Source organism: Chlorocebus sabaeus, chromosome 17 (genome assembly GCF_047675955.1).
Source record: "Chlorocebus sabaeus isolate Y175 chromosome 17, mChlSab1.0.hap1, whole genome shotgun sequence".
In the NCBI taxonomy this organism is placed as follows: Eukaryota; Metazoa; Chordata; class Mammalia; order Primates; family Cercopithecidae; genus Chlorocebus; species Chlorocebus sabaeus.
The window spans coordinates 29,247,627-29,317,951 of NC_132920.1; the positions used below are offsets into that span (position 1 = coordinate 29,247,627).

At 45.6% G+C, this 70,325-nt stretch overlaps 3 protein-coding genes across 3 annotated transcripts in view; 2 read left to right on the top strand and 1 right to left on the bottom strand.

Moving 5' to 3' along the window:
• Nucleotides 1-10,528: 10,528 nt before the first annotated feature.
• Nucleotides 10,529-24,933, top strand: MOG (myelin oligodendrocyte glycoprotein). The gene is made up of 8 exons (XM_007973300.3): nucleotides 10,529-10,803; nucleotides 12,954-13,301; nucleotides 19,320-19,433; nucleotides 20,783-20,803; nucleotides 21,044-21,064; nucleotides 22,885-23,001; nucleotides 23,305-23,325; nucleotides 23,774-24,933. Exons 1-8 carry the CDS (start codon nucleotides 10,716-10,718, stop codon nucleotides 23,785-23,787), a joined length of 744 nt encoding a protein of 247 aa, XP_007971491.2. The 5' UTR covers nucleotides 10,529-10,715; the 3' UTR covers nucleotides 23,788-24,933.
• A 147-nt stretch (nucleotides 24,934-25,080) lies between these two features.
• Nucleotides 25,081-29,695, bottom strand: ZFP57 (ZFP57 zinc finger protein). Its single transcript, XM_007973297.3, has 4 exons — nucleotides 29,307-29,695; nucleotides 28,364-28,490; nucleotides 27,816-27,917; nucleotides 25,081-26,343 (listed from the first exon to the last, which is right to left on the bottom strand). Exons 1-4 carry the CDS (start codon nucleotides 29,427-29,429, stop codon nucleotides 25,187-25,189), a joined length of 1,509 nt encoding a protein of 502 aa, XP_007971488.3. The 5' UTR covers nucleotides 29,430-29,695; the 3' UTR covers nucleotides 25,081-25,186.
• A 38,959-nt stretch (nucleotides 29,696-68,654) lies between these two features.
• LOC103221863 (mamu class I histocompatibility antigen, alpha chain F) overlaps nucleotides 68,655-70,325 on the top strand; it is a 3,404-nt gene continuing 1,733 nt past the window's right edge. Inside the window, exons 1-3 of the mRNA XM_007973295.3 lie at nucleotides 68,655-68,853; nucleotides 68,984-69,259; nucleotides 69,506-69,781. Of these exons, the coding sequence (XP_007971486.3) occupies nucleotides 68,790-68,853; nucleotides 68,984-69,259; nucleotides 69,506-69,781 (616 nt within the window). The 5' untranslated portion in view covers nucleotides 68,655-68,789. The remainder of the gene's footprint in view (nucleotides 68,854-68,983; nucleotides 69,260-69,505; nucleotides 69,782-70,325) is intronic.

Here is a 70,325-nt window from a genome sequence, read left to right on the forward strand (position 1 = left end):
CCAATGCTTTTAAAACTGGAATACAGGAACAGAATAAGATAGTCATGCTCCATCTTTATTATTTAAAAATCAGAAGAGATACACATATTTGTTGTGAGCACTAATTAAAATATCCTTAAAGTTTCCTTACCTTGAAGTGGAATTATTTGCATATGTATACACATGATACTGACTTTAGAAGAAAAGTTACAAGTTAAAACATGTTTGACTAAGAAAAGAAAAAGGAACAAATTATACATAAATTTAGCTTAGTTGCTGAAAATCACCTCTCCAAACATAGAGTTCAGGTTGGGGCAAATAAAAAATTGTATAAAACAAAAAGGCTAAGAAATGGTACAAAAAACTCAGCAAACCACTACTTCATGTTTCCCAATAAAGCATCTCTCTTATATTTGTCAAAGTTAAGCCTGCATATCTCTGCCCCCAACTGCAGCAGAAACACCCGAAAAAGAATGCCAGCCTGGTCTTGCCCTGACAACGGTTACCTGACTGACCTTGATTGAGCCTGTCACAACCCGTCTGGCCTCAATTTCATCATCTGTAAAATAGGAATAAAACTATTTGATCTCCTTAACTCACATACTATTGTGAGAAATAAATACAATCATAGACAGATGTTTTCGGAATGTGAAAATGCTATAGGAACACACTTTTTCTCCAGTGACTGGCATCAAAGTGTTGGTATGCTATACCACCAAGTCATTAGATGTGAGTTAATTTCTGGATTACTGTGTCAGTAAGAATAAACTCTACACAACTTCAGCAAGTGATGTTGGTACGTCATCCACAAAGTTCTATCACCCTACTCCATAGCATACCCCTGTTGAACTTCCCACATCTCTGTCTTCCCTTAGCTTCCTGTGTCCAACCTCAGCGCAATAGCTCAGTTTGACCACTAGATGGTACTAGTTACAAGGCAAATTTAGGTTCAGAAACAGCATTTCTAAAAAGCAAGTATTTTTTCAGGTTTGTTTGTAGCTTAAACAACAAAAAATCATTATTATAAAGGCCATATGCTCACTGAAAATATATCAGGTGGTGTATGCAATAAAAAGTAAATTATCGGCCGGGCGCGGTGGCTCACGCTTGTAATGCCAGCACATTGGGAGGCCAAGGTGGGCAGATCACGAGTTCAGAAGTTGGAGACAAGCCTGGCCAACACAGTGAAACCCCGTCTCTACTAAAAATACAAAAATTAGCTGGACGTGGTGGCGGGCGTCTGTAATCCCAGCTACTCGGGAGGTTGAGGCAGGAGAATTGCTGGAACCCGGGAAGCGGAGGTTTCAGTGAGCCGAGATCCTGCCGCGGCACTCCAGCCTAGGCGACAGAGCTAGACTCCGTCTCAAAACATAAAAAAATAAAAAAAATAACAATGATCCGTTTTGGGTAAACCTTAAGGCAGTTTCCTTGCCCTGATTTGAATGCAATAATGTATGGTCCTGGCTAACTCTGGTCAGGCAGAAAGCTGTGCTAGGCTAGTTGAAATCCCTTTCATGTCTCAAGGCCACCCCAGAAGGCTAACCATAACTAGCTCAAAACCACCACACCCACGTCTACCCCCCGATCCCCCACCCCCGCAGACACACACGTATCCACATTCAAGCCCACTCACAAATTTTAAGGACCCAGTCTCTTTATGGTTTACTAGCTCCTTACCAAGTCCTCCTCCTTCTCTGAGGGAATAGCATTAACAGACTAATCACTGAGCTGGTTCAGCTTTTGTGGTGTTAGTAAGTCAGTAACTGAACCGACAGTTTCAAGAAGCATACTAAAAATCTTCCGGCCGGGCGCGGTGGCTCACGACTGTAATCCCAGCACTTTGGGAGGCCGAGGTGGGTGGATCACGAGGTCAAGAGATCGAGACATAATCCTGGCTAACATGGTGAAACAACGCCTCTACTAAAAATACAAAAAATTAGCCGGGCGAGGTGGCAGGCGCCTGTAGTCCCAGCTACTCGGGAGGCTGAAGCAGGAGAATGGCGTAAACCCGGGAGGCGGAGCTTGCAGTAAACCGAGATCGCCCGCCATTGCACTCCAGCCTGGGAGACAGAGCGAAACTCCGTCTCAAAACAAAAAACAAATAAACAAAAATCTTCCAGGCCGGTCGCCGTGGCTCGCGCCTGTAATCCAAGCACTTTGGGAGGCTGAGGCGGGCAGATCACGAGGCCAGGAGTTCGAGAACAGCCTGACCAACATGGAGAAACGCCGTCTCTACTAAAAACACAAAAATTAGCCGGGTGTGGTGGTGGGCGCCTGTAATCCCAGCTACTCAGGAGGCTGAGGCAGGAGAATCTCTTGAACCTGGAAGGTAGAGGTTGCAGTGAGCCAAGATCAGGCCACTGCACTCCAAGAGTGAAACCATGTCTCAAAAAAAAAAAAAAAAAAAGTCAAAAATACTAATCAAAATCCTAATCTCTTAGTTAACAGGTTGTTGTGACCTAGAGCAAGTAAAAATGTAATTATCAGCCTAGAGGGGTTAGAGTGGCAAGAAGATGCCTGAGGGAGAGCCCACAGCCTAAAAGAGAATAGACTACAAAGGCTGAAGACCTACAGGTGGGGATTCTTTGTCATTCATTCTTTCAGCAAACTTATTCTATTACCTATCCCTCACTATTCAATGCCCAGGAGGGCACAGGGAAAATAAGACAAAGTCCTGCCCTCACTGGCTAACATTCTGCGCACAAGTGCTGCACAAGAGGTGTTATGTTTTTTGGGGGAGCCAGACACAGGCCTAAGCACTTTATGTACCTTGTCTCATTTAATCCTTACATCAGCACCATGAGGTGAGTGACAGAATTATCATTTTACAGTTAAATAGAGATTTCTTTAAGGTCTTTGCCCAGGGTCACAGGTCTTTCCACAGGACCGTAGACCGGAGTCAGATGTGTTCCTCAATCAGTTAGGAAAGGCTGGCGCTGGGATTTGCATCTGAGTATTCCAAGTTTCTATATTCCCATATTCTGGAATGAGGATATTATGAGTCCTGAAACAACTCTAGAAATTCTAGGCTACATAATTATCCCTCCATAAAGTGTTCTCTGCCAGAACAAAAAAAAAAATACTGTGGTGGCCAGACGCCACGATGACTTGGGAAGTAAGTTGCCCAGTTTCAAAATGGCCACCACCGCGCTTTCCTGGCGTCGGAGCGACTACGTAGTGACAGAAGGACCAGGTGGGTGCTCACAGGGCCTGAGCCAGTTGCCAAACTGGCCACCTGGGCCTTTCTTCTCCTGAGCAACAGCCAAGCAACATTATAGGCTTCAGGCCTACCTAGCCCAGGCTGGGTTAAAGCAGATAAACGAAGCAGGCAGCGGAGAAAAAGCACATAACCAAGGACAGTGTGTCTGATGCGAAAGGCAAGAAATGCTCTGCGCGTAGGAACCGGGTGTCACTGGGCCGCTCGCATACACCTCTTCGACCTATTTGTAATCGGCGCCTTATTCTCCGCCCCCAAAGGCTCCTGGCAACCAATTCTCGGTGGTGAAACCGTGACGTCAGCTGTTGCGGGTCAGATTGGGAGAGCTTCCTGGCCCTTACCCCGCAATATCCCGTAGCTAGGTGGCGAAAAGCGAAGGAGCCAAAGAAATGGCAAGAAGGCGAGGAAAAGCAGGAGAAGATGGGGAGGGAAAATTTATATTCTTGTATCATCCTACAGCTAGGCAAAAATATTAGGATAATGTGGCCTAACCTCCAGTTCTTGGTTGGCTGGAAAATCCAGGAATGGGAAGCTCACTCCCGCAGCTCCCACTCATTCCCACCACGGTTGGACAGCTCTGAAGGAGGGAAAATTCTTTCTTTTGAGCTGAAATCTGCCTTCAGAGTCTCGCATCCAACTGTTCTACCCCACGGGGACCTACAGAACAGCCCAAAGCCTCTTCCACAGGACAACCCATAGCATTTTGGTTAAAATCAGCGCAAATCCATTCCCATTTGGTGACGGAGTGAGGGGGTGAGAGGGAGGGGCAAGTCTCAGCGCCTGACTCACTTGACTTATAAGAAGCTGAATGTTTTCCCTTTTGAAAGATAAAAATATTGGTGAATCTCAGATTAATAATAGGGAATACACAAAAATGGAAAAAATGTTGATAGATAAAATTTAAACCTTTGGCCCAATATCATTAGTCTTTTGCTGTCTACATTTTTCCATATCGTTTCCAATTTTTCTACACTGTATGTGTTACTTAAAGAAATAAACCAGTATGGCCGAGCACGGTGGCTCACGCCTGCAATCCCAGCATTTTGTGAGGACGACGCAGGTGGATCACGACGTCAGGAGATCGAGACCATCCTGACCAATATGGTGAAACCCTATCTCTACTAAAATACAAAAAATTAGCTAGGCATGGTGGCCGGTGGCTGTAGTCCCAGCTACTAAGGAGAGTGAGGCAGGAGAATCCCTTGAACCCGGGAGGCGGAGGTTGCAGTGAGCCAAGATGGTGCCATTGCACTCCAGCCTGGGCAACATGAGCGAAACTCAGTCTCATAAAAAGAAAAGAAAACAAAAAGAAAAAAAAGAGAAAGAAATAAACCGGTATGAAAGAGCAGCCCCTGGCTTCATTCACCACAGCACCAGTGCTCACACATGCTACAAGCTGCCTCACATTGATTCGGATCAGTGTTCTCATTTCTCCGACCTACCTAGGAAGCATCTGGCTAAATGGATGTAAATTAGACATTTTATAGTCTATCAGTCATTGAGCCTCAGTGGAATATCTAGACCAATTTAAACACACAAATATGGGAAATAACTGCCACAAAAGTAGAAAAGAAAAAATGAATTCCTCTTTATATTTATGCCACTAGAGGGAGTTCCAGGAAAAAATCACTGCATGTAAGGGCTAATGACTGCATTTACTGAGTGGTTACTGTGTACCATTCACAGTTAACAGGGACTCATTCATGGAATTCTCATGATAACCCTGGTGAGGTGGATGATATTATTCCCTCACTCACTAAGGAGAAAGCCAGGGTACAGTGAAGTGTACAACTTTGTGTAGGGCAATTTATCAATATTTATTGAAATTGCCAAAAAGCATGCTCTCTGAACAAACTATTCTGTGTATAAAGCAGAGTAAACTTCATGGGTGAGTGACCAGGGCAGTCACACAAGGGCCCCATACTTAGAAGGGAATACTGTATTTGGGTTCTAAAGCTCTGTGGTTCCTGTCTTGAAATTCTTAATAATTTTATCTTTCAATTTGTGTCTTATAATGAGGTCCGATGAGAAAGCAGAACATGGGCTAGAGACTCTTGGAACCTTGGCCCAAACGAGGTCCTGCTCCCCATGCCTCCCAAGCTCCCCAGCACTGGTTTTCAGCTGCCGGCTCCACCACCTTCTGTGTAGGCTCGCTCCCAGCAGGGGCCTGGGCACAGCGGAAATGATGGGGGAGGTCAGGCATACACACCTCCCTTGCGAAATGGACAGGCACTTGTGAAGATCTGCACTTCCCCCTAGGTACTCCTGTGCTTGAAGGAGTGTGACATTAAATTTAAAAAAAAAAAAAAAGGCCGGGCGCGGTGGCTCAAGCCTGTAATCCCAGCACTTTGGGAGGCCGAGACGGGCGGATCACGAGGTCAGGAGATCGAGACCATCCTGGCTAACACGGTGAAACCCCGTCTCTACTAAAAAATACAAAAAACTAGCCGGGCGTGGTGGCGGCGCCTGTAGTCCCAGCTACTCGGGAGGCTGAGGCAGGAGAATGGCGTAAACCCGGGAGGCGGAGCTTGCAGTGAGCTGAGATCCGGCCACTGCGCTCCAGCCTGGGCGACAGAGCCAGACTCCGCCCCAAAAAAAAAAAAAAAAAAAAAAAAGGCCACGCGCGTTGGCTCACGCCTGTAATCCCAGCACTTTGGGAGTCCGAGGTCAGCGGATCATGAGGTCAGGAGATCGAGACCATCCTGGCTAACACAGTGAAACCCCGTCTCTACTAAAAATACAAAAAAAAAAAATTAGCCGGGCATGGTGGCGGGCGCCTGTAGTTCCAGCTACTCCAGAGGCTGAGGCAGGAGAATGGCTTGAACCCAGAGGCGGAGCTTGCAGTGCGCCGAGATTGCGCCACTGCACTCCAACCTGGGCAACAGAAGACTCCGTCTCAAAAAAAAAAAAAGAAAAGAAAAGAAAAACAAAAGAAAGAAAGAAAGAAAGAAAAGAAAGAAACCCCACATAATAGGTTGACAGTGGAACCACAGAAAAAAGAGAAAAAAAAAAGAAAAGGCTTTTCTTTTTCTGCTTTTTATTTTCTATTTTATTATATTTTAATAGATTTATTTAATTAGAGATGGGGTCTCACTATGTTGTCCAGGCTGTACTCGAGCTCCTGGGTTCAAGTGATCCTCCAACCTGGTCCTCCCAAAGTGATGGGATTACAGGCATGAGACACTGCACCTGGCCTTTTCCTGCTATTAAACAAGGAGCTCCATAGTTTCATTTTGCCCCTCAAAATATATAGCTGGCCTTAGTAGACTGATATTCACTGACAAATTATATGTAAGAACAAAAAGGTTGAAAATGATGGCCTGACACGTATCAGTTTGTGCCTTTAGGTAACATATAACTGGAATATAACTGCAATACAACTGGAATATAAGTCATGAAGGCAAGAATCTTGTCTGTCTTGCTTAAACTCTTATAATCAGGGCCTAATATAAAGTATGACACCTAGCACTTGCTTTTAAATATGTATTGATTTAAGTTAATTGAGTACATTTTTGCTTCAACCTAGTAAAAATAGATATTTAAAAAACTGAAACAGCCTAAATGTCTTGGGAAGCTACTTAAATAACTATATTATATTCATCCAATAAAATATTGTAAGCTGTATAAAAATAACAAGGATGTTCTTTAGGTACTGATAAGGAAAGAGCTTCAAGATAAATTGTTACCATTTATGTAAAACAGGTGGGAGGAGGGAGACGGAGGGATGTGTGAGCGCTACTTTCAGCCCTCACAAGTCAGTGACTTTCATGGAGCGCCCTCTAGTGGCATATATGCAAATATGGAAGAATTTAGAGAAAATACAGATTGGCTTTGGATGGCTGAGATTTTCAAAGTATGTTACTTTATAAGAATCAATTTTTACTTTTTTAATGTTTTTGAGATAGGGTCTCACTCTGTCGCACAGGCTGGAGTGCAGCAGCATGATCAGTGCTCACTGCAGCCTCTCTCTCATGGGCTCAACCGGTGCATGTCACCATGCCTGGCTTAGAATCAATTTTCAAAAGTACAAAAAAGCTATATTATATATTTATTAACGTGGAATTATGAATTAAGTGGACAACAATAATCAAAACAGTGTGTCTATTATCACTTCTGATAACAGATAAATAATGTAAAGGTATATATTTTACAGATTATCTGGAAAACCTTATACAGTACTGTTGCTGGGTATTTAATGTAGGAAAGTTATCATTTATTGAGTGCTTACTATTTCACATATGGACAGGATATAGCATGTTAAAAAAATTACCACACACATTTATTGTATTCAGTGTGTCACTCTGAATATATTACTGTGTACATGGTCTGTCATTGGACATGGTGAGAAATGCAGATTAAGCTAAAAGTACTGAGGACAGCAACACTGGAAGAAAATTGAGCTGGGTGTGGTGGCTCAGGCTGTAATCCCAACACTTTAGAAGGCTGAGGCAGGAGGATCACTTGAGTCCAGGAGTTTGAGACCAGCCTGTGCAACATAGCAAGACCCTATCTCTTGAAAGAAAGAAAGAAAAAAGAAAGAAAGAAAGAAAGAAAGAAAGAAAGAAAGAAAGAAAGAAAGAAAGAAAGAAGAGAAAGAAAGAGAGAGAAAGGAAGGAAAGAAGTTTCCATTTAGCCAGGCATGGTGGCATATACCTATAGTTTCAGCTACTCGGGAGGTTGAGGCATAAGGATCGCTTAAACTTGAGAGGTCAAGGCTGCAGTGGGCCCTGATCACGCCACTGTTCTCCAGCCTGTGTGACAGAGAGACCGTGTCTAAAAAAAAAAAAAAAAAAAAAAAAAAAAAAAAAAAAAAAAAAAAAAAAAAAAAGAGGCAACTCAAGAATGCTTGCAGGATCTCATAACATATGCTATACAAAATCAATTAAAATAACATTTAAATGCTGAAAGAAATGAGCAGCTCCCAGGGTGACACAGGGTAGTTTCACTTCTTGGACACATTTACACCAAGCTCTATTCCTGGCAATACCTGGTGTTCCTATACCCCAGATTTCTTTATTTTATTTTATTTTATTTTATTTTATTTTATTTTATTTTAAGATGGAGTTTCGCTTTTGTTGCCCAGGCTGGAATGCAATGGCGCAATCTCGGCTCACCGCAATCTCCGCCTCCAGGTTCAAAGGATTCTCCTGCCTCAGCCTCCCAAGTAGCTGGGATTACAGGTGCACGCCAGCATGCCTGGCTAATTTTTGTATTTTTAGTAGAGACAGGGTTGCTCCATGTTGGTCAGGCTGGTCTCGAACTCCTGACCTCAGGTAATCTGCCTGCCTCGACCTCCCAAAGTGCTGGGATTACAGGCATGAGCCACTGCGCCCGGCCCCTACACCCCAGATTTCTGCAAGTGGCAACAGCACTGGCTTCATTTTGCTGGTGGCCCCTCTCTACTTCCCTTGTATATATCACCTTTGCCCAAAGACCACATCAGCCAAGGGACTGCTCTCACAGCTCCAGGAATCCTCCCCTTTCAGGAGATTTGAGGCAGTTGAGGGCATGAAAGTAAATAAGCTGAGTTCTTCAGAGATCTTGCATTGTGGTGGTTAAAAGAGCCAGTTCTAGGACTAGAAAGCCTGGCTTGAAATCCCAGCTCTTCCAGTCCCTAGTGGTGTGACTTTAGCAAGTTCCTTTACCTCTTTTGTACCTCCCTTTTCTCCCCTGTAAGATATGGGTGATAATAGTTCAATATTTGTTTTGTTGTTGTGAGGATTAAAGGTGTTAATGCAAGTAAACCACTTAGAACCACAGCACATAGAAGATCTCAGTAAGGTGGTTAGTTTTTTTGTTGTTGTTGTTTTCAGAGATGCTGTGATTTCTCCAAAGTGGCTGTGATGGCTCGGCAGGCTCCTGACCCTCCCTGCTCCCACATGCCTCCACCCTCATCCTGATCTCCCATCCAGCTTTTGACAGCTTGCTTAGTGCTGGACACTTGCATACATCCTACTGCCCCCAAATCCTGCCCAGAAACATCTTGTGCATAACTCTCCTACCTGAATATGCATCAGGGAGAAAGAGCGTCCCAGGACATTTTAGGTTTTTGAAGGAGAAAATCCCCACTTAGTCAAAAGCCAGGGATCCACAGCGGCCACTTTTTCCATGGGATCCACCCCTGCAATCTTGACTTTCAACCACACAGCACCAGAGTAGCCAAGCATTGCTTGTGCCCAAATGCCAGCTGCCTTGCAGGGTGAAAGAATAAGCAGTTCCCAGATTCGACTGACCATAATCTGTCCTTCTAGCTCCTTACACCCATCTCGGACAAAAGCAGAAATGTATGTCTCAGTTGTGTTTCTACCCCTTGCTGCCCAATATAAATTTTTGTGTTGCCTAATATAATTTTTTGTGACGATGTAAATGTTCTGCATTTGTGTTGTCTGATAAGATAACCACTAACTGTTGTGCTATTGAGCATTTGAAACATGGCTAGTGTAATCAAGAAACCAAATTTTTAATGTATTTAATTGTAATTAATTTTAAGTGGCCACTTGCAGGCAGTGATTGCTGCATTGGAAGGCACGGCTCTAAATTGAGCCTTTTTTCCTTATTTGAGGAGGCATACTTGCCTTAAGATTGGGAAGTCTATTTTTGGAACCTGGTACCAATGCTGGTCTCACCCTTGCAATTCTCAGCTGAGCCCAGAGGTGAGAGAAAGGCTTCCATTCCAGATCTCACTCTCCCCTGTGACACTGAGGAAACTGGCAAGTGATGTGAAGGCTGGAGAGCATGTCCTGTATGCTGGCTCTGTCCCTGCTGCCTGTATTGACTGACACAGTTAGTTGCTGCCCTTGCTGGTCTCCCTTCCTCCAACCTTGCCTCTCTGAGCACTCCTGACGTTCATCTCATGACTTCCCTAAAAACATTCTTTGGGGACAAGAAACTAACAAATCCCAAGTGACCCATCGCATATACAAACATACAGAACAGAGTTTGGATTCGTGGTAGAAGAAAGGGAGGTTAGACATCAAGAAGAATGGTCTGGTGATGACAGTTGTGAGATAATAGAAATAGGAAAAAAAAATCTAAGTTTTCTTTCTTTTTTGAAGAACCAATCATACTTTCTCTCTTTCGACTAATTGGTAGGGCTGGGGTGGAGTTGAGGAACCTTACGTATTCCATAAACGAGCCTCTCCCTGAGGTCCTGTAAGTGATCCTTCCCCACCGATTAGCCCCTGCAAGACCCTTCAAGGGTTGGATCTCCAGGAGGGCGTGGGGGAGGAAAGCCCAGTACCAGGCAGCCTCCGCTCCATTGCTCTGGGGGGGTGGGGAAGGCAAACCCTGGTCATCCCCTCAGTCTGTAGACCTTTTGTGTGAATGCCTGGCAAGGGTGACGTGGGGCTGTTTCTGCGGGCACAGCTGCAGCACTTACTGGAGTGGAGGCAGGGCCCAGGCAGCACTGCCCTCCCAGATCTTCCCTCGGGCTTTTCAGCAGTAAGGGGACATGCACCCCGAGGCCCTCCACTTGGCCTGACCCTGCTGTGGGGGCTTTCTGTCCCCAGGAACGGTGGACATGGCAAGCTTATCAAGACCCTCTCTGCCCAGCTGCCTCTGCTCCTTCCTCCTCCTCCTGCTCCTGCAAGTGTCTTCCAGCTACGCAGGTAAGACATGTCTTTTTCCTGCCCTGGGGAGACCCTGAAAACAGAAAGGCTAGTTTCCTGGGTCTTAGCTCCTTCAATCATCCTCAAGTTGCTATATTATCTTTCTGAAACATAGACCTGCTGACATGCTTCCCTTCCTCAGAAACCTTCCGTGGGTGGTTCTTACAGCCTTCAAGATGGAGTCCAGACTTTTTTTTTTTTTTTTTTTTTTGAGACAGAGTCTCCCTCTGTTGCTCAGGCTGGAGTGCAGTGGCATGATCTCGACTCACTGCAACCTCAGCCTCCCTGGTTCAAGCGATTCTCCGGCCTTGGCCTCCCGAGTAGCTGAGACTACAGGCACCTGCCACCAAGCCCAGTTAATTTTTTTTTTTCTTTTTTTGTATTTTAGTAGAGACAGGGTTTCACAAATTGGCCAGGATGGTCTCAGTCTCCTGACCTGCTGATCCGGCCACCTCAGCTTCCCAAAGTACTGGGATTACAGGTGTGAGCCACTGCACCCAGCCTAATTTTTTTTATTTTTAGTAGAGACGTGGTTTCACCATGTTGGCCAGGCTGTTCTTGAACTCCTGACCTCAAGTAATCTGCCCTCCTCAACCTCCCAAAGTGCTAGGATTATAGGCATGAGCCACTGCACCCGGCCCAGACTCCTTAATGTGACTAACTCAAGGCTTTCCTTGAACTAGTTCTTACTTGTCTTTTCACCTCTCAAATTGAGATAAAATAATAGCAACTTCTTGGAGTACCCATCAGGATTACATGAGATTACATGCTTAGCAGTGTCTGTCCATAGTAAATCTCAATAAATGTTTGTGGAATTATCATATCTTGTCATGTTTGAGACTTTGCTCTGCATAATCAGGCACCGGTAAGTTTTTTAAAGGAACCCGGCTGTCACATGCAGAGCGGAAATCAACAGAAAGATTCCCATCCTCAGGGAGCCACCTGACTGACAGAGGTACAGTGCATCCACTCTCCAGGTCTAGGGGAGAAAGCAGCTTTATTTCCTAGTAGCTCAGAGTCTGACGCGAGAAACACATCCACATAGAAAAAAACATGGAACTTGTTCGGGTCAGGGTCGAGGAGCCACAGTGAGGTGGAAGATACAGAAGAAGGAAGAGTGAAATAGAGCCATCCCCAGGGTGGAAGATCTCAGAGGAGAATTTGGGAAACAGGGTATGAACAAGGACTGAGTAGCGAGAAGTGGTGGAGAGACAGTTAAAGTGGATGGAGTGACAAAAGCGAAACCTCTAAGGGTAGAATAGGCAGCAATTTGGCCAAGTCCTAACAGGGAGGCCCATGGGAAGATTCAACCTCAAGATGCTGCACCACATTCCAAGAGGGAAACTTAAAGCCTGGACTGAAGAGTCAGAGATGGCTACAGTTGGCAAAAAGATGGGCAGATGCTGAGATGAGATGATTGCTAGAATGTTCTGTCCAGGATATTCACAATATCTCTATAACCAGAGACTTTTTGGTTGTTGTTGTTCTCAAGAAGAAAACTTGGGGCCGGGTGTGGTGGCTTACGCCTATCATCCCAGCGCTTTGGAGCCAAGGAAGGCAGATCACCTGAGGTCAGGAGTACGAGACCAGCCTGGCCAACAGTGTGAAACCTCATCTTCACTAAAAATACAAAAATTAGCTGGGCGTGGTGGCAGGTACCTGTAATCCCAGCTACTCAGGAGGTTGAGGCAGGAGAATCGCTTGAATGAAATAGTGGAGGTACAGTCAAAAGGTGACATCTCCTTCTTTCTATAATTATATTTAGACATTTGCTTTACTTGCTTATTCACTAGGACCATGCGCATGTGTGTGTGTGTGTGTGTGTGTGTGTGTGTGTGTGTGTGTGTGTGTGTTTGCAGGGAGGCAGAGGTTGCAGGGAGGTGGAGGTTGCAGTGAGCCAAGATCGCACCACTGCACTCCAGCCTGGGCGACAGTGAGTAAGACTCAGTCCCAACAGTATCAGAAAAAAAAACAAAGAAAGAAAAAAGAAGAACAAGAAAAAAAAAATGCATTCCTTCCTGGATCTAGAATTTCATTTAAAAGTCGAGTGTCCTCTTCCTTCCCTGTTTTGAAGCAGCCCTTCCCATGACAGGCTTACTTGCCAAGGTTCCCTCTGACCTTCAGTCTCTTCCTTTTGGTGTCTTCTACAGGACAGTTCAGAGTGATAGGACCAAGACAACCTATCCGGGCTCTGGTCGGTGATGAAGTGGAATTGCCATGTCGCATATCTCCTGGGAAGAACGCTACAGGCATGGAAGTGGGGTGGTACCGGCCCCCCTTCTCTAGGGTGGTTCATCTCTACAGAAATGGCAGGGACCAAGATGGAGAGCAAGCACCTGAATATCGGGGCCGGACAGAGCTGCTGAAAGACGCTATTGGTGAGGGAAAGGTGACTCTCAGGATCCGGAATGTAAGGTTCTCAGATGAAGGAGGTTTCACCTGCTTCTTCCGAGATCATTCTTACCAAGAGGAGGCAGCAATAGAATTGAAAGTGGAAGGTGAGTAGTGCCATATAATATTAGGTATTAACTGTTGGGTGGCCAGGAACAATCATTCTCTCAATTAAGATGAGATCCCTCAACCCAAACATCTCACGCCTGGGAATGAATTCCATACAAACGTACATATCAATAAGCAGAAACTCATATGCTTAGGGATGTCTGCTGCATCATTATTCAGAGTAGCGAGGAAATTGGGATCAAAGTCAATGCCTTTGAGTAGGTCAGTGACTGAATAAACAATGGTAGCCATATTGTGAATATGATGCAGGCATTAAAAAGATTATTTTAGCACTATGCCAGATGATTTGGAGGCCTGCTATAAGGTCTTGTTGAGTGATAAGAGCAAGCTGCAGAATGTAGGATACAAAAACAAAACCCTAGGGCATAGTGGTTTGCCTCGCAGCTACTCAGGAGGCTGAGGTGGGAGACTGGCTTGAGCCCAGGGGTTTGCAGATACAGTGAGCTATGATTGCACCCCTGCACTCCAGCCTGGGTGACAGAGCAAAGACCCTTCGCCCCCACTCCCCACCCCTGTGTCTAAAAAAAACAAAAACAAAAAACAAAACCCTGTATTTGTGAGCACACACACACACACATACACACATGCCTGTGCATGGTCCTAGTGAATAAGCAAGTAGAGCAAATGTCTAAATATAATTATAGAAAGAAGATATCACCTTTTGGCTGTACCTCCACTATTTCATTCTGCAGAACTTTTTTGTTTGTTTGTTTGGTTGGTTTTTTTTTTTTGGCAGGGGACAAAGTCTTGCTCTGTTGCCCAGGCTGGAGTGCAATGGTGCCCTCCTCCTGGGTTCAAGTGATTCTCCTGCCTCAGCCTCCTGAGTAGCTGGGATTACAGGTGCCCACCACCACGCCCAGCTAATTTTTGTATTTTTAGTAGAGACAGGGTTTCACCAGGTTGGCAAGGCTGATCTTGAACTCCTAACCTCAGGTGATCCACTCGCCTCAGCCTCCCAAAGTGCTGGAATTACAGGCGTGAGCCACAGTGCCCGGCCTCAGAATTTCATTTTCAACATGTTTTGCGTGATGGGTGATTTTGGAGATTATTTTTTGCTCTATCTCAGGATGATTAAGATGTGGACAAGGTGAAGAGGATGGAGGTGGAGCTTTGAAAGTTAATTGCTATTTAATTGAAGAACTAAACTGCTTTGAGGGCCTCGGTGTCAGATCCTTTCCCTTTTCCTCCTCCCCAACTGCAGTGCAAACATCAGACAATTGATCACTATTGTATCTTGGGGGTGTGAGTGACCATTGCACTGCTGGGACCAGAAGACGGCATTGTATGTGGAACAACAAAGCACTATTTCTAGAAACTGCCTGCAGGGATATGGAAATAGCTTTGTGTGTCTCATAATGTTCTTCATACAGCTGTTTTCATTGGGGAAATTCTACTTGTCAAAAAGTTTGATAGAGAGAACCTCTCCAGTTTGCAGATTTTTCTCCTTGCTGCTCAACAACTTCCTAGCTCAGCAACTGCCTCTCCCAACAAACTCCCTCAGTTTCACCACACCAAAAAAGGAAGACAAGCCGGGTACAGTGGCTCAAGCCTGTAATCCTAGCACTTTGGGAGGCCGAGGTGGGTGGATCACCTGAGGCTGGGAGTTCAAGACCAGCCTGACCAACATGGAGAAACCCTGTCTCTACTAAAAATACAAAATTAGCTTGGCGCATTCCTGTAATCCCAGCTACTTGGGAGGCTGAGGCAAGAGAATCGCTTGAACCCGGGAGGCGGAGGTTGCAGTGAGCCAAGATCGCGCCATTGCACTCCAGCCTGTGCAAGAAAAGCAGAACTCCCTCTAAAAAAAAAAAAAAAAAAAAAAAAAAAAAAAAAAAAAAAAAAAAAAAAAAACAAGGAAGACAAAAAGAAAAGCATCTAAAGATCTAAAGACTTTGCCTCAGGGGAGAAAGTTGTCTTTTGGGTTGCTATCCACATTCCAACCTCCTGTTCCCACCTCTTAGTCTGCATGCCTAAGAATCTAAAAAGAAACTGTTTTACAAGTAAACAAGGGACACTTTGCCTAGGCTTGGGAGCCAGGAAGTTGAGACAAATTTAGGAATGAGATGAAGTAATGGTATTATTGCAAGTCTCAGATTTAACTACCTCTGCTCTTTCTCTGAAGAGTTTCTAATCTCTCTTTTTTACTTATTTTTTCTTGTCATTTTTGTGATTTTATTACTAGTTGTCTCTAATCCTTTCTTTAAACTCTTCAACAAATGCCAGGCACGCGGCGGCTCACACCTGTAATCCCAGCACTTTGGGAGGCCGAGGCAGGCTGATCACCTGAGATCGGAGTTCGAGACCAGCCTGATCAACATAGAGAAATCCCGTCTCTACTAAAAACTACAAAATTAGCCAGGTGTGGTGGTGCATGCCAGTAATCCCAGCTACTCGAGAGGCTGAGGCAGGAGAATCGCTTGAACCCGGGAGGCAGAGTTGCAGTGAGCCAAGATTGTGCCATTGCACTCCAGCCTGGGCAACAAGAGCAAAACTCCGTCTAAAAAAAAAAAAAAAGAAAAAACATACAAAGCAGAGAGAACATTATAATGAGCCTCCAAGTGCCTACCACCTTGCTGCAGCACTTGTCAATCCAGGGACCACCCACTTCACCAGCTCCCCACTCATTACCAACCTCCCCTACTCAATTACTGAGGTAAATCCTAGGCAGCATGATCATTTCTCTTTTTTCTTCTTATTTTGAGACAGGATCTGTCTCTGTCACCCAGGCTGGAGTGTAGTGGCATGATCTCTGCTCACTGCAGCCTCTGCCTCCCAGGCAGAAGCCATCCTCCCACCTCAGCCTTCACAGTAGCTGGGACCACAGGCAAACACCACCACACGCTGCTAATGTTTTGTAATTTTTGTAGAGACTGGGTTTTGCCATGTTGCTCAGGCTGGTCTCAAACTCCTAGGCACAAGCAGTCCTCCCACCTTGGCCTCCCAAAGTGCTAGAATTACAGGCGTGAGCCACTGCACCCAGCAAAGAATACTTTTTAAAAAATAAATAGGCCGGGCACGAGGGCTCATGCCTGCAATCCCAGTACTTTGGGAGGCTGAGGAGGGCGAATCACGAGGTCAAGAGATGGAGACCATCCTAGCTAATGTGGTGAAACCCTGTTTCTACTAAAAATACAAAAACAAAATTAGCTGGGCGTGGTGGCGAGCACCTGTAGTCCCAATCACTCAGAAGGCTGAGGTAGGAGAATGGAGTGAACCCGGGAGGCAGAACTTGCAGTGAGCTGAGATCGCATCACCACACTCCAGCCTGGGCAACAGAGTGAGACTCCATCTCAAAAAAAAAAAACCCACAAAATAATAAAAATAAATATATAAATAACTACAATACTATTATCACATCTTAAAAACTCAACAAAAATTTCTTAATATCATCAAATACCCAGTTTGTGTTCAAATTTTCCTGATTGTTTCATAGATACACTCTTACAGTTGGTTTCTTTTAGTGAGATTCAAACAAGACCCACCTGTTGACCTTTGCCCTTAGGGTTTCTTACGGTCTGAATTTTGTTGACGACATTCCCATGTTGCTATATAATACGGTCCTCCATGCCCTGTGTTTTTCTGTAAACTGATAGATGTGGAAGTGCAATGACATTCATGTTTGATTTACTTTGGCAAGTATAGTTCATCAGTGATACTCTATACTTCTTGTTGATTTACATCCAAAGGCTAATAATGTCTGCTTTTCTCTCTTTTCTAATTATTTGCAAAAGTAAAAATATGGGGGTTTGGGAGAAAGTATGTATGTACTCACTTAAGTATGTACTCACTAAATCACATTGCTATAGGTAACTTCCATTAAGGACTTGAAAGTAAAGTTTGCTGCACTTTCCTCTAGGGAACACAATAATAGACAGGAGCCTTAGTCTACAGCTTAAAGGATTGTAATTATACCTGAGCAACCTTCCTGGACCAGTTTAACATTATTGGCTGTGATGTATCCCTACCTTTGATGTCAATATCCTTACTTAGCTCCCTTAAAGCAGAGATCAAGATGAAAAGGGCTTCAGCTGCAGCATGGCACATGGAGATTAGAGCAGGGCTTTTGGATGCTGAGGAGCAGACCTAGAATGGGAAATAGATGGGAGCCACAAAAGTGAAGGTCCCCCTCCCTCATTGCTCAACCTACTCCATGTCTGCACATCTGGTCAGTTACCAAATCCTGTGTAAGCTACCTTCCTTTTCTTTCTTTTTTTTTTGAGACGGAATTTTGCTCTTGTTGCCCAGGCTGGAGTGCAATGGTGTGATCTTGGCTCACTGCAAACTCCAACTCCCAGTTCGTGCAATTCTCCTCCCTCAGTCTCCCAAGTAGCTGGGATTACAGGCGTGCACAACCATGCCTGGCTAATTTTTGTATTATCAGTAGCGACAGGGTTTTACCATGTTGGCCAGGCCAGTCTCGAACTCCTGACCTCAGGTGATCCACCCACCTTGGCCTCCCAAAATGTTGGGATTACAGGTGTGAGCCACCACGCCCGCTGTAAACTACCTTCTTAAAAGCTCTAGAAGAGGGCTCTTAACCTTTTGTTGTGTGTTATGCACCTTTGGCAAGCTGATGAAGTTGATAGACCCCATCTCAGAATTCTTTTTTTTATTTTTTCGAGTCAGGGTCTCACTCTGTCACCCGGAATGGGTTGTAGTGGCATGATCATGGCTCATGGCAGCCTCTACCTCCCAGGCTCAAGTGATCCTTCTGGCTCAGCCTCTTGAATAGCTGAGACCACAGGCTTGTGCCACCATGCCCGGCTAATTTTTAATTTTTTTTCGTAGAGGCAGGGTCTCACACTATGTTGCCCAGTCTGGTCTCGAGAACTCCTGGGCTCAAGCAATCTTGCCTTGGCCTCCCAAAGTGGTGGGATTACAGGGGAGAGCCACCACACCTAGCCAGAAGAGTGTTTTAAATATACCAAATAAAACATTTATACCAAAATACAGTCATCAAAATATTAAATTAACAAGAGTTAGGGTTGCCCTAGTAATTAGTGTAATTTCAAAATAGTAATGTATTTGTAGTAATGTAAAATCAAAAATAGATAAGTGATAGTTTGAGATTTCGGTGACTTTTCTAATGTGATATGAAAATATTTGTGATTTTTTTTTTTTTTTTTTGAGACGGTGTTTCGCTCTTGTTGCCCAGGCTGGAGTGCAATGGCATGATCTCAGCTCACCGCAACCTCCGCCTCCCAGGTTCAAGCGATTCTCCTGCCTCAGCCTCTCGAGTAGCTGGGATTACAGGCATGTGCCACTATGCCCAGCTAATTTTGTATTTTTAGTAGAGACAGGGTTTCTCCATGTTGATCAGGCTGGTCTCGAACTCCCGACCTTAGGTGATCCACCTGCCTCGGCCTCCCAAAGTGCTGGGATTACAGGTGTGAGCCACTGCGCCCAGCCAATGTTTGTGATTTTTACTGATGACAAAGTCAAAGGTTCTGTTCAAATTATTGTGGTGTATTGCCTACAGGCATAATTAAACACTAAATTTCTCTTCAAAGGTTACTGAAAATATGTATTTTTCATTCCATATTTAAGCTTTGAATCCTCTGACTTCCTATACCATTACCACTGTCCTAGTTCAGGCTCATGTTGTTTTTCACTTTGTTATCACAGTCTCTTAACATTTCTCCCTATCTTCTCCAGTCCTGTAGGTGCTAAATCTGATGTGGTCACTTCTCCGTTTGGAATCCTTCAGTGCACCCCCACGGCCTTGAGGATCAGATCTAAGTCTCTTAGCTGCTCCTTAAAACTCCCCAGCCTGACCCAATACACAATCTTGACTTTAAACTACTTGTCATTCTAAATCAATAGCATTTCCTGGAAAAAAATATTTTTCCATCAAGGCTAAGCTCAGGGACCAATTCTGTGTCACCTTCTTTGAATCCTGATGATATTCATGTCTTTATTTGACCTGATTTATTAGGCCCCAGGCACCGTGCTGAGTGTTGAGAATTCAGCTCTGGGCAATGTGTTCTGCCTTTCAGATCCCTTCTACTGGGTCAGCCCTGCAGTGCTGGTTCTCCTCGCGGTGCTGCCTGTGCTCCTTCTGCAGATCACTGTCGGCCTCGTCTTCCTCTGCCTGCAGTATAGACTGAGAGGTACAAGGCGGAGGGTGGGTGGATCAGGATCCTTCCTTTAAATGAGCTGGCTTCTTGGAGTTACACCACTAAACATGTATTTGTGAGTGACTTCTGGGTTCAGAACTTCTTCTCACTACTGAGTGATAAAGAAAAAAAATAACTCCATGATGAAAGAGTTTTACATCTCACGGAATGCTTTCATATGAATAAGCAGACCCAGCTTTCCCTATGAGCTAACTATGGCATAGAGTAACCCCATTTTAAGAGGATACAACTGAGGCCAGGAGTAGTTCAGTGACTTACTCAGACCAATATAACTTGTAAGTGGTAGAGCTGAGGCCTTTGGCTCATACCTAGCAGCTCCATGCAGCTTGGGAGAGTGTGAGCTTCAAAGTCAGACAGGTCTAGGCTCTTAGGAGTTTTGAATAGATACTGAAGTGAAAGTCTGTGCCACACAGTAGGCATTCAAACATTGTTTCCTTCTCCATTCAACACTGAGGACTCAGGTTCAGCTGCTGATGACGCTCCTCTTTTGTGCCTAGAGCTTTCATTCTGAGCCTTCTCCCCCTACCAAGTGTCTCCCCAATGCCGGAGCAGGAAGAGTCTTCACTCCTCCCCATGCCCCACCTCTCAATTGTTACTAAGAGGAGAGGAGAAAGTAGCAAGGAGGGTATGGGGAATGTTTTTGGGGGATGGGTGTTGGTGGGATCAACAACAAAGTCCTTTCTGTCACCTTGAATTCAGCCCAGATGCCTGCTTGTCTACTTCTCCCACGTGAAAAAGGCCTTCAGCCCACAGGGCTGAGCAGAAAGAATCTGAATGTTAGAGTCAGACAGCCTGGGTTTGAATTCCATCTCAGGTACTGAACTATATAGCAAAATTCTTAGATTCTCCAAGCCTCAATTGCCTTGTCTGTCAAATAGAGAAGACATCCTCCCTCTTACATTGTAGGGAGGATAAAAGTCATGCAAAGTGCCTACTACAAATCCAGTCACAGAGTAGCTAGCTGCTCACTAAATGCTCAGCTCCTCCTTCCTCATTCAGATGGGAAGTGGCAACGCAGTGGGCTGGAGCAGCACTATGAACTGAGAATCCAAGAAAAGGGGCGAAGAGCAGCTGGGAGGTAGTAGATCCTTGTGCTGGTTTGGGGCATTGCTCACATTCTTTATTCGCTATTGTATCTAGACTATAGCTAGAGAAAGAGCCGCAACCCTTGGCTTTCAATCCAGTGCTCTTCCTACTCTCCTAAGGTTGTTTCCGGGCTGCAGAGAAATAGCCTGCACTAGGGGCCCAGGCGCTGGGTGTAGGAGGGTCCCCACTGGGAGTCAGAGCATGCCGAACTAAAATGTTGCCTTTTTCTATTTTAGGAAAACTTCGAGCAGAGATAGGTGAGTTACAGTCATCCTTTCTCTCAATTCTTGCCTTTCGGTGTTTTGGCATAATGGAAATGGTCGTGTTCTCGGACCACCTGTCCCTCTCAATACCCTGTTTTTCCCTTAGTTTCCCTTTCTCTACGGTGGGTGTGTTGTGCCTAGAGCAAGTTTTAAGTAATTAAATAACAAAGACTCAGAATAAAGGATCCTTTTTGAATGCCCTACTAAATCCATTTCCATTTGTTTCCCTTTCAGAGAATCTCCACCGGACTTTTGGTAAGTTCTGGCATATCCAGGCCCTCCCAGGTCAACTTGGCATTTCACTGTAGTTCCAGTCACCTGGGGGAACAAGGACCCCTGGCTCCTGGCTGGGTCCCTTCCTCTCTTTTCTTTCTTTAAATAAGAAGTCATTTGCATTTAGGATTGGTAAAATCATAATAAAAATACTCATGTACTATTTTTATGTGCCAGACACTATTCTAACTGCTTTACAAAAACGTTATCTTATTCTGCTTAACTCCTTATGCACATGATTTCTCTTTTCAGGAATATAGATCGTTTACACATAAACTTGATGTCTGGTTGGGGAGGTGAAATGAACAGAAAAACAAGACACAACTGTATCACCTGTATTTATATTTCAGGATGTTTCCATGAGTACAGAACATGACTAATCAGAGAAGACCTCATGGACAAATAGAAAAGCCACCAAGCCCCACTAGGAATTGACCCCCCAAGGACATGGTTTCTAGCCTTTTTGTTCACTGCAGATCGCCCAATGCCTAAAGACAATGCCAACAGAAGAGCACCCAAATATCTGTTAGATAAATGTTGCAGAAACTAGAAGATGTCATTAGGGCACAGATGGTAACTTCTCTGAGCAAACTTCCTTCACAGCCCCTCCTCCCGAGCCTGTAGGTGACTCTACTTTTGTCACCTGGCACACAGAGTTCTAACCTACAATTTATAAAATTAGACCAGTTTGTGGAACATGCACACACACACACACACACACACGTCTTGACACACCCAAAGAGGAGAAATAGTATCTTTGTTTTGGAGGACTTGACTATTAAAAGTCTTAACTCCTTTTTGTACCATGAATCTCTCTGGCACTCCAGTAAAGTCTAAAGGACCCCTTTGCATAATAATGTTTTTAAATATACACATAAAATAGAACACATAGGATTGCAAAAACAATCATTGTATTGAAATATAGCTATCAACCGATAATCACATTTGTGATATAGCAACATAAATGTTTCTTTCTTTCTTTCTTTTTCTTTTTTTTTTTTTTTTTTTTTTGAAGCAAAGTTTTGCTCTTGTTGCCCAGGCTGCAGTGCAATGGTGCGATCTAGGCTCACTGAAACCTCTGCCTCCCGGGTTCAAGCGATTCTCAGCCTCCCGAGTAGCTGGGATTACAGGCATGCGCCACCATGCCAGGCTAATTTTTATACTCTTAGTAGAGACAGGGTTTCACCATGTTGGCCTGGCTGCTCTTGAACTCTTGGCCTCGTGATCTCCCCGCCTCAGACTCCCAAAGTGCTGGGATTACAAGTGTGAGCCACCACGCCTGGCAGTTGTTACATTATTTTTGTTTTGTTTTGAGAGGGTGTCTCGCTCTGTTGCCCAGGTTGGAGTGCAGCAGCACGAACTTGGCTCACTGCAAGTTCCGCCTCCCGGTTCACACCATTCTCCTGCCTCAGCCTCCAGAGTACCTGAGACTACAGGTGCCCGCTACCATGCCTGGCTACTTCTATTTTTTAGTGGAGACAGGATTTCACCATGTTAGCCAGGATGGTCTTGATCTCCTGACCTCGTAATCTGCTTGCCTCGGCCTCCCAAAGTGCTGGGATTACAGGTGTGAGCCACTGTGCCTGGCCAGTTGTTACATTTTTAATGAAAGAAAATGTTAAATCCAGTTAATAAAAATAAGGAGGCAGTACTTTTCTCATCCAAATTCATGGACTCTCTGAATTCTGTCCCCAGAGTCCTTTGGTGTTCTAGGATCCCAGGTTAAGGAACCAAAAAAGAAAGGTGGGTGGGGCATGAGGGGGAACACATGTTAACCCTGTTTGTTCTGGTGAACAATTCAGATCCCCACTTTCTGAGGGTGCCCTGCTGGAAGATAACCCTGTTTGTAATTGTGCCGGTTCTTGGACCCCTGGTTGCCTTGATCATCTGCTACAACTGGCTACATCGAAGACTAGCAGGTGCAGTGGCTGGGCAGCAGGCAAGACCACCAAATAGTGGGGAACCAAGTCAGCTTTGAATGGGAAGCCAAAAGAGAATAGAACCAGGGCTCAAGATTAGGGGAGCTAGGATTTCCTTATTCCTGTGTCCCCATGCCCAACCCCAGGCTCTTCTGAGAAACTGTGAAGAGAACCACTTACTGGATCTGTGGGGTCCCCCAGTGGAAAGGGCAGTGTGGGTCACTCCAAATATCCACAGGGAGGATGTGGGGAAGGTGCTATTCATCTTCCACTGATCATGTATTTGTTTCTTTTTGTTTTCAGGGCAATTCCTTGAAGAGCTAAGTAAGTTATCTTCTCTCTCTCATAAGCAGAGAATAAAAAGTGAGGAAAGGGAGACAGAAGCAACAAGAGGAAGAGGGGGGTTATTGAGAGATCACAGTCCCAGAGGAAAGGAGGAGCTGGAGAGCCTGGGTGGAGGGGAGACTCCTCCTGGGAGGGACAGGGGCAAGAGGCCAGCTGTTAGACACATTTACAGGTGGCAGAGAAACTGGAGGCATTCCCATCTGCTACCTGGCCCATTCCTCCTTCACTGCCCCTAAGCAGGAACCCCACCCTAGCTGGTCTCATTGCCCATTCCACAGCAACTGCCCAGTGCCTCAGCTCTCAGACCAACCACTGAGGCAGGCATGGAGACAAGATGACTCCAAGGGCTTTTCTTCTCCCTAGTTCAATGGTTTTATGATACAAACTACTGACATAGATTTTTCAAGTTATTTTTTCCTTCTTCTAGGAAATCCTTTCTGAGTGATGTCACATCTTGGCAGGGGTGGAGGAGAGCCTGGTTGCCCAGGGATTGGTCCTTGGGGACATCTCATCCATCAAGTTGCATACTCACTGGCATCTTTGCTATGGGGACATTCCAATTTGCACTTTCAGGAACACTCTGAATTCCAAGTAGAATTGATTTCCCTTCTTCTGTCATCTACCTTTTCTCTTCCTTCGTTTTCCCATTTTTATTATCCTTCTTTCCATTTCTCTCTCCAGTCTTCCACTTGGAAACCCTTCCTGGCTAAGGACAGGCAGGTGCCCCTCTCTCCATCAGAGGACACCTGTGCTGGAGAGCAACACAGATAGGATGGTCTCTGCCATGAACTGGAGGCCAGGAACCTCCTCACTGAAAATTACAGTATGATAACTTTGCAAATGGTGGTTGTTTCTTCCAAGACTCCAGCCCTGATTGCGCAGAACTGAGAGGCATGTGAAGGGAAGGAAGAGGAAGAGTGTGAAACATTGAAGAGAGAGCTGAGTGAACTGAAGAGTGAGGATATGGGTAGCCCCAACCCAAACCTGGAGATGGGGAGAAACCTACAGAATACTAGCCAGAGCTCCACCTTGTCTTGGCAGCCTACTAGGGAACTGGGGAAGCAAGAAATGAAAGCTGGGCAACATGCCTGCTTTAGAATGTCTTCCTTCTACTTACACATCTTCCACAGGTCTCAGAATTTCCTTCCTCTTATCCTTTTTCTCCTGTCTTCATATCTACCAGAGTATCCACTGTTTATTCAACAACTACTACTTGATGGTCAGATACAAACAAACAAGCTAGGTGCTAATTAATAATGATATGAGTTTTGGTTGAGCACGGTGGCTCACATCTGTAATCCCAGCACTTTGGGAGGCTGAGGCAGGTGGATCACGAGGTCAGGAGTTCGAGACCAGCCTGGCCAACATGGTGAAACCCTGTCTTTACTAAAAATATAAACAATTAGCTGGGCATAGTGGTGGGCGCCTGTAATCCCAGCTACTCAGGAGGCTGAGGCAGGAGAATCGCTTGAACCCAGGAGGTGGAGGTTACAGTGAGCTGAGATCATGTCACTGCATTCTAGCTGGGGTGACAGAGTAAGACTCTGTCTCGAAAAAATAAATAAATAAATAAATAAATAAATAAAACGAGTTTTCATATGCACACTTCTAACCCCTTTTCTTTTATATATTTCCTTCCTTATCCACTCACCTGTCTCCCTCTACTCCAGCCTCCTTACCCCAGAGGTCAGTCCTCAGGAAACCAAACACAAAGAAAGACCTCAGTCAGAAAGGCCATTTATTTATGTTTCAAGATGCTCACTGCCTCCTTTGTTTTGTCTCCTTTGCAGGCCTTCTCTCTTAGGCCTCTTCTCCTGAGGGTATGGATCCTGGGGGGAGATTATTCACCTCCATGCTTCCATTCCTCCCCAGCCATAGTGGGGGCATCATGAGAGAAGCCAAGCCACTGGCCCAGGATCACCCGGCATTTATGGTGGCTGCTCTGGCACAGCTCCTTGCCTTTATAGCCCCTCCAGTGATCCAGAAGGCCCTCTTTCTCCCCAAAGGAGAGGTCACATATAGGGCAATGGTAGCTCTTCTGCTTCCAGTGGGTCTGCTGGTGTCTGACCAGCCTGGAAAATGAACTGAAAGACTTGCTGCAATGGAAGCAGTAGTTGGGCGACTCTGTGAGGTGGGCCTTCTGGTGTCTGGAGAGATAGGATTTCTTGCTAAAAGTCAAAGGACAATGCGAGCAAGAGAAGACATTGAGTCTCGAGGGCTTCACTGGATGAGAGTTGGATCTGGCATCCTGACAGGGGGTTCCAATGATGGGTGCCTCGGTCCTGGTCACAGGTGCTTGGTTCTTAAGTACGGATGGCTGGTTCTGGGCCATAGGACCCTCAGTTCTAAATATGGTTTCCTGAGACCTGGCCACTGGTGCATGGTTCACATCCACAAGCCCCTGGATGGACCTCTGGCTTCTGGCGATAGGTGTCTGTAATTCAGCAGGGGTGCCTGGAATCCTCAAAGTACACTCTTGGTTTCCATCCACTGGCTCCTGGTTTTGGTGTATCTTCTGGTGGCGTTTGAGCTCAGACTGGTCCCGGAAGCTCTTCCCACACACAGAGCATGAATGGGGCCGGTAACCCAGATGGACACGGCGGTGACGACTTAGTCCAGAAGCATCACAGTAGGTCTTGTCACAGAGCGTGCAACAGAAGGGCCTCTCCCCAAGATGCATGCGTCTGTGATAGCTGAGGGACTTGGGGCTCCGAAACAACTTCCCACACTGGCTGCAGCTGTTAGTCAGCTTGGGATTGTGAACAAACTGGTGGCTATAGAGGTAGGAGCGCCTGCTGAAACACTTGCCACAGATGCGGCAAAAAAAGGGTGGCCCAGCCTGGGATGCTTGAAGCACCTGGGTCCTGTCCATAGACCCAGCTGGGGCAGAGAGGGGGCACTGGCCGGCCCCTCTGCATGCAAGGAAGACCTTGTCATCACTAGTCCCCTCATCTCTCAGACTGGAATGTTGTTCTCGAAGCTCTTTCTTCTTACCTTCTGTAGTGAATGAGGAAGAATAACACAAAATTTCACTATAAGAACTCCCAACAGAGGCCGGGCATGGTGGCCCACAACTGTAATCCCAGCACTTTGGGAGGCTGAGGCCAGCGGATCACCTGAGGTCAGGAGTTCGAAACCAGCCTGACCAACATGGTGAATCCCTGTCTCTACCACAAATACAAAAATTAGTTGGGCATCATGGCATCTGCCTGTAATCCCAGCTACTAGGGAGATTGACGCAGGAGAATTGCTTGAACCCAGGAGGCAGAGGTTGCAGTGAGCCGAGATGGCACCATTGCACTCCTGCCCGGGCAACCAGAGTGAAACTCCGTCTCAAAAAAAAAAAAAAAGAAGAAGAAGAAGAAGAAGAACTACAACACAGCTCTCCATTCAGCCCAAGACACTTCTTGTCTCTGCCCTTGCTCTCCCACCCAACACATTCATCCTCGCCCTTGGGCCTTATAGGCTAGAAATAAGAAAAAATAAATTTGGCGTTTCAAATTAAAAGCAAATAAAAATTTAACTGAAGTCTTTCAACACTGTCAGAAATGTAAATTTTAACTTACAACAACACTTCTTGAAATCTATCTTATCTCATTCTCATTATTGCTCAAATTCCCATAGACACTCCACAGACACCCGCATAATAATGCATCATGAACATTGGGCCACTTGCAGGTGAAAAGAGGTGTTATTAATAATCAAGCTAGGATGAGAAGCATAAACCAGTACCATCCTGGCAAACCAAGAAGTGTAGTCAGCCTAGCTTGATATCTCTCTCAACTATTTACTACCAGGGTAAGCCTCCCTTACTGCAATGCAGCATGAAGCCTATCTCCTTTGCTTCTCTTTTCTCTTGGACAGAACATTTTAATCAGAACAGTGTCATGGACATAAGCAACCTTCATGTCATCTCTCAATCTCTAGAAACTGAAGACATTTACTTCTCCTGAAAGACTTAGATCTTCAGCCCACCAGGCACGGTGGTTCACACCTGTAATCCTAGCACTTTGGGAGGCCAAGGTGGGTGGATCACTTGAGGTCAAGAGATCGAGACCATCCTGGCCAACATGGTGAAACTCCCGTCTCTACTAAAAATACAAAAATTATCTGGGCATGGTGGCACATGCCTGTAGTCCCAGCTACTTGGGAGGCTGAGGCAGGAGAATCGCTTGAACCCAGGAGGCGGAGGTTGCAGTAAGCCAGGATTGTGCCACTGCACTCCAGCCTGGCAACAGAGCAAGATTGTCTCAAAAAAAAAAAAAAAAGAGAGACTTAGATCTTCAACTTGAAGTCGAGGGACTTGAGCCTATGGTCTTAAGCTCTCTTTCAACTCCAAGTCTGACCAGGCTGGACAGAGGTTCACTAGGAGAGCATCTGTAGAGCATTCATCCTCCCTATCAGCTCTCCATCCTTTCAGGGGTTATTCTGGGCCCTTTTTACCTTCCTCTCTGCTTGGCAATTCTTACCTGAAAGGCCTTCTGTGTTTGGGAGATGGACAAACTCTCTCCATTGTTCCTCTTGTTGCTCAAGCTTGGTGATTCGCTCTGGCTTATGCAGAAAGATTCTGGCTGATGTGTGGGAATGAGAAAGAGTTGAGTTGGTCCCAGGTGTGGCCCCTTCACATCTGATGGGGACAACAGGTGACCTCCTGTAGCCTTTGTTTAAGAACCATAACCTGGGACATGTAGATGCAGAAAGGAGACATTCAAAAGGTCAGCTGCTAGCAAAGTATCTGGTTCTCAGGAGTGACTTAGTAAATATTTGTTTGATGAATGGAAAAATTTGCATATTTTGAGAACACTGTCATCATGTTACAAGTGTTATCTTTGCCTTCATGCAGGCTATCGTTTCTTCTCTTTACCACTGAGCTTAGTGACTCAGATCTTTCACACCTGGAAAGCATAGAACCAGGGGTCAGTGAAACTAACTGTAAGCTGATCTACCTGTCCAGGGAAACCAGATGTTCCAGGGCCCTTAGGACAGGGGGCTTGCTGAGGGAAGCCCAGCCTCTTACCCACAGATGCTAGGTTCTTAAAGATTTCCGACATAACATCCTGGTAAAGGACCCTCTGGCTGGCATCTAGACAGTCCCACTCTTCCTGGGTGAAATTCACTGCCACATCCTCAAAGGTGACTGGCTTCTGGAAGAACAGGAGAGACTCAAAAAGTTTACATAAATATATGTAGGTATGTATATGTGTGCGTGTGTGCGTGCGTGTGTGTGTGTACAAGATTAACATCCAGTATCAAGATTCAGAGAATTAAAACCTAAGAGAAAGATAAAACCATGGAAGGAAGAGAGAAATATTAAAAGAGAGACACAAGGCCAGCAACTGTGAAGTATAGAAAGGAAAGGAGGCCGGATGTGGTGGCTCATGCCTGTAATCCCAGCACTTTGTGAGGCTGAGGCAGGCAGATCATGAGGTCAGGAGTTCGAGACCAGCCTGACCAACATGGTGAAACCAGGTATCTACTAAAAATACAAAAATTAGCCGGGTGTGGTGATGCATGCCTGTAATCCCAGCTACTCAGGAGGCTGAGGCAGGAGAATTACTTGAGCCCAGGAGGCAGAGGTTTCAGTGAGCCAAGATCACGCCACTGCACTCCAGCCTGGGTGACAGAGCAAGACTCTGTCTCAAAAAAAAAAAGGAAACGAAAGATGAAGAGAAAGGGAGAAAAATAAGATGTGGGGGAGAGGAAAGAGGATATGCAGAATATAAATAGGAAAGCAAAGCAAAAGAAAAAATGTTGCCACTCTAACAAATTTTAGGAAGTACCACATGAAGGATGCCAGGGTGGTGCGGGAGATGGAGAAAGGTTTTGCGGCTCCTTTTTCTGGATGTCGTTCAGTCTGGAACAATCTGAGATTTCATTTGACCTGCAGGCAGGAGCATGCATGAAAGAGCTCCTGGAGTCTAGGACCTGGACCCCACCTCTCTCTAGCTTAGTCTCCTCACCTTCTTCACCCATGCCTCCCTCCAGCAATCTCTCTTCATGGCTTCCTGCAGGGTGGCAGCTACCTTGCCCACCCATGGGAACATCTTCTGTACAGGTTCGATTGGCTTCAGCTGTTCAAACATCTTCTCTTCTGTGGTGTCTCTTTCTAGCTTTATCCACTCCTGGCCTGGCGCCCAGGGCTGACTGGATTCCTTCCTGGGGCTATCTACCTCCCAGTAACTGGGCAGATGGAGAGGCTCAGCAAAGGTCCCAGGGTTTGATGTGGCTTCCTGTGACAAAAGTATCTGCTCCAAGAGGCTGTCTTCCTTTTTTGTTCTGCTGTCCAAATTCTCCTCTTCCACAATCGAGAACAACTTTGTTTCCCTCAAAGCCTGGGCCACAGAGTTCAGGGCCCTGGTCACCCTTGGCTCACCAGCTGCCATTGTTTAGTAACACCAGGCTGGGCTAGGTGTCTGCTCTCTGTTCTACCCTGCTTCTATATACCTGAGGTCAGAGAAAAACAAAACATATCAGCAAGAGGGAGGGTAAGAAACAGCTCCTTATTTGGTCAGGGAGTGCCATTAGTTATTAGACCCCTGCTGTGTGCCATTGGATGCTCTCAGCAATGAGGTAACAATTACTGGCCCCGTCTTAAGGACCTAATGCAGAGATGCTAAATAATTTTCCAAGGACAAGTGGACATTCTTGATCTACAAAAGTTAATGTTTAAACCTAACGTTAATGTTAGACTCAGTACCATTGGAAATCATGGAGCTGGGGTAACCAGGCTAGGATCTGTCACAGATCACCTTGAGTGAGTCTCTTTATTCTTTCTGACTTGGTTTCATCAGAAATGTGAGAATAAAGGAGACACTCTCTAAGATCTCTTCCATGACCAAAATTACACACACACACACACACACACACACACACACACAATTCTGTGATCTGGATTTTCAATATATGTAGTAGTTCCCCCTTATCATGGTTTTGCCTTCCAATGCTTCAGTTACCCATGGTCAACCGTGGTTCAAAAATATTAAATGAAAAAATCCAGAGGACAGGCACAGTAGCTCATGCCTGTAATCCCAGCATTTTGGGAGGCTGATGTAGGCAGATCATCTGAGGTCAGGAGTTCAAGACCAGCCTGGTCAACATGGTGAAACCCTGTCTCTACTAAAAATACAAAAAGAAAATAGCTGGGTATAGTGGCACACATCTGTAATCCCAGCAACTCGGGAGGCTAAGGCAGGAGAATCACTTGAACCCTGGAGGCGGAGGTTACAGTAAGCCAAGATTGCGCCACTGCATTCCAGCCTGGGAGACAGAGTGAGACTCCGTCCAAAAAAAAAAAAAAAAAAAAAAAAAATCCAGAGATAAACTATTCCTAAGTTTTAAATTGCTTGACATTGAGTAGCATGATAGCATGATGAAATCTTGTACCTTTTCTCTCTGGCCTGCCCAGGATGTGAATCATCCATTTGTCTAGCATATCCACACTGCAGAGAATACCTGCCCATTAGTTCCTTAGTAGCTAGCCATCTCAGTTATCAGGTTGACTACTGCAGTATAGCAGTTGCCTGTGCTCACGAACCGCTTATTTTACTTAATCATGGCCCTAAAGCACAAGAGTAGAGACGCTGGAAATTCAGATATGCAAAGAGAAGCCATAAAATGAAAAGGTAAAATTCTTGTTTTAAGGAAAGAAAAAATAATCATATGCTGAGGTTGCTAAGATTTACAATATAAGTTATTTTTTATTTTTTATTTTTTGAGACGGAGTCTCACTCTGTCACCCAGGCTGGAGAACAGGAGCGCCATCTCAGCTCACTGCAAGCTCCGCCTCCCAGGTTCATGCCATTCTCCTGCCTCAGCCTCCTGAGTAGCTGGGACTATAGTCGCCCGCCACCACGCTGGGCTAATTTTTTGTATTGTTAGCAGAGACAGGGTTTCACCTGGTTAGCCAGGATGGTCTCGATCTCCTGACCTCGTGATCCACCCGCCTCAGCCTCCCAAAGTGCTGGGATTACAGGAGTGAGCCACCACACCCGGCAATATAAATTATTTTGAGAGAGAGAGATACCATATTCACACAACTTTTATTACAATATACTGCTGTAATTGTTCTATCTTATTACTAGTTATTGTTGTCAATCTCTTACCATGCCTAATTTATAAATCAAACTTTGTCATTAGTATGTATGTACAGAAAAAAAAAAAAAAACCATAGTATATACAGAGTTTGGTACTGTCCGTGGTTTCAAAGTATCCACTGGGATGGGGCACGGTGGATCACTTGAGGTCAGGAATTTGAGACCACCCTGGTCAACATGGTGAAACCCCGTCTGTATTGAAAATACAAAAATTAGCTGGGCATGGTGGCACATGCCTGTAGTCCCAGCTGCTCAGGATGCTGAGGCAGAAGAATTACTTGAACCCGCGAGGTGGAGATTGCAGTGAGCCAAGATTGTGCCACTGCACTCCAGCCTGGGTGACAGAGTGAGATTCTGCCTCAAACAACAATAAAAACAAAGTATCCACTAGGGGTCTTGGAACTTATCACCTGTGGATAAGGGGAACCACTGTATACACAGATCTTTGTAAAGAATACTGCTAACAACCCAAGAGCAATCCCTTATTTAGGGCTCACAATGAGCCCAGCACTGGAGTTCCCTGCTCATCCTTGGAAATTTCCTGCTCAGATGCAAACATAGCTGAATCTTTTCCTGCTGACAACCACTCACCCACATCTCCCTCACTTGAGATAGAAAGAAAAGAATAAAGACAAAAAACCCTGTTGGCTATTTTTTCCTTTCACTTTTTGAGAAATGTTAATAGAACTGAAAATACCAGCAAGGAAAACGACCTCGAGGAATAGAGTTAACTGGATCTCCAAAATATTGTCATGAAAGCTGCATTCCTGGGATATGAATTTTATTTCCTTCCTTTCTTCCTCTTTCTTCTCTCTCCCTTTCCTTTCCTATCTTTCAAAACCATTCACACTCCTTTTATGAGGCATGAAGATCTTGGATTATTCTTCCACTTTCCAGCCAACTGCACTTCAAAACAGCCTTAATAAGGCCGGGCACGGTGGCTCAGCCTGTAATCCCAACACTTTGTGAGGCCGAGGCGGGCGGATCACCTGAGGTCGGGAGTTTGAGATTAGCCTGACCAACATGGAGAAACCCTGTCTCTACTAAAATTACAAAATGAGCTGGGCGTGGTGGCGGGTGCCTGTAATCCCAGTTACTCGGGAGGCTGAGGCAGGAGAATCGCTTGAACCCGGGAGGCGGAGGTTGCAGTGAGCCGAGATCGCGCCACTGCATTCCAGCCAGGGCAACAAGAGCGAAACTCCGTCTCAAAAACAACAACAACAGCCTTAGTAACAATGCCCTCAAGAACCTGGTCTTCCAGTTATCTGGCAGAGAAGACCTACTGCTGCCGCTAGTCCTCAAGATGGCCATTTGCTGGAGGCGGTAGGAAGAGGCCCGAAGTGTGACTCTAACCCCTGTAGGGACTGAATCTCCGCAGCTGTTGCTTGCCCAGGCACGTTTGCCTCCCATGAACTTCCTTCGTCCACGGGGTCCCAGACCTCAGGCCGGCGGGAGGAGGAAGGCGACTGGGCATAACTCATCAGACTTTCGACTGTAAGAGCTGGAGGCCGCCTGCGGGCTTATCTGTACCTGGGCCTGTCCCCACCCTTCCAGAATGTAAATCCTCTGAGGGAATGTGTCGTCGCCATCTTTCAGTCCTTTGAGCGCACCCAATCTCTCTCCAACCCAAAACTCTCTATCCACAGCAATTCTGAGAATGAGAATCCCCCTCACCCCTCACACCCAAACAGCTTCAAGGCTTAGTGGGATTCGCCCTTGTAGTCACCAACCCTGCTACTCCAGCCACGTGAGTTTTCCACCTGTCAGTCAAGTAAAATGGCCTTTCTGCAGTCGTGCGGCCCTTGGGTCTCTGCTCAGGGCTTCAGGGACCCTTTCAAGCCATTGCCCTGCCCCTACCCACCAGATCGCGGCCCTGGTGGGCGCTCCTGTTCCGGTCCTCGGCGCTTAGTTTGCCATTGCGCGCCCAGCTCCGGAACCCCAGCCTTGAAGCTTCCGGCGGCCAGGAACAAAGCCGGTTTTGCTCACGGTTGCCTGGCAGAGCAGGCGCTTGTTAGCACCCATTGAATAGGCTTACGTGCTCAGAAACGGGCCCATTGGTTGGGATTGCCTTCCCCGATGCCCATCTGCCCAGAATCTTCCTTCTGGGACGCCGACTTTCTCAACACGTGCCAGGAGCCCTTCCTCGGCCCGGAATCCCCAGCGTGCCCACAGTGGAGAGGGCACCTGGCTACACCCCAGACTCACCCACGTTTCCCCGGAGGACCCCAGAGGTTGAAAGCCCCTCCAAGATTAGGGGCGCGGTGCTCCCCTGGCCTGCCGAAGAGTCGGAGGACATCCACCATCAGCCTCTACCACCGCCAACGCGACTCCCAGCCGCCGCGCTACTCACCTGACCCCCGCAGTGGACCGCGATTTAGGGGCTCAGGGTCTCCCGGGAATCAGCGGCTGGAGCGCTCCAGCCCAGCACCCGCAGCCCCGGCGCCGCGGCCCCGCCCAGGCCCCGCCCGGTTCCCCTCCCTCCCAGTCCTCAGGCCGCCGAGAACCTGCCCCTTGACCCAGCTAAAAGGATGGGAGATAATTTGACTTACTGTTTTCCAATTTGGATGCCTTTCATATGTTTGTCTTGCCTGATTGCTCTGGCTAGGACTTTCAGTACTACAATTAGTAGGAATGATGAATGTGGGACTCCTTGTCTTGTTCCAGTGGAGGAATACTTACAACTTTTCTCCATTTAGCATGATGTTGGCTGTGGGTACATCACAGATGGTTTTTATTATTTTGAGGTAAATTTCTTCTTTGCCTTGTTTCTTGAATTTTTTTTTTTTTTTTTTTTAAACAGAGTTTTGCTCTTTTTTACCCAGGCTGGAGTGCAATGGCGTGATCTTGGCTCACTGCAACCTCCACCTCCTGAGTTCAAGTGATTCTCCTGCCTCAGCCTCCTGAGAAGCTGGGATTACAGGCATGTGGCACCATGTCTGGCTACTTTTGTATTTTTAGTAGAGATGGGGTTTCACTATGTCGGCCAGGCTGGTCTTGAACTCCTGACCTCAAGTGATCTGCCCGCCTTGGTCTCCCAAAGTGCTGGGGTTACAGGCCTGAGCCACCATACCCGGCCTGAAAGTTGTTTTTTCTTTTTCTTTTTTTTTTTTTAATTTTTCACTCTTGTCACCCAGGCCGGAGTGCAGTGGCATGATCTCAGCTTACTGCAACCTCCACCTCCCAGGTTCAAGGGATTCTCCTGCCTCAGCCTCCTGAGTAGCTGGAATTACAGGTGCCTGCCACCATGCCCGGCTAATTTTTATACTTTTAGTAGAGACAGGGTTTCACCATGTTGGCCAGGTTGGTCTTGAACTCTTTTTTTTTTTTTTTTTTTTTTGAGACGGAGTCTCGCTCTGTCACCCAGGCTGGAGTGCAGTGGCCGGATCTCAGCTCACTGCAAGCTCCACCTCCCAGGTTTACGCCATTCTCCTGCCTCACCCTACCGAGTAGCTGGGACTGCAGGCGCCCGCCACCTCGCCCGGCTAGTTTTTTGTATTTTTTAGTAGAGATGGGGTTTCACGGGGTTAGCCAGGATGGTCTCGATCTCCTGACCTCGTGATCCGCCCGTCTCGGCCTCCCAAAGTGCTGGGATTACAGGCTTGAGCCACCGCGCCCGGCCAAACTCTTGACCTCAGGTGATCCACCCACCTCAGCCTCCCAAAGTGCTGGGATAGGAGGTGTGAGCCGCCATGCCTGAGGGAAAGTTTTTTGTTTTTTGTTTTTATCATAAAAGGATGCTGAAATTTATCAAATACTTTTTCTGCCCCCATTGAAATGGTCATGTGGTTTTTGTTTTAAAGTCATTTTATGTGGTAAACCACATTTATTGATTTGTATATGTTGAATCATCTTTGCATCCTGGACTAAAACCTATTTGCTCCTGGTGTATCTTTACTGGGCTGTTGGATTCATTTTGCTGGTATTTTGTTAACCATTGCATCAACGTTCATTGGGTATATTGGTCTGTAGTTTTATTTTTGTTTTTCTCATGTTCTTGCCTGGCTTTGGTAACTGGGTGATACTGGCTTTGTAGAATGAGCTAGAAAGGAATCCCTCCCTGTTGACTTTTTTTTTTTTTTTTTTTTTTTTTTGAGACAGAGTCTCACTCTGTCACCCACGCTGGAGTGCAGTGGCACGATCTCGGCTCACTGCAACCTCCATCTCCCAGGCTCAAGCAATTGTCCTGCCTCAGCCTCCCAAGTAGCTGGGATTACAGGTGTGCACCACCACGCCCAGCTGATTTTTGTATTTTTAGTAGAGACGGGCTTTCACCATGTTGGCCAGGCTGGCCTCATTGACTTTTTGAAACAGTTTTGGTAAGATTGGTACCAGTGCTTCTTTGTGCATCTGATAGACTTGGGCTGTGAACCCATGTAGTCCTGAGCTTGTTGTTGTTTTTCTTGTTGTTGTTGTTGTTATTGTTGTTGGGAGATTTTTTATTACTGATTCGATCTCACTCCTTGTTGTAAGTTTGTTCAAGATTTCTATTCCCTCCTGGTTCAATTTTGGGAGGCTGTATGTTTCCAGGTATTCATTTCCTCTAGTTTGTGAGTGTAGAGGTTTTCATAGCAGTCTCAATAATCTTTTGTATTTCTGTATTGTCAGTTGTAATGTCTCCTTTTTCATTTCTGATTATGCTGATGTGAATCTTCTTTTCTTGATGATTCTGGCTAGCAGTCTATCAATTTTGTTTATCTTATCTATTTTTTTGTTTTGTTTTTTACTTTTTCTTTTTGAAACAGGGTCTGGGTCTGTCTCCCTGCATGAAGTGCAGTGGCACAATCTTGGTTCACTGCAGTCTAGACTTCCTGGGCTCAAGCAGCTCTCCCACCTCAGCCTTTCAAATACCTGAGACTACAGATGCATGCCACCACACCTGGCTAATTTTTGCATTTTTTGTAGAGATGGGGTTTCACCATGTTATCCAGACTGGTCTTGAACTCCTGAGCTCTCAGCCTCCCAAAGTGCTAGGATTACAGACATGAGCCACCATACCCAGCCTTGTTTATCTTTTCAAAGAACCACTTATTTCATTTCCTTTATCTTTTGTACTTTTTAAAAATTGTTTTTGTTTTTGTATTTGAGACAGAATTTTGCTCTTGTTGCCCAGACTGCAGTGCAATGGCACAATCTCGGCTCACTGTAACCTCCACTTCCTGGGTTGAAGTGATTCTCCTGCCTCAGCCTCCTGAGTAGCTGGGATTACAGGCACACGTCACCGTAGCCAGCTAATTTCATATTTTTAGTAGAAATGGGGTTTCACCTCTCGAACTCCTGACCTCAGGTGGTCCGCCTGCCTCGGCCTCCCAAAATCCTGTGATTACAGGCGTGAGCCACTACTGCACCCAGCCTGTATTTTTTTTGTTTGTTTGTTTTTTGTTTTTTGCCTCAATTTTATTTAGTTCTGCTCTACCTTTCTTATTTCTTTTCTTCTGCTAATTTTGGGTTACTTTTTCTTTACTGGTAATAAAAAAAGTACTTGGCGTGCAATGTTAGGTTGTTAATTTGTGATCTTTCTTCCTTTTTTTAAATGTGGACATTTCACTAACCTCTCTCTCAGCACTGTTTTTGTGATATCCCAGATGTGTTGGTATGTCGTGCTACTACTTTTGTGGTATTCCAGAGGTAATTGTTATGTTGTGTCTCCATTTTCACTTATTTCATAAAGCAAAAAGTTTTAAAATTTACATCTTAATTTCATTGTTGACCCAAAGATTATCATTCAGGAGTAGGTTGTTTAACTTTCATGTATTTGTATAGTTTTGAGAAATGCTCTTAAAATTGACTTGATCTCTAGTTTTATTCCACTGTGATCTGAGAAGATACTTGATATGATGTTTTTTAAATTTTTTGAGACTTGTTTTGTGGTCTAATATATGGTCTATCTTGGATAATGTTCCATGCACTGATGAGAAGAATGCATATTCTGTGGTTATTGGATAGAATATTCTGTATATGTCTATTAAGTCCATTTGATCGAATTTAAGTCCATTATTTCTCCATTGATTTTCTGTCTTGATGATTTGTCTCCTAGTGTCAGTAGTGTGTTAAACTTCCACACTATTATTGTATTGTTGTCTATCTCTTTTCTTTAGTGTAGTAGTATTTGTTTTATTAACTAGCATGCATCTGTGTTGGGTGCATATTTATATTTAGGATTGCTATATCTTCTTGTTGAACTGCTCCCTTTAGTATTATATAATAACCCCCTTTGGTATTTTGTATTGTTTTTTATTTAAAGGTTGTTTTATCTGATATAAGTATAGCTATTCCTGCTCACTTTTGATTTTCATTTATGTTGAATATCTTTTTACATCCCTTTACTTTCAGTCTATAAGTGTCTTTGTAAGTTAGGTGAGTTTTTCTTTTTTTTCTTTTTTTCTGAGACAGAGTCTCACTCTGTCACCTAGGCTAGAGTGCAATGGCATGGTCTCAACTCACTGCAACCTCCGCCTCCCAGGTTCAAGCAATTTTCCCACCTCAGCCCCCGGAGTAGCAGGGACTACAGGCGCATGCCACCATGCTCAGTTAATTTTTGTATTTTTGGTAGAGACGGGATTTCACTATGTTGGCCCGGCTGGTCTCGAACTCCTGACCTTATGATCCACCCACCTCAGCCTCCCAAACTGCTGGGATTACAGATGTGAGCCACCGTGCCCAGCAAGGTGGGTTTTCTTTAAGCAGCATATGGTTGGATCATGTCTTTTTTAAGCCGTTCCACCAATCTACATCTTTTAAATGGAGTATTTAATTCATTTATGTTTAAGGTTAATATTGGTATGTGATGTTATATTCCTCATAATTTTTTTTTTTTTTTTTTTTTTTGAGACGGAGTCTTGCTCTGTTGCCTAGGCTAGAGTGCAGTGGTGTGATCTAGGCTCATTGCAATCTCCACCTCCTGGGTTCGAGTGATTCTCCTGCCTCAGCCTCCTGAGTAGCTGGGATTACAGGTGTGCACCACCACACTTGGCTAATTTTTGTATTTTTAGTAGAGACGGGGTTTCACCATGTTGGTCAGGCTGGTCTCGAACTCCTGACTTCGTGATCCGGCCGCCTTGGCATCCCAAAGTGCTAGGATTACAGGTGTGAGCCACCGTGCCTGGCCTGTATTCCTTATAATGTTAATTGTTACTTAGTTCCTTTGCAGTCTCATTTGCATAATTGTTTTCTAAGGCCTATGAGTTTACATTTTTGTGTGTGTGTGTGTGTTTTTTTTTGTTTTGTTTTGTTTTTTTGAGACAGAGTCTCGCTCTGTTGCCCAGGCTGGAGTGCGGTGGCGCGATCTCCGCTCACTGCAAGCTCCGTCTCCCGGGTTCACGCCATTCTCCTGCCTCAGCCTCCTGAGTAGCTGGGACTACAGGCACCCACCACCGCGCCGGGCTAATTTTTTGTATTTTTAGTAGAGACGGGGTTTCACCATGGTCTCGATCTCCTGACCTTGTGATCCGCCCCCCTCGGCCTCCCAAAGTGCTGGGATTACAGGCGTGAGCCACCGCGCCTGGCATTTTTGTGTGTTTTTTATGATGATAAGTATCAATGTTTAAAACTCCCTTGAACATTTCTTGTAGATGCAGTCTAGTGCTGATGAATTCCCTAAGCATTTGCTGGTCTGAGAAATACTATTTCTCATTCATTTATGGAAGCTTATTCTAGCAGAATACAAAATTTGAGGTTGACAGTTTTTTTCTCTAGGAAGTCTGAAATTATGATTCCAATCTCCTTACTTGTAAGGTGTCTGCTGAAAAGTCCACTGTTAGTCTGATGGAATTTCCTGTATAGGTTTTTAGGACACTTTTCTCTTCTCTTGCTGATTTTAGGATTTTTTTCCTTTACATTGGCTTTAGATTGTCTGGTGACTATTTGTCTTGGTGAAGTCTATCTTGCAATATATTTTCCAGAAGTTCTCTGAGTATCTTCTATCCTGGATTTTAAATCTCTAACCAAGGTTAGCGAAGTTTTCCCCAATTATTTCCTCAAGTAGATTTTCCACACTTTTTACCCTTCTTTCTTCCTCAGGAATACCTATGATTCATGGGTTCAAATGTTTTACATAACCGCATACTTCCTGAAGGCTTTGTTCATATTTTAATTCTCTTTTCTTTCTTTTTCGTCTGACTGGGTTAATTTGAAAGACCTGTCTTCAGTCTCTGAAATTCTTTCTTCTTCTTGGTGTAGTCTATTGTTAAAGCTTTCAGCTGCATTTGTAACTACTTTGATGAATTTTTTATTTCCAGGAGGTTTGATTCTTTTTTTAAATATTTATCTCTTGGTACATTTTTTATTTATATGCTGAATTGATTTTCAAAATTTCTCTGTGTTGTCTTCAACTTTCTCTTGGATTTCATTGAGTTTCTTTATAATCATTATTTTGAATTATTTATTTTGTATTTCAAAGATTTTATTTTCATTAGGATCTATTGCTAGAAAGTTAGTGTAATTTTGGGGGGCTGTCATAACATTTTATTTTTTCAGAGTATTTTTTCAAAACATTTTATTGTTTTCAACAGAGAAAGGACTTAAAAAATAGAAAAAATAGAGACTTCCAGAATCATTTCTTTGGTTCCTTCTCATCTGCAGAAACTATCTCTTTTTATTTTTGAATTTATTTCATTTGGGCAGGATTTTTTTTTTTCCCCTTTATGTTGTGACTATAATGTATGTTGTATAAGGTCCTTTGCATTTTGTTGTGGATGCTTTCAGTGGCAAAGACTCTGTAGTTGTTCCTTGGTTATAGATAGACTTTGTGTGGTGGCTTTCTCAAATGCCAGCTGTGGTAGTGATGTACTGGGAGTATGAACAGGCTCACAGCCTCCTGCAGGGCCAGGATGGCAGAGGTTTAAGAAGTTTATCTCATTTCCACTTTTGGAAGAGATGAGAAGTTTATTTTGTCAACTGTTTTTGCATTGAGTTGCGTGGTTCAGCCTCCAGAACAGTAGGTGGGCTTATGCCTAAAGGCCTCTGTGGCAGAAGCAAGTGAGTATATGCTTCATCATTGTATACCTAGAAAAGTTCTCTGTTGCCTCAGGAAATGTACTGGTAAATGGAATGTACAGCAGCCTGGGCTCCCTGCTTAGCACCAGAGAGGGGACCATAACTGAGTAGAGTTGGATCCCCAAGGCTGCCCCACGATGGTGAGTACAGGCAGCAGCTTTCAGGCAGGAGAGGTGGCATGGGAAGTTTCTGGTGAAACGTGCCTAGGTCTCCACAGATGAGGAGAGGGCTGCCCCAGCTTCATGACCTGGCCAGGCAGGAATGCCATCCGTTTTCCTGTCATTCCCCAGTCCTGGCATCAGGACACTCAGATTGACCAGACACTACTTTCTATCTCCAAGCTGCAATGTAGTTGAGACTCATTAAAGATGTCTTCTCCTCAGCTAACCATTTAAATGTCTTTGGTGCAGAGCATCCTCCCTCAGCCCCAAACACATAGCTTTTAGCTCTCCCTCTCCACTGCAGGAATGCTGGCACTCCCTGTAGAGAGGGGAAAGGGCCCCGTCTTTCACACAAGCCTCACCCAAATGGCCACACCGTCAATGGAAACACAGTCAACCCTGATAGCCCTAGAAAGGCTCTTCTCTGGCACACGTGTGCCAATTTCCCCATGGGAGTGGCCATGCTGTGTCTGAAGCAGTGGTGGAGGGGGAAGGGCAGGAGAAGTTCCCCTTTCCATGCCTGATCCTAAGCACTGGGGCTGCTTGGCTACTGGGCTGGAACTACACTCCTTTGGTGCAGAGCTGAAAACTGTGTCCACAACTCTGCTGGAAGTGGTGCAGTCACTCAGCCCACAAACAAGGAGCTCTTGGACACAGAAGAACACATGATCTGGCCTCCTTTGTCCCACGTGGTGCCTTTTTTGTGTACTGCAGTCTCCCTTCCTTAGGAGCAGCAATCCCTGCTGGCTAGACCACTGGGAACCCTGCAGCTCCACTGGGTCCAGCCAGCCCTGTGTGGCTGCCACAGTCCAAATGCGCACTGGGGAAATGGCTGCAGGAGCTTCAGTGATGTGAATATAAAAAGGTTGGGGTTCCCTGGGAAAGACACGGTCCCCTGATGGCTACACTCCCAATATGGCACCCTGCCAACACTGCGCAAGTCTAGGGGAGGGACAAATGACCCAGCACAAGTTGGTTGTCTGGTGTGATGCCCTCAAGAAGTTCCCAAATTGCCATGCACATCAGTGTTTGGTTTTGTGAGGAAAGAGGAGCTCTCCGACAGTTCAGATACTGGTGGTCTTCCTTAGGGATGACGGGAGTCAAAATACTCCTATCTTACCTTTCAATGAAAGGTTGTCAAGTCTCTCAAGGTTCCTAGCTGATTTCTTCCTTTCTTTCTTCCTTCCTTTCTTTCTTTCTTTCTTTCTTTCTTTCTTTCTTTCTTTCTTTCTTTCTTTCTTTTTTTTTTTTTTTTTTTTTTTTTTTGACAAAGTCTGGCTCTGTTGCCCAGGCTGGAGTGCAGTGGCACGATCTTGGCTCACTGCAACCTCCACCTCCTGGGTTCACACCATTCTCCTGCCTCAGCCCCTCGAGTAGCTGGGACTACAGGCTCCCGCCACAACACCCGGCTAATTTTTTGTATTTTTAGTAGAAACGGGGTTTCACCGTGTTCGCCAGGATAGTCTCGATCTCCTGACCTTGTGATCAGCCCACCTTGGCCTCCCAAAGTGCTGGGATTACAGGCGTGAGCCACCGTGCCCGGCCTTCCTAGCTGATTTCTGCCAGCCTCTTACTTTCTTCTTTTTTTCTGTCTCAGCTTTTACCCATGAGTTCTAAAACATTCTGACGTGATTCTGACAGCTATTTCCACACTCAGGAGGAGTGCCCTCTGCTGGTTCTCTGAGACCTGTGGCTGGGATCATCTCTGATAAGGTTTGGGGGTTTGTCTCCTCCAAATTTCATGTTGAAATGTGATCCCCAGTGTAGGAGCTGGGGCCTAGTGGGAGGCATTTGGGTCATGGGAACGGTTCTCTCATGAATGGCTTAGTACCCTGCCCGTGGTAATGAGTGAGTTTTCACTCTTCGTTCACACAATAGCTGATTATTTAAAAAAGCCGCCGGGCGCGGTGGCTCAAGCCTGTAATCCCAGCACTTTGGGAGGCCGAGACGGGCGGATCATGAGGTCAGGAGATCGAGACCATCCTGGCTAACACGGTGAAACCCCGTCTCTACTAAAGATACAAAAAACTAGCCGGGCGAAGTGGCGGGTGCCTGTAGTCCCAGCTACTCGGGAGGCTGAGGCAGGAGAATGGCGTGAACCCGAGAGGAGGAGCTTGCAGTGAGCTGAGATCCGGCCACTGCACTCCAGCCTGGGTGACACAGCAAGACTCCGTCTCAAAAAAAAAAAAAAAAAAAAAAAAAAGGCCTAGCAACTCTCTTGCTCCTTCTCTCTCCATGTGACATACCTGCTCCTCTGCCTTTTGCCACAAGTAAAAGCTTCCTGAGACTTCACTAGAAGCCTAGTGGAGCTGGCACCATGATTGTAGAGCCTGTAGAAGTGTGAGCCAAACAAATCTCCTTTCTTTTTTTTTTTTTGAGACGGAGTTTCGCTCTGTTGCCCAGGCTGGAGTACAGTGGTATGATCTCGGCTCACTGTAAGCTCCGCCTCCCGGGTTCACGCCATTCTCCTGCCTCAGCCTCCGGAGTAGCCGGGACTACAGGCGCCCGCCACCTCGCCCGGCTAGTTTTTTGTATTTTTAGTAGAGACGAGGTTTCACCGTGTTAGCCAGGATGGTCTCGATCTCCTGACCTCGTGATCCGCCCGTCTCGGCCTCCCAAAGTGCTGGGATTACAGGCTTGAGCCACCGCGCCCGGCCACAAATCTCCTTTCTTTATAAATTTCCTAACCTCAGGCATTCCTTTATAACAACACAAATGGACGAATGCAGTCTCCCTCTGCTGCCTCCAAGGTCACGCCTTGATCTTCACTGCTTTAGGCAGCCTTTTATGCTACTTCGTAGTTGGAGCTTCAAGGGCTTAACATCCTAAAAGTTTTAAAAATAAACTTTGGCCAGTCTTGGTGGCTCACACCTGTAATCCCAGCACTTTGGGAGGCCGAGGCAAGCGGATCACTTGAGTCCAGGAGTTCTAGGCTAGCCATGGGCAACAATGGCAAAACCCTGTCTCTACAAAAAATAAAAATATGCATATACATATATATGTGTGTATGTATGCATATATAAATATATATATATATATATAAAAACATTGAAAATGAGAGTAACACATGCAAACAAAATTTCTCAGCTCATAACAGCTCAGAGTCTACTCAAAGTTCTCCACAGTGATAACCACTTCACAGGCCAAGACAGAGAAGGTTGCCAGCATCTCTCCCGTGTTTCCTCCAGACAGGGACTGCTGCCCTCTGAAGTAACTGCTCTCTCCGCTGGTAATGCCATGAAGCAGTTTGTTCTGATTTTGCATTTATATATCTGGAATCATAGAGCATCTACTTTTTCTGTGCCTAGCTTATGTTGCTCAACTTTATCTATCTATCTATCTATCTATCTATCTATCTATCTATCTATCTATCTATCTATCGTGAGATCATCCATGTTTTGTGGATAGCAATAGTTCACTCATTTTCATTTCTGTAGAATATTCTATTCTCTATTTTCAAGTCTCTCCACCAGTAGAGGCTGCTGAAAGCCCTACCAGCTTCTGGGGTTCTGAGCCTCCACTCTGAACTTGACAAATACTTTGAACCAGAGTGTACCAAATATAGGGCTCACGTATCTGGGAATTTCCTCTTTCTCAACTCCAGCTCCATTAAATCCTCACTGCCTGGGCAGCTCTCCAGACTTTCTGTGGATGTTCTTACCTACTGAAGAGCGCTGGTAATTGTTCTTGGAGGGAATTAGTCTGAAATATGCTGGTATGCCATCGTTAGAAGTGGAGCCCTGTCTGGCTTATTTGAAGATAGAGTTTCTGAATCTTCACATTCTAGCTGCCTGGACCAACATCTGAGAGGAGCGGAGGAAACCTGCATACATCAACCCATACACTGAATCCAGTAGGAAAGGAGATGTGCCTACAGCTGCAGGAGGGGAGTCAGCTGGGCCTCGGGGCAGCTCCAGGCGGCCATGGCCTTTACCCTGTATTCACTGCTGTAGACACCTCTGCTCTGCACCAATGCTATTGCCATACTGCCAGAGGAGCACTTCCTCAAGAACACCCACTGCGGAACAGACCAGAGAATCGGTGGATTCTGAGAGGAGCCAGGAATTAGATCTCAGCTAATAAAACTTACTCAGTCTGTAAGAATCTAATTGTTTGTATTTTTAGTAGAGACGTGTTTTCACCATGGTCTCAATCTCCTGACCTCACGATCTGCCCTCCTCGGCCTCCCAAAGTGCTAGGATTATAGGTGTGAGCCACTGCGCCCAGCCCAAAAGATTTTTTAAAAATAATTACTATGTATAAAATAATAAATAGGTAATTTAGGTAATTTTATTTTGAACTCTTTGGTTAAATATTTTATGTACATATTGTCTCAGCAATCAGGAATTAAAATTTATAAACACTATTAACAATACTCTCTGATCTGAAGGCGAATGTAATTTGGCAGTCAGTCACATGATGATTGTGTTTTAAAGTTTTTTTCCACGCATTTGTTATTTTATGAATTGGTCTGAATGATGAGGCCAGGCAAGTGTATACATCTTTTCACTGGTAGAAAAATCTGTAGAAAAGCCTGTGCCCTTTTTACAACAGTGACTTTCTTTTTTTTTTTTTTTTGAGATGAAGTCTCGCTCTTGTCGCCCAGACTGGAGTGCAATGGTGCCATCTGGGCTCACTGCAACTTCTGCCTCCAGGTTCAAGCAATTCTCCTGCCTCAACCTCCCGAGTAGCTGGGATTACAGGCACCCACCAACACGCCCAGCTAAGTTTTGTATTTTCAGTAAAGGCAGGGTTTCACCATGTTGGCCAGGCTGGTCTTGAACTCCTGACCTCAGGTGATCCACCTGCCTCGGCCTCCCAAAGTGCTGGGATTACAGGCATGAGCCACCACATCCAGCCTGGATTTTGACAAATGTGTAGAATCGTATATCCACGACCCTAGTACCATATACAACAGTTCCTTCATCCTAAAAATTTCCCTTTGAATGTTCTTTATCCCTTCTTCCTCCAACCTTTGATAACCATTAACCTGTTTTCTGCCCCCATAGATCTGCTTTTTCCAGAATGGTATATGAATTGATTCAGATAAAATGAAGCCTTTTGTGTCTGACATTTTTTTCACCTAGTAAAATGCATTTAAGATTAATTGATGTATGGATTAATAGCTTATTTACATATATATATATATTTTTTTTTTTTTTTTTGAGGCAGAGTTTTGCTCTTGTTGCCTAGGCTGGAGTGCAATGGTGCACTGTTGGCTCACTGCAACCTCTGCCTCCCAGGTTCAAGTGATTCTCCTGCCTCAGCTCCCTGAGTAGCTGGGATTACAGGAATGCACCACCACTCCCGGCTAATTTTGTATTTTTAGTAGATACGGGGTTTCTTCATGTTGACCAGGCTAGTCTCGAACTCCTGACCTCAGGTGATCCACATGCCTCAGCCTCCCAGAGTGCTGGGATTACAGGCATGAGCCACTGTGCCCAGCCTATTTTTCTTTCTTTTTCTTTTCTTTTTTAAAATAAACATAGCATCTTGGTATGTTGCCCCAACTGATCTTGAACCCTGGCCACAAGTGATCCTTCCACCTTGGCCTCCCAAAATGAGCCACTGCACCAGGGCAATAGCCTTTGTTTTTTTTTTTTTGTTTTTTGTTTTGAGACAAAGTCTCACTCTGTTGCCCAGGCTGGAGTGCAATGATACAGTCTCGGCTCATTGCGACCTCTGCCTCCCAGGTTCAAGTGATTCTCCTGCCTCAGCCTCCCGAGGAACTGGGATTACAGTTGCTCGCCACCACACGTGGCTAATTTTCTCTTTTTGTATTTTTACCAGAGATAGAGTTTTGCCATGTTGCCCAGGCTGGTCTGAAACTCCTGACCTCAGGTGATCCACCTGCCTCAGCCTCCCAAAGTGCTAGGATTACAGGTTCACACCACGTCCGGCCTGATAATAGCTCATTTCTTATGATCCATATGGTTATGCCACAGTTTGCTTAGTCTTGCATGGCTGAAAGATAGCTTGGTTGTTTACAGTTTTAAATGAACATATGTAAAGCTGCTATAAATATTCATGAACAGGTTTTTGTGTTAATATCAACCTTGAATTAACTTGGGTAAATATCTAAGAGCATGATTGATGGTAAGTCTCTCCTTAACTTTATAAGAAACTTCCAAGCTGTCTTTCAAAGTGGCTTTACCATTTTCCATTCCCATTAGCAGTCAGTGGGAATTTTTGTTGCTCTGTATATTTTCAGCATTTTTTATTGTAAGTTTAAAAATTTTTAGCTATTCTAATAGTGTAGTAGTACTTTGTTGTGGTGTTTTGTTTTGTTTTTTAAAACAGAGTCTCGCTCTGTTGCCCAGGCTGGATTAAAGTGGTGCGATCACAGCTCACTTCAGCCTCCACCTCTCAGGTTCAAGCAGTTCTCCTGTCTCACCCTCCCAAGTAGCGGGAATCACAGGCGCATGCCACCACATCTGGTTAATGTTTGTTTGTTTGTTTGTAGATACATTGTCTCGCCATGTTACCCATGCTGGTCTCAGCTCCTGGGCTCAAGTGATGCTTCCGCCTCAGCCTACCAAAGTGTTGGCATTGCAGGCATGAGCCACGGCAGCCTATTGGCATTTCCCTAATGACAGATGATCTTAAGCATATTTTCATGTATTTTTTACCACTCATATATCTTCTTTGGAGGGTGTCTGTTGAGATCTTTCACCCACTTCTAAAATCAAGTTTTTTTCCTCAATGATTGTGTTTTAATTTTATTTACATATTGTCTTTACAAGTCCTTTGTCACATCTATAACTTCCAGTTTTTTGACAAGTAGTTTCTTCCAGTCTGTGCCTTGTCTTTTCATTCACTTACCAGCATTTTTGTAAAGCAAGAACTATTAATTATGATAAAGTCTAATTGATTTGTTTTCTCTTTCATGGATTGTACTTTTGGTGTTTTATCTTCAAACTCAAGGTTAAGACTTTCTCCTTTATATTCTTCTAGAAGTTTTATGGCTGTACATATTATTTTTAGATCTATGATACATTTTGAGTTACTTTTTTATAGGTGTAAAGTATTGTCAAGATTTTTTTTTTTTTTTTTTTGAGATGGAGTCTTGTTGTGTTGCCCAGGCTGGAGTGCAATGGCATGATCTTGGCTCGCTGCAACCTCTGCCTCCCAGGTTCAAGTGGTTCTTCTACCTCAGCCTCCCAAGTAGCTGGGATTACAGGCATGAGCCACCACACCAACTAGTTTTTGTACCTTTAGTAGAGGAAGGGTTTCACCATGTTGGCCAAGCTGGTCTCAAACTCCTGACCTCAAGTGATCCACCTGCCTCAGCCTCCCAAAGTAGATGGATGCCAATTGTTTCAGCATCATTGTTGAAAGGAGATTCCCTTCTTCATTGGATAACCTTTGTACTTGTATTCAAAATCAGGTGACTCTATTTTCGTCCTTCCATTTCTGGCCTCGCTGTTCTATTCTTTTGATCTATGTGTCTGTCCTTTTGCCAATACTACACTCTCTTGATCACTGTCCTTTGCAGACAGACTGGAAATAGTATCTCATAATTTTGAAAGGTATATTTTCATCATCACACAGTTGAAAATATTGTCTAACTTCCCTTATGTTTTCTTCTTTGATCCATAGTTTATTTAGAAGGACAATTTAGAATTTTCAATACTTTTTTTTGCCCCTAGACAACTTATTATTGATTTCTAATAAAATCTATTTTGGTCAGAGAACATATTCTGTATGATTTCAGTCCTTTGAAATATGTTGTTATTTGTTTTATGTCTCAACATATGACCTATGTTAGTGAATGTACCATATTCACTTTACAAAATATATATTCTGGAGTTGTTGAATACAGTGACTGTAAATGTCAGATCAAGATGGTTGATAGTGTTGTTCATTTGTATTTTTAAAAAACTAAGAAAAATCCAGGCGTGGTGGCTCACGCCTATAATTCCAGCACTTTGGGAGGCCGAGATGCGCGGATCACCTGAGGTTGGGAGTTTGAGACCAGTCTGACCAACACGGAGAAACCACGTCTCTACTAAAAATACAAAATTAACTAGGCATGGTGGTGCATGCCTGTAATCCCAGCAACTCAGGAGGCTGAGGCAGGAGAATCGCTTGAACCCGGGAGGCAGAAGTTGCAGTGAGCTGAGATTGCGCCATTGCACTCCAGCTTGGGCAACAAGAGCGAAACTCCATCTCAAAAAAAAAAAAAAAAAATTAAAATAAAAAAAGAAAACTAAGAAAAAATAGAGCATCTTTAGCTTCCCACCATATATTTGGCATTTCCAGTCTTGGTCACTCCTATCTGAAGACTCAAGTTACCATCCGATATGATTTCTTTCAACCTGGGAACCTCCTTCAGTATTTTTCTTGTAGTAGCGTTATGTTTACAACAAATTATCCTAGTTTTATTTTATCTGGAGACACCTTTTCATTTTTCTTCCCTGAAAATATTTTTACTGGATGTATAATTCTGAGTTAGGTTGTTTTCTTACAGCACTCAAAACAATGCCATTTCATTGTCTTCTGACCACCATTGTTTCTGATGACAAACTACAAACACATGGAGGGGTCATTCTCACAAATATTCTCAGGTATGTAATGTGTCATTTTTCTCTGGTTATTCTCACGATTTTCTGTGACCATAGGCTGCTCAGGGCTGGACTTGGATATGGCCATGAAGTGATACTACAGGAAGTGAGATCCTGAAATTAACAGGGCTGGGACCCTTAGCACCTGCCCTTAGCTCTCCTTTCCCCAGGTCACTAGAAACACCCTCCTGATCTACACACACACACAGGCACACACACACATGCACACACACACATGCACACACACACAACTTCTAACAGGACCCTTCCTATTTTTCTCTTCCCCGCTGGTTCCTTCCACCCTCCCCCTTCTATTATGATCCATTTCTTCTCCCTTCTGTTCTCTGGACCAAGGGCCCAGGGCCAGACTCCAGGGTTGGAGCTCACAGGCTGATTCCTGGGACGAGCAGCCTCCACCTGCAGGAGCAGCAGTAGGAACAAGGGAGGGGACAGGAGGGCAAGGCCCCATTTTGGAGGATGAGGGACTGGGTCATGGTAGCAATGGTTTGGGGGTGGGTCAGCCCCAGATATGATCCCACTGTTTTGGCCTGGAGGTATCTCTTTCCTGAAGCTAAAATCCAGAGTCACTCAGTGGTGGGAGGAAATGTCAGTGTCAACATGGATTTTGGGAAGCTGGATGGACTCAGAGCCTGACTTGAGACCGGGAACCCCCTTGTGTGCAGAGCCCTGTCCAGGTGCTGGGAGCAAAAGGAGAGCCTGGGAGGTCCTGGCTGGGGTAAAAGGGGAGCGGGGTCCTCGCTCTTCGGCGCTGTGGCCACACGGGGGCGTCGCTGCGCTGCTCTCGGATCCTGACTGAGCGCTCTCCGGGACGGGGCTGCGGGCTGAGTGGGCAGACGGGGCTGAACCTGAGGTTCATCCACGCTGGGATGGAGGTTCCTCCTGAGCAGCCCTGGAATCCACAGGACTCAGGTTAGATTTGTTTGTCTTGCAAAGTGAGGCAATTGTGGTGTAACAAGATCTGGCTCTAGAATTCTTTTTTTTTTTTTTTTCTTTCATCTTTTTTTTTTTTTTTTTTTTTTTTTAATACTTTAAGTTCTAGGGTGCATGTTCATAACGTGCAGGTTTGTTACATATGTATACTTGTGCCATGTTGCTGTGCTGCACCCATCAACTCATCAGCACCCATCAACTCGTCATTTACATCAGGTATGGCTCTAGAATTCTTATGGCAAAATAGCTGTCATAGAATCCAACCAGAATGAGGTCCAGGACCTGCGCTGACCGCCCTGGGCACACCTGACTCTGATGGGGTTGCCAAAATGTAGCTTGGCATTTACAAAAGTTATTTCCAAAGATTGCATCAAAGTCCAAAAGAAGTATGTACAATTTCATTTCTGATGTCTCTGGCTGCGCTTTCGAAAGGGCAGGAAGAGCCATGGAAAGAGGCTGAAAGGCCCCTGTGGGAATTCTCAAATCCCTTTTCATAGTGGTAACTTGGACCTAGACAGCAAATGCCTGAAAGACACAGGTAGAAGGATCGGGAGGCGCAGTCCTCCCCTCTGATCAGCATGGACATGGCTGTCTGGGCGTTTTTGCCCCTCTGTGTTCAGCAGGATGGACTCTGTAGTGAGGCGCAGCCCGTGCCTCACCACTGCCCCACGTCAGAAGCATCTGTTTCCTTATCTTGTTTTCCACACACTCCTTTCCTTTTTCTGTCTTGTGACCACGAATAGAATAGACAGGCAAGGTCCTATAAGACCAGGTAAGAGATGTTACTGATGCACTTTGGAAGGCTGAGGCAGGCAAATCATGAGGTCAGGAGTTCGAGACCAGCCTGGCCAACATGGTGAAACTTCGTCTCTTAAAAAAAAAAAAAAAAAAAAAAAAAATTCCAAAAATTAGCCAGGTGTGGTGGCATGCACCTATAATCCCAGCTACTCAGAAGGCTGAGGCAGGAGAATCGCTTGAACCCGGGAGGTGGAGGCTGCAGTGAGCAGAGATCGTGCCATTACACTCCAGCCTGGGTGACAGAGTGAGACTCTGTCTCAAAAAAAAGAAAAAAAAAAAGATGTTACTGATGATAGTGAAACCATGATTGTGAAGGAACAATGGAAAATGGAGAGAAAGAGCAGAGAGACAGACATAGAGATAGATATCCCTGTACACACACATACAGAGAAAATGGATATCCATCCATCAATCCATCCATCCATCCATCCATCCACCCATCCACCTTTCTATCTCCTTGCAAGGTAGGTTCACCAACACTTATACATTTATGCCCCAACAAAAAATTTTTTGGCTTACATCTGCCCTCTTTCATCCAGCCAACTGATGTATTTGCTGAGGTCTTGCCATGTGCCACACTGGGTGCTGAGCATTGGAGTCTGAACAGGAACAGACCCCTGGGATGCACTCCCATGGGGCCCTTCACTGTCCCCTGGCTGTGAGACATCCTCATCTCCCTGAGGCTCTTCTTTCTGGTCGCTTGGAAAAGTCCCTGGCCCGCCTCTCTATAGACACCTGGGAGACTCTGACTATCACTGCTTTGAATCAAGCACTGATTTTCAGCATTTATTCTGTACCCACCACTTACTCATGCCCTGTCAATGATTTTCTTATTTAGAGGTTGTTATAAACTGGAGGGGTTATAACGTTAGGCATGTTGTTTAAGAGAATTGTAAAAATAAGGAAACATGATGGCAATGGACTTTTCTGCTTTCTCCCAGAACACTTCATATTCATTTTCTCGTCTGGGTTTGCTTGGTTGCAAGGTGGCTTCCACACCCCCGAGTTTATTTCAAGTCACAGAAACACTTGCTTAGCAAACAAGTACTTTGGGAAATGCAGGGTCTCAGGCTCTGTCCTCAGCACTCCACACATCAGAAAGTGCGCATCTCCTCCCGCAATCCTGGAGGTGCCCGTGGACTGCAGGTTCGCTCCTCACTGACTTTACTCATGTCCTGCTGGAAAAGGATGGAGCTTCTAGAAATGTCCCAGTGGCTTGGAACACTCAGTTTCTCTGTGTGCACTGCAAGTAAACTGACAGTTTGACTTTTTAATTCTATTCAATATCTGAAAATAAACAGAATTTTCAGTGTATTTCCTTCCAGAGAGTAAACTGAAAAGGGAACCTTTCTAAATTCAGAGTTATGATTTCCTGAAACATTGAAGAAGGCAAATGTGGGGACCTTAAAGACAAGAGAATTCTCTGACCTCAAATTTCATGTGGCAGCTGTAAGGTGGAGCTGGCAGCATCTGTCCCCACCTCTGGGTACACAGCAGAATGTGCCGGCTTCTGGGATCCTGGAGGACACAGTCACACTGTGTCTGGAGACATCCAGCAAACCCTCAAGAAGGACTCAGTCCACGCAGGAGCCTCCTTAAGCAACTTCTCCCTGAAGAAACCCTGAAGTCTTAGAAATCCATAAAGAAAAATGATATTCATGTCTCTGATAAAGACAAGAAATGCCAGCAATCCAGTACCGAGAAGGGTAGCTACAAGACCACATTTTCTGCATGTGGAGGAGACACATCTAACGGAGAAGTGGGTACTTGTCTCAAAAGTGTTGGGCCGCAGTGAGAGGATGTGGTCGTCACTGCCACCACCCGCTGCTCACTCAGTGACCCCTCCCCATTGTAACTAATGGGCCAATGAAGAGAAACCCTTTTCACCTGCCTGTACTGAAATAAGACTATTACAATCAGTCATCTCTGTGGTTGATTTTTCACTTAAGGATGGGATAACTGGGGTAATTGGTGCCTGTAGTGGAGGTTTTAAAGAAGTTCCCAGAAGCTCTTCTGAGGCCATCTCTGGGAGGCTGCCCCAGCGGGAATGAGGCCTTGTGCTTCTGCCACCCTGTGTGTCCCCGTGATGGAATTTTGGCCCAGCTAGGGATGGCAAGAGGCCAGGCCATCGCAGGTGGTCTGCAGGCCTGGTGAGGAAGGACAATGACAGACGGGGAGGCGGAAATGCACACACACAACCAGACCTCTCCCTGGGTCCTGCTCCCATTCCTCTGTCCATCGCTCTTGCTCTGTCTGCCCCAGGGGAAATTTCCTGGAGGAAACAGGAAAAGGAACTTCTATTCCTGGCTGCATATTTTTTATGTAGGCCTTTCCTGTTATTCAAGCAAATCCCCAGCAGATGGCAGAGAAGACATTTCAATTTCATGCCTCTGCTTTTCCTCCCCCTCCTCCAACTGGGAAGTCAGGACCAAGGGAGTGGGTGGAGGCATTAAAGGTATAAATGAGCATGGGTGATAATTTCCCTTTCTCTGAGCTGGGGAGTCCCATTACAAGGGTGGGGATAGGAATGTCCAGTGTTACCATTCAGAGATGCCAGATACCGCTCTGAAAACAGCCAAAATATTAAAACATGATGCGCCTCCCTGGGCTCCTTGGCTCGGGGCTGCTGCTTTCTTCTATTGAGAATCCAGGAGGTGCTGAGCATTCAGTTAAAAGGGGGCATGAGGGTTCCTGCATTGTCCTCTGCCTTAATTGCGTTTGAAAATACATTTTGTCAGTTCAGTCCTTCTCCCACCCCTCTCTGTTTCTCTTTTTAAAGAAGCTGAACATTGGCATCTTCAAAAGAAAACTGCTAACATGTGAAATAATACGTTGTATTCTAGGATTTAGTTGAAAATAACCCGGTGGTGGGTTATGGTTGAGGATGTAGATAAATCAAGAGTGGGTGTGACTGAGTGAAGGGTACAGTGAAGGTCACTGTACTCTTCTCTCTACTTTTGTGTTTGTTTAAAACATTTGTACAAGTTTAAAATAATAAGGCCGGGCACGGTGGCTCACGCCTGTAATCCCAGCACTTTGGGAGGCCGAGGTGGGTGGATCATGAAGTCAGGAGATCAAGACCATCCTGGCTAACATGGTGAAACTCTGTCTCTACTAAAAATACAAAAAATTAGCTGGGCACGGTGGCAGGCGCTTGTAGTCCCAACTACTCGGGAGGCTGAGGCAGGAGAATGGCATGAACCCGGGAGGCGGAGCTTGCAGTGAGCTGAGATCAAGCCACTGCATTCCAGCCTGGGCGACAGAGTGAGACTTCGTCTCAAAAAATAAAAATAAAAAAATAAATAAATAAACAAATAAATACCAGGGTTACCAGGGGGCATGGTATATGCTGAAGAACCATGAGATACTGGTTATAATTTCAAACAAATCTCCAATAAAAATAGATAATTTAAAGTAAAACCACAGGAACAAGATGTTTTTAGATATCTCCAAATTCCTGACTTCCCTCCTCTAAATTCAGGTGGGTCACTGCATACTTTCTCTCATCCGCAGTTCCCAATAGGCAGGTCCTGGAGCCCAACCGTGGTGGGGCAGGGAGTGGGGATTTAAAAACTGCGTGATGAGCACCAGCAGGAAAGAGGATTGGTGCTAAGAGGGGAGGAGGGGCAGGCAGGAGACCCCTGGGGAGTTGCTGCTCCAAGGAACTCCTTTTTCACCCTCTGAGAGAAAGTGTCACAGGACCACAGACCCTTGGTCTTCACGGGTCCCATAACCTCCCCCAGATTGTATGTAAAATTGTGTGGGAATGCAGGTGAGTGCATTTCAGCTGGGGCTGGCTTTGGCAAGGCTGTGGCCTTCAGTAGATATCAAAGCAGTCATCTAGGTCTTGTGCAGATGATGGAAAACATGGTGCCTTGACCCAGAGTCAATGCCAAAGAACTCGGCTAGGACATAGAACCCAGTCATTTAATCAAAACCTAATCTAGATGTTGCTATGAAGATATTTAGTACATGTGGTTAACATTTACAATCAGTTGACTGAAAAGGAAATGAAAAGGAAATTACCCTCAATAATGTAGATGGGCCTCATCCAATCAACAGAAGGCTTTAAGAGCAGAAACTGCAGTTTCCCAGAAAAGAAGAAATTCTGCCTCAAGACTACAATATCAACTTCTGTCTGCATTTTCAGCCTGCTGGCTTATCCTACAGATTTCCCACTTGTCACCCGAATAATTGCATGAGTCAGTTTCATAACACGAATAAACACACACACACACCCTGTTGGTTCTGTTTCTCTGATGAATCCAGAAAATACAGAATTTGGTACCTAGAGTGATTCTAGAGGAAGATAATCCTTTTAAAACGTTTATAGCCAACAATAAAAAATCTTTATTAAAAATGTTGAAATGCATAAAACAGTAATTATAAATGAGCAAACATCCAACAAGAAAAGCAGTTATTTTCTTTTCCTTAGACAGTACAAGCAAGAGTAATTGGGATCTTACTCACTTTCAGCCACCATTTGCCCTAGATGTCCTTCACTTAAAACAAGTTGTTAGCTTGTGTTTTTGGAGTGGAAACTCACATGGCTACTAAGAAACGACTCTAAAAATGTAACTTAGGCACTCAAAATTCCATGTGCCGTGTTAACATGTACTGATGGTTCATATTACAGCCTCTCACAATAGGTAAGCATGATTTCCAAAGTGAAATTAAGTCACGTTTGTGGCTGCTGGTGAATGCAGCACAAATGGACCCTGAAGATTCAGGCATCGTTCTGCTCTGGGGCGCGGCTTCTGTGGCTCCGGCAAACTACACAAAGGTTTTTTCCTTTCTTTCTTTCTTTTCTTTTCTTTTCTTTTTTTTTTTTTTTAGTGTATCTTCTGTGATACTTCAATTATTTTACCCCATTAATCATTTTCTTTCTTTTCTTTTCTTTTTTTTTTTCTGAGATGGAGTCTTGCTCTGTTGCCCAAGCTAGAGTGCAGTGGCATATTCTCGGCTCACTGCAACCTCTGCCTCCCTGGTTCAAGCGATTCTCCTGCCTCAGCCTCCTGAGCAGCTGGGATTACAGGCACCTGCCACCGTGCCTGGCTAATTTTTCTATTTTTAGTAGAGATGGGGTTTCACCATCTTGGCCTGGCTGGCCTCGAGCTCCTGACCTCGTGATCCACCCACCTTAGCCTCCCAAAGTGCTGGGATTACAGGCGTCAGCCACTGCGCCTGGCTTATTTTCTTGCAAACAAAACTGAAAATATCAGTTCATAATGTGTTTCCATATACCTTGCCCTTATTCAAATGGTTATGAACAAGTGGCCTTCCATTTTCTATTGCCGCTGTAATTATTTGTTCCTGATCTGACAACACCTTCTTCAGCTCCTTTCTCTGGCCACCGAGATTAAGAGTCCAACAAGCAGTCTTCTGATTCACTAAGTGGCTTAATAGGGCAAGGTTGATTTGAGCCAATACTTCTGGAATGTTCATTTCTATTTGTAACAGAAGTTTTTTTCTGAATTCATCCCCACAAGGTGAGCTGGAAAACTGCAACCATAACCAAAGCTAGAAAATACTGGAAGTAGCCAATATTTCTTTTCATCACCAAAGACTTGTCTCCAATTTTTACTATTGTTCTATTTTTTCCAGCCAGCCAATAGTAGTAGCTGAAAAGCGAGAGGACACTGATGAAGAACTTTGCAGGCCCAAAGAAAAGGAAAAGTACGTGGAGCTTTGCTGTGTATCTGTCAGTTCATCCTACTCCACTAGGACATGGCGTTCTCAAGACTTGATGTCCTCCAGGCCCCCAGCTGAGGGCAGCGAGCACCCTGAGAGCCAGCTGCACTTACCTCTTGGTGTGTAACTACACAGCCACAGCATCTGGGTGGGGAGTTGTCCTGCACTTCTGGAATCATCTTTCTTGGTCATGGCAGCTACTGCTGTACTGTCCTTCTGAGGTAGGTGAGATAGGGTGTTCACAGCCTCCCTTGAAACAAGAGACGTGTCAGGTTGATGGAGAGAACAAGCTGTTCGACAGTGCACAAACCATATCCTGGGCTTGTGGTTAGAACATCCTGCAGCAAGGAGGTAGAAGAGGCAAGGGAAACATCCCCAAATCTAAGCAAGCACAGAAACCCATGATTAGCGTCCTTGGGCTGACCTATGCTCATTATAATAGTAGAAAACACACCCTTGAGTGGGAAGTTAAGATGCTAATGAGACATGAGATGTACGTGCTGGTATGTACAACCACAGTGCACGCACGTCCAAGAGAGCACAGAACATGCTTAAAACAATACCCCTTCCCACCTATTCATGAATAATCATGTAAGACTCCCGTGAGGGGAGGGTACTGTCTCACTTTTGAGCAGCCTGCTCTGATCAGCTGTCAGAGTATACTTTCACTTTGCAATAAATTCTCCTGCTGACTTTTACTTTGGACTTGCTCTCAAATTCTTTTGTATGGCAAGTCAAGAGCATGAACCGGCCCATCGGCTACATATCCTTCCTTTTTTCTTTCTTTCTGTATCTTGTTGCTAGGAGTAACTTTGCCCCTGCTGGCAGCTTGCCCCTGAGGATGGTGTGCTGTGGCAGGTGTCCTCCTCGGCTTGGTCTTAGGTCACTAAGCATAGCCCATGGTAGGAGGTTCTGAGAATGAGTGGAACTGCCTCATGCAATGGTCCCCATGGGAGTGGCCCACAGGTGCTTGCATCTGTGGCATTTTCACAACTGTTTAAAAAGACTCAAGAATGTACTGTGGGAGGAGAGCAGGTCTGGGGCCTCACCTGTGTCCCCCACCTGCTCATCTGCATGGCCGTGCGCCTGATGTGGTCAGAAGTGAGAAATGCTGCTGCCCCCGTGCAAAGCTCTACTTAGTTTTTCTCTTCTTAAAGGTGGTGGCACAATGCCCAGGTTGAGATGGACGCAGGAGTCAGCATCCTAAAGTAAAAGGAGAGACTTTAATAGAAATACCTGAACTTTTCAATGTGCATGAACAGGGCCTTTTACCCTCTGGCAACCGTGTGTTTCTCACTGAGATGTTTCTTGTCCTCAGAGTGGTTTTTCCTTTTTGCAGGTGGTTTATCAAAACAGGAAAGGACAAAAAAGAAAAAGCAGGAGAAGGTGTATGGGGAGCTGGGACCCTGGCCCTGTGCAGGTGACATACAAGATGCTTCTGGGGAGGCTGCCGCCATCTGGGGCACTGGCACATGGGGCACGGCAGGACCCGCCTTCCTGATGATGCCGCCTGTCCCAGTTGCTTGCCGGAAGTTGCAGTGCCCAGATTAGTTTTTGTATTGATGGGAATTTTAAAAAAATATTATATTACATAATTTTATGCTTTTTGAAAATAACTAATAAATTTTTCTGGCTAAGTTGTTAGTAATGGTAATGTCTCTAATGTGCTTGAAGACAGTCAAATCTACAGGGTTCCCATCTTCACTGGATGCCTGTGCTTCCTGCTTGGTCTGTTTTCAGGTGTCTGCCTGTTTGTTGCCCCTATGACTGCTGACATCCTGCCTTTTGGTGGAAACCACACTCTTCCTTGCCCATGGAGGGCTGGAAAATTGGATGACTAAACTCAATGAAGATAGAAGATAACATTTGTTCTACATGGGTGCCTTCATCACCTGCACTTGAAAGCAAGGCTGAGGTGCAGAAGGCACAAAATGTGGCCACGTCCCTTGGCTGGCAAGTGGCCTATGAGCAATGTGAGCCTGAGTGGATGACACTGTGACACAGTTCAGGGTGCATCACAGTGGTGCCCATTGTGACTGCAGGGCCAAAAGGAACCAGGGCTGAGAGGAACCTGGAGACATGCTGGGGTGGAGCCAGATGAGGGCCTGGAGACAGCCTCCACCCACCCTCACGGGGCCGGGGGAGACAGACTGAGGAGAGGCACCTGCCCCTCTCTCTTTGCGGAGTGGAATGATAGCTGATGACATCATTGTGAAAGTCACAGTACTACAGAGATGTTTGGACATTCATCAGAGGCAGGCCTGTTGTGGGAAAGTCAGGGCTCTGGTGAGGAAACCTGAGATTCTGCAAACTGGAACCGGGTTATCCTATGGGTGCCCTTTAGAACCCTCTGGGCATGCAGAGGAGGCTCGCTCTTCTCCAGTAATAGTTCCCACTTGCTACACTGGAATATGCTGCAGAAGCCTCACCCCATGATGCAATGGGAATCCCACTCAATAGTTTTGCAGTAACTAGCCGGTAGGTATGTCCCCGTAGGAGCCTGAGGAGCAGTTCTGGGATTGGAATTTGAGGGTGTTTGATCAAAGGGCCAGAATCAAGCTGGATAAATAAAAAACACCTTTGGCTTGGGAGCACTTTCTCAGTGTGTGGGTTTATCAAGGACCTCAGGGCATGGGGCAAATCCACTGCTGGGGTGGACCCATGTAGACTGGAAAAAATGATGCCCAACTCTCAGTAAGTTAGACATGACTTAGTTGTAGGAACATGTAGAGGATGGATAAAGAGGCCGAGGGAAGTTGGTGTGTGGGATGGAGACATCATGTGAGACCAGAAGGCCCACCAGGGCCATGCTCCACAGAGGACCCAGAGGGCACACCTTCCACCAGAGCCTCAGGAATGTACCGGTAAGAGGGACCTGCATTCCTAAGAGGCGTCAGGGTGGTGTCCTCTGCAGGCTGGGTGTGATGGCAGGAAGGAGGTCCTTCGTTGGGCTCATTGATATTCCTGGGGAAAATGTGGCCCTGAAAAGATAGAGAACCAAATGGTGGCAGTGGCCGGCAAAAGCCAGAGGGCACGGTTACCATGACAATCTCAGAGGAGCAGCTGAGGCAGCTTGACCTTCAGGGAGTTGTGGGGAAGGTTAATAGAGGGTGATGTTCCAGGGGCAGAACAGACAGGCAGCCAGCAAGGGCGCTGCTTGATGTCCATGATAAGAAAGCAAGAATTGATGAGCAGGAGGCCGAGGGTGCTTCACTCAATACAAAGTCATGATCCCACTCTCAATTCCTAAACTTCAACCAAGTTGCAGATTCAGATCCCAGTTCTAGAGAGTCCCTACCCCAGGAGGAAGGACCCTGGAACCTCATGGCAAGTATATGCTGGAACAATTCCTTCTGTCTTTCTGCCAAGGGGTCTACGGCCATTTACCCGGGGGACTGTACACTGGGAAAGGGAAACAGGCAGAATCTGGGGGAGTATTGACACTGGGTGTGAGCTGATATTGATGCCTATAGGCCCACAGCACCATCATGTCCCCATCACAGTGGGACTCACAGAAGCCGGGAATAAACCTGGACACATCACAGTGGAACCACCGGGTCCACAGACCCAGCCCTGTTTATCTCCCCATTCCCCAAGTGTTTAATTGGTATTGATGCACTGGCAGCTAGAGTAATCCCCACACTGGGTCCCAAGTCTCTGTAATAAGGGCTCTCATTGTCTGAAAGCCAAAGGGAAATCTCTGCAACTGACTTCATCCTGGCCAAATAAAAAATGATATTGAGTCCCAGCGTGGGTCTTATGAAAGGTACTGTAGGTATTGTAGGTGTAGCACCTCCATTAGAGAGCTGAAGGATGAGGAGTGGTGTTGGGGTTGCCTATTATCTTCATGTGACCCAGCAATCTGTCCCCAAAGAAGCCTGATGAGGCCTAAAGAATGAATGGGATTACTTCATACTTGACAGAGTAGGAGTCATAATTGCAGCTGCCATGCTGGCTGGATATCACTGGTAGAGCAGATTGATAAGGCCTCAGGCACACAGTGTGCAGCTGTGGATTTGGTCAGTGCCTTCCTTTCCACTCCAATGAGAAAAACTATACATGAAGTGATTCATGTGGGATCCACAACATGTTTCTTTATAGTTGACCTCAAGGTTATTGTCACTGACCTGCCCTCTATAGTAGAGTCTTCAGAGATCTGAAGAACCTGGCATCCTATAGAATAGTAAATCAGCTCATTTCATCAACATCATGTTGACTAGGATGGATGAGTAGGAGGTGGAAAGTATGCTGAAGGCCTTGGCAAATAACGTGCTCTTCAGAAGATGGAAGATAAACCATACAGAGATTCAGGAGTGGCCACTGTGGTGAAGTTTTATTCGTCTGGTGGTCGAGGACATCCAGGAGTTTCTCCTCCAGAGTAAAAGACAAACTGTTGCATCTTGCATCCTCACGACAAAGAAGGAAGCACACTGCCTGGTGAACCTCTTTGAGTCCTGACAACACCGCATCCCACATCTATTGCTTTGGCCCACACTCTAGGAGAAATAGGAGGGGACTTACTTCATTTGGGCCTACCGAGGAAAGGACACTGTGGCAGATTCAGGCCATGAGGCAGCACCATCCCTCAGACCCACCTGGAGGTGTCAGTGGTGGGGAAAGATGCAGGATGGAGTTGAAACAAGCACCAGTGGGGAAATCACACAGAGGGCCTGGGATTCTGGAGTAAGGCCGTGCCATCCACAGCAGAGCCATATGCCCCTGTTAGAAGCAACTTTTGGCATGTTACTGGCCCTGATAAGAGAATACTTGCCATGGGACATCAAACAACCATGTGATTTCAAATGCCCATATGAGTTGGCTTCTGTAACTCAGGAAGTCATAGATTGGACAGACCCCAAAGCATTCATCATGAGATGGAAATGGTTCATCTGGGTTGAGCATGAATCCTATGTTGACACCTCCAGAAAACACCCAAACCTGAAGTGGCACTAAACAACCAAGCAGACAAATTGAAGTTAGCCAGCCCTCAGCATGGGTCAGCCCAGGCCTGGCAGAATCGGTGCATCAGTGGAGCAACCACAGCGGCAGGGATGAGGCTAAATATGGGTCCAGAAGCACTGACTGCCACCTTCCAAGACAGATCCAGCTGCTGCCACCTCTGAATGTCCAACTCATTAGCATTTGAGGCCAATGATGTGCCTCAGTGGGGCTGCATTTCTTTAGGTGACTAACTCGCTGATAAGTGATGAGTTGACTACATTGAGCCACTTCCATCCTGGAAGGGCCAGAGGTTCATCTTCACAGGGTTAGGCACCATTCCATGAGTGGGTTTTCCTGTCCTGCTCTCAGACCCTCAGTCAGCACCATTCTCTGGGGACTGTTGGCGTTCCTGATCCACAGGCTTGACATTGCTCTTAGCACACTGTCTTCCTGGGGGAACCCACTTGACAGGGAAGTAGGTGCAGCATTTTCACGGCTGTGGGATCCACTGGTTCTATCATCATCTGCACCACCCAGGGTCTGCCAGTCACAAAGAATGCCGGATATGTCTTCTACAGGCACAACTCAGTGCCAGTCTGGAGGAAGCACTCTGAGGGCTGGGTGCTGCCTTTCAGGACATGGTGCATTTATTAAATCAGAGACATGTCTACAGTGCTGTGTTCTCAGTAGGAAGAACATGTGGGTCAAGAAACCAAGGAGTGGAAGTGAGTATGGCTCCATGTCTCATTCCTTAGATTCACCTGCTGTGGGATTTTGCACTTCTCATCTTCCAAACCTGTGCTCTGCAGGGTAGAAGGTCCTGGATTCTAAAGGAAGGTACTCTTAAATCAGGACAAATGAGAGCCCACTGAACAGCACATTACTATTGCCTGCAGGGAGATTTGGACAGTATGTGCCCAGAGACTAGCAAGTGAGGAGTCCCCTCCTCTCCAGGCACAGGTAATAGATCCTAATCTCCAGGAGGAGGTTGGGTTGCTGTCATACAATGAGGGCAGGAGGAATGTGTGTGGAACCCAGTGATCCACTTGGGGGGGTCTCCTGGTTCAATTTTAAGTGTTAGTAGAATTGTCCAGCAACCAAGCCTGAGAGAATTTGATTCCCAAGGGCCCAGAAACCTCAGAAAGGGTTTGAGCCATGAACCCAGATAATCTCCCAAGGCCCCGCTCCTGTGCTCTGACATCCTCAGCAGCATTGGTGCAGATGCCCTGCTTCCCACGGGTTGTTCCCAACCAGTGATGGGTGACAAGAGGGACACTAAGAGAGACCCATTTCTGGAAGACAAGGGCCAACTGTGGCTAGAGGACTCCTGCATGGCCTTGCTCAACTCTCCTTAGATTGCCTGTGATCTAGGATGTGTCCAACAAGCCTCCTCTCCTTCTGTCCCTCACTTGGGGGTCACGCTTGCATCTCAGTCTGCTGCCTTTCCCAGGGTTTCCTGGATCTTTTCTCATATTGTCTGGCAGGTGTGTCCTCTAATAAAATACTGCAACTTTAACCTCATGTCATCTGCTTCTTGGAGAATATGGACCAACAAATCATTTCCATTTACACAACGGTGACCTCTTACTTATTCCAGTTTGTAAAACCTTTTGTTTATCCAACTTCTTCTACCTGCAGTGGCTCCAGTTTTGCTGGTATTTGTATTGTTTTCTTTGAGTCAATTGATGTTCATTGTTTCAAATCATTAAGTCTTTGGGTAGTTTGTTACACAGCAACAGGTAACTAATAAACCTCTCTTATGTTTCCATTATTCCATAGTGGTTATCTACATCTGATTCATTTCCTTCTATTTTTATAATATTATCCATACATGATGTTTCCTGTTTCTCTACACCTATTCTCTTCTTGATTTTTCTCTTCCTTCCCACCACTTTTTCCTTTTTCTCATGAAATATTCCTAACATGTAAAATAACCCTATGTAGTTATGATATAGAAAGCATTTTCTGAATCTGTGTGTTAAAAGTTTAATGCCACAGTATATGGGATACAAGTAAAGAACAGGAAGTTATTAACAGAGTCTGAGTAAAAAGTGCCTGTTGTAATTCTGCAGTCAAGACAGTGACTTAATAATTGCAGTTTTTGCCATTACAAGAATTCTTAGCAAGAACTATTCACATTGGACCAAAGCCAATTATAATTATCCATGTGATAGAGAGGACCAGAATGCTATGAAAGTGGCCTTGACTAGAAATAGGTCATTTGATCCTTGGCTCACTGGCATCTCCATAGATTTTCAGTGTACAATGTTCAGTCTGATGTGCAAGGTAATTCCATCTTGCAAAGGACTTGCTGTGTTGCATTTTACCACACATACACCTGAATTAAACTTTTACAGAATTGGAAATGCACGTTACTGATCAAAATAAATTAAACGGAAAAGATTATTTATGAATAACCAGTGATAGAATAGCAAATAGGAATGGAAAACACAATAGCATTGCTTAAAAAATACTGTAGAAGCACAGAATAGCAGTGTTATTTAGAATCATAGTGATGCCCAATTCATGTCTACCACATCTTATTAAAAACCAGAGCAAAAGATGTCAAGTTTATTACGGAATTCCCACCCAATAGCCAGTTTTTGAAAAATCTTATTCCTAGATTGGAGCTAACCATTTTGGGCTACTGTATCCAACCAAAGTTACTGACATCATGCTAAGCTAGATGTGTTGGCTGAGGTATGAGATTCATATTTTTTCTATCTTAAAAGCAATCTGATTTGCAAATATTTTTAAAGATGATATTTGAATGAGAAAATTGGCATTTGGGGCATTCTTAAACTAAATTTGAGACATCTTAGGCAAAACAAATACTTATTTTTATGGCACTATTGTTATGGCACTGAAGTCTTGGAACTATTTGATCTAGTTACCGTAAGTTCTCAACTGTGTTGCAACTCATTCAAGAGAATACTGTTATTAAAGGTATTTGAAGAAAAACTCAGAGATATTATAGTATCTCCTTTCTATGTCTCAAACATTTTTCCCCTCAATACCCAAGGCTCTGCGATATCTCAAATTTTATTCATTACTTTAAAAAGAGAAGTTTAAAGCATTAAAGAATTATAATCAGATGAAAGAAGATTTGGATTTATAAAATTCTGAAACAATAATTTTAATTTTGCTTTTAACATATATGCAAATTCTTTGATACTCTCCACTTTCCAGAGGTACAGCTTAATTCCCTCCCTGTGAATGTGGCCTGGACTTAATGATTCACTTCTAACTAATGGAGTAAAGTTGACATAACAGTTTGTGACTCTTGATGTAGAACAAAAAACTTACCGTAGCTCCACCTTTGCTCTCTCTGTCTCTGGGATCATGAACTCTGGGGGAAGCTGGCTGCTGTGTCATAAGCAGACCTGTGGAAAGGTCCATGTGGCTAGGACCGAGGCCTCCTGGGACCAGACAACAAGGAACTGAGGCCTTTTCCAACAGCCATGTGAGTGAGCCATTTTTCATGCAAATCTCCAGCCCAGTTGAGCCCTCAGATGATGCAGCCCTAGACTGACAACTGGACTGCAACCTTGTGAGAGGCCCTGAGCCAGAAGCACCGCGGGAAACCTCTCCTGGATTCCTGAGCATTGGAAACTGTGGGAGATGATCAATATTTGTTGCTTTGAGCTGTTACATTTTCAGTAACTTGTAACAGTAAAAAAATGAATACAGTTTCACAAGAGAGGATGAATAATTGCACTTTAATTTTCATTTGCTCTAAATTTATTAGTATTATTGTTATCATCATTATTATTGAAACAGGGTCTTGCTCTGTCACTCAGGCTGGAGTGCTGTGGCAGGATGACAGTTCACTGCAGCCTCGACCTCCTGGGCTCAAGTGATCTTCCCACCTCAGCTGTCTGAGTAGCTGGGAGTACAGACAAGCACCACCATGCCTGGCTGAAATTTTTATATTTTTGGTAGAGACAAGGGTTTTGCCATGCTGCCTAGGCTGATCTTGAACTCATGAAATCAAGCTCTCTGCCTGACTCTGCCTCCGAAAGTGCTGGGATTACAGGCATGAGCCACCACAACCGACCTAAATTAATTATAAAATATTAAACATGTCATTTGCTTTTAAGAGGTAAGAAGAATTTTCATGGCTAAATAAGATGTATTTTATTATCATTCACAATTATTGCTTTATTTGAACTTCAATATCCAACTGTGTCCCAATTAAACTCAAAAGAAAGACCCAAGCCATGCTAGGCTGATTCCATCATCGCCCCCATGATAGGCGTGTGCCCCTAGTCATTCACCTGACCCCAGTGAATCAACCAACAAAAATGTAGGTCCTGCCTTGAAGGGATTTTTACATATATAATTAAGGTCCTAAATCAATTGACTTTAAGACAGGGATTATCCTTGGTCGGGCTGTCCTCATCTGGTAAGACTTTGAAAGGACCGTGTTCCTCCTGATCATAGAGATTGACAGTGTGAGACGGATTCAGTGTGAGGGAGTTCCTCCACTGTGGGTTTTAAAAATGAAGGGGTTGTGGGGCAAAGAATGCTGGTGGGCACCAGGAATTGATAGCAGCCTCTCTCTACCTTGACAGCAGGCCAGGAACAGGAACCTTAGTCCTACAACTGGCAGAAACTGAATTCTGTCGCCTCTGTATAAGCCTGAAGGAGCTTCTCAAAATGGAAACATAATTTTGGGAAACCCTAAACACAGAACCCTCCAATCACGCTCAGATTTCTGACTGAGGAACTGTAAACAAATAAGCAAGTGTTGTGTGGTCAGGCGTGGTAGCTCATGCCTGTAATCCTAAGGTTTGTGGGAATGACGCAGGAGGATTACTTGCAGCCAGGAGTTTGAGACTAGCCTGGGCAATTTGAGGAGACCTTCCTCTCCACAAAAAAATTTTTCTTTTTTTTTAATTTACCTGAGCATGGTGGTACTTTCCTGTAGTCCTAGCTACTCCAGAGACTGAGGCAAAGGGACCTCTAGAGGCCAGGAGTTTGAGGCTGCAGGGAACCATGATCATGCAAATGCACTCTACCCTGGATAACAGAAGAAGGCCATGTCTCTAAAAATAAATAAATAAAATAAATGGGTGCTGTTTAAAGCCAATGTTTGTGGTAATTTGTTATGCAGTCATATAAAATTCATACACAGACTCAACAGACACGTGGAATGAATTTATAAATTGATATGCACACTATATGCATAAAATAAAATATTTCCTTTTTCCAGTATTTTTCATTTTATAATTTTCTGTGATGCAATTAAATTTTTTTTTTTTTTTTTTTTTTTTTTTTTTTTTTTTTTGAGACGGAGTCTGGCTCTGTCGCCCAGGCTGGAGTGCAGTGGCCAGATCTCAGCTCACTGCAAGCGCCGCCTCCCAGGTTTACGCCATTCTCCTGCCTCAGCCTCCCGAGTAGCTGAGACTACAGGTGCCTGCCACCTCACCCGGCTAGTTTTTTTGTATTTTTTAGTAGAGACGGGGTTTCACCGTGTTAGCCAGGATGGTCTCGATCTCCTGACCTCATGATCCGCCCACCTCGGCCTCCCAAAGTGCTGGGATTACAGGCTTGAGCCACCGCGCCCAGCCTGCAATTAAATTTTAATACAATCATATTTCATTCAACCGGTCAACAAAAATTAATTTAGTGCCTATGCTGAACCAGGTATGCCCTCATATGCTCACGTGTCTGACATTCTAGATGCTTCACAAGACCTAGGTGGACCCACTGGCGTGTTTTAGGTGAAGAAACGACACACTGTGACACGCAGTAGCAGGACCACTCAGGTGGCAGGTCATGGGACAGTGCTAGAGCCACAATTCAGGAGTGACAGGGTGGTGGGGACTAAGGGGAGAGGAGGGCCTGAGGGATGAGAGGAATGGAGCGAAGGGCTGGAGAAGCAGGAGGTGAGGAAAAGGAGCAGAGGGACAGAATTTGAAAGCGGCAGAATTCTTAGGTTTAAACACATTGTTTTATAAATGTTTAATACATTCATCTATAGAGCCTAGCAGGATGTTCCTTACATTTGGCCTTTAACACCACATGCGGGACTGCCAAAAAATTAACTGCTTTTTCTGCTTTATTTTTTAGGTTTAAAAAAATAGTAGGTGTTCCAATAAAATATGCACACCACTTAGATGTAGATACTTCCTAAAAACAGGAAGTGCATGAGCACTGGTGAGGGGCATTGTGACTGCATTGAACACTTGCAACTTTGAGGTGAATGAATGCACTGGCTCCTGGTTGCAACATACAATAACACATTGTGCTACTTTGTATTGAGGAGATATCCTGGACTCACACAGAAACTCAGGGCTATAGAATGAAGGTAATTTTAGAATACAACAAAATACAGATACATAGTCTGGGAAAGCAAAACTTAGGAGCTCTGCGAGTTGTCAGTTGTAATGCATTTAGACACATTTACATACCAAGGGGACAAAGTAACATTTTTTACACATAAGATTCCTGATAATTCAGGGGTTACCAAGGTTCTACTACTCACTGCAGCTAATAAAAAGGAAACTGGTCTCCGTTCTATTTCATATGCTCAGCTACGACTTTTCCAGAGAAGGAGGAGGAGGAGGAGGATGAGGAGGAGGAGGAGGAGGAAGGAGAAGGAGGAGGAAGAGGAGGAGAAGGAGAAGAAGGAGAGGAAGAAGAAGGAGGAGGAGGGGAAGGAGGAGGAGGAGGAAAAGAAGGAGGAGGAGAAGAAGAAACTGTCTCTATACCGTCATTCTCAGGACAAGTTCATTCTCTGGCACCAAGCTCCTTGGGGTGAGTTTTCTTCCAAAAGAGTCCAGGGGAGTCCAGGTATGGAGTGGGAGGCAGAAAGTTCAGTCAAGGGACGGGGATTTCGGAATGAGAACTGAAGGGAGATGGACTCGGTCCATGCCGACGGTTTCTCACTGGTTTCTCAGTCCCCGGGCGAAGACCCCGGGAGACATTGAGATACAACCTGCACAGTAGGAGGAGGGTGAGGGCAAAGTCCCAGGGCCCCAGGAGTGGCTCTCAAGGGCTCAGGCCCCGAGGCAGCGTCTGTGGTGGGGAGGCTCAGTATTGAGAATTCCCCATCTCCCCAGAGTTTCTCCTTCTCTCCCAACCCGTGTCAGATTATTCTTCCTGGATACTCATAACGCGGCCCCATTTCTCACTCCCATTGTGTGCGGAGTTTCTAGAAAAGCCAATCAGTGTCGCTGCGTTCTGGTTCTAAAGTCCCCACGCACCCTCCGGGACTCAGATTCTCCCCAGACGCGGAGGTTGGGGTCATGGCACCCCGAACCCTCCTCCTGGTGCTCTCAGGGGCCCTGACCCTGACCGAGACCTGGGCGGGTGAGTGCGGGGTCGGGAGGGAAAGGGTCTCTGAGGGGAGCAGCGAGGGGCCGGTACCGCTGGGGCGCAGGACCTGGGGAGTTGCGCCCGGAGGAAGGTCGGGCGGATCTCAGCTCCTCCTCGCCCCCAGGCTCCCACTCCTTGCGGTATTTTAGCACCGCTGTGTCGCGGCCGGGCCGCAGGGAGCCTCGGTACAGGTACATCGCGGTGGAGTACGTGGACGACACGCAGTTCCTGCGGTTCGACAGCGACGCCGCGATTCCGAGGATGGAACCGCGAGCGCCGTGGGTGGAGCAAGAGGGGCCGCAGTATTGGGAGCGGACCACAGGGTACGCCAAGGCCAACGCACAGACTGACCGAGTGGCCCTGAGGAACCTGCTCCTCCGCTACAACCAGAGCGAGGCCGGTGAGCGACCCCGACCAGGGGCGCGGGTCACGACCACTCCCCATCAGCCACGGACCGTCCGGGTCCCCCAGAGTCTCCGGGTCCGAAATCCACCCTGAGGCTGCGGGACCCACCCAGACCCTCCACCCGGGAGAGTCCCAGGCGCCTTTACCGGGTTTCATTTTCAGTTTAGGCCAAAATCCCGGCGGGTTGGGCGGAGAGAGGGCGCGGCTAGCTGGACGGGGCTGACTGCAGGGACCGGGCCAGGGTCTCACACCCTCCAGGGAATGAACGGCTGCGACATGGGGCCCGACGGACGCCTCCTCCGCGGGTATCACCAGCACGCCTACGACGGCAAGGATTACATCTCCCTGAACGAGGACCTGCGCTCCTGGACCGCTGCGGACATGGTAGCTCGGATCACCCAAAACTTCTATGAGGCAGATGGATATGCAGAGGAGTTCAGGACCTACCTGGAGGGCGAGTGCCTGGAGTTGCTCCGGAGATACCTGGAGAACGGGAAGGAGACGCTACAGCGCGCAGGTACCAGGGGCCGTGGGCGCCTTCCGCATCTCCTGTAGATCTCCTGGGATGGCCTCGCACAAGATGGGGAGGAAAGTGGGACTAATGCTAGAATATCGCCCTCTCTCTGGTCCTGAGTGGGAAGAATCTTTCTGGCTTTCCAGATCCTGTACCAGAGAGTGACTGTGAGAGTCCACCCTGCTCTCTGGGACAATTAAGGGATGAAGTCTCTGAGGGAACGGAAGGAAGACAGTCCCTGGAATACTGATCCGTGATCCCCTTTGAGGCCTCCAACAGCCTTGGGCCCCGTGACTTTTCTTCTCAAGTTTTGTTCTCTGCCTCACAGTGAATGTGTTTGGGGCTCAGATTCCAGCTCTTCTGAGTCCCTCGGCCTCTACTTAGGTCAGGGCCAGAAGTCCCTGCTCCCCCCTCAGAGACTCGAACTTTCCAAGGAATAAGAGATTTTCCCAGGTGCCTGTGTCCAGGCTGGTGTCTGGGTTCTGTGCTCCCTTCCTCACCCCAGGTGTCCTGTCCATTCTCAGGACGGTCACATGAGCACTGCTGG

What these genes read in the sequence shown, in the direction of transcription:
- MOG (XM_007973300.3), top strand. Translation starts at nt 10,716, where the DNA reads ATGGCAAGCTTATCAAGACCCTCTCTGCCCAGCTGCCTCTGCTCCTTC. An exon ending in CCTGCAGTATAGACTGAGAG is followed by an intron (nt 19,434 to 20,782) that starts GTACAAGGCGGA and finishes TTTCTATTTTAG; the next exon opens with GAAAACTTCGAGCAGAGATA. An exon ending in GCTACATCGAAGACTAGCAG is followed by an intron (nt 23,002 to 23,304) that starts GTGCAGTGGCTG and finishes TTTTGTTTTCAG; the next exon opens with GGCAATTCCTTGAAGAGCTA.
- ZFP57 (XM_007973297.3), bottom strand. Translation starts at nt 29,429, where the DNA reads ATGTTTGAACAGCTGAAGCCAATCGAACCTGTACAGAAGATGTTCCCA. An exon ending in GGGAGGCATGGGTGAAGAAG is followed by an intron (nt 28,491 to 29,306) that starts GTGAGGAGACTA and finishes CTGTTCTTCCAG; the next exon opens with AAGCCAGTCACCTTTGAGGA. An exon ending in AAACACAGAAGGCCTTTCAG is followed by an intron (nt 26,344 to 27,815) that starts GTAAGAATTGCC and finishes CATTCACTACAG; the next exon opens with AAGGTAAGAAGAAAGAGCTT.